We start from the raw sequence: 72089 nt of genomic DNA, 5'->3' as shown, positions 1-72089 counted from the left end.
TTATTTTATTTTATTTTTTTATTTTTTTATTTTTTTTCTCTGGCTCAATTAAACAATAGTTGGTAGAGGTGTTGTAAATAGGTTTAACAAGATAGACTGTTATAAAAATCATTACAGATTATCATTACAAAGACAGTGGCTTGGCTGATATTTAACTTGTCAACTTGACTACTACTAAATTATCATTAGCTTATACATTTTCAAAGTAGAATCCCCAATGCTATCTTTTACATTATCCTCTTTTTGCCACAGCTTGTACAAGTGGTTCTTTTGGCGTTTCTGTAAATCTCTTTGAATTGTAATGGCTTTACTGTATTTTGTTTGTCACTTACTCCATGATTATTTTGCCCAAATAGACCCAGTCATCATATCAAAATAATATATAAACCTTTAATGGGAATAAAAACAGTATCCATTTGCATATAACTCAGTGCTGTGAAGGTTTTCTGTAATAGGTTTAGACTAATGCAGAGAACGTTAGACTTAATACCTGGAGGAGCACACATGAGCATAATTATATGTGATAGCTTTATTATACAGTACCACTTAATGTGATGTAATAAATATCAGGGAAACTTGGTGACAAATTTTACCACTGGACTTGTGAATATTTCACAAAATTGTGCTTGAAAGAAAAAAGCAGATACTTTAGGGCTAATAGGACAGTCATTGATTAATTTTCTGTCTAAATGTGGAGGTCTGAATCATTGTCACTGTCTCTCACTGAATCATTATAATGGACTACGGAGTGTTTAGGAGTAAACAATACATTCTTTCCTCTGCTTTGAGAAATTAAATAAAAAAGTCATCCATCAGAATGAGTCCAAACAGCTTTAAAATAAATAAATAAATACAATCACAATAATCCACAAGTGATCCACATGACAGTCAATCGCTGAACTTGTTGTGACATGCTTTTTCTTTCTTTCTTTCTTTCCTTCTTTCTTTCTTTCTTTCTTTCTTTCTTTCTTTCTTCTTCTTCTTATATATATATATATATATATATATATATATATATATATATATACATAAATATCTCTCTGTGTGTTTGTGTGTATGTGTGTGTGTGTGCGTGTGTGATTTTATCTTTAGTCTATAAGTACTCTTTGTCCCAGAATTGTTCAGGTAAACCTTATGTGCACCCAAAAGCCAGCTTTGCCATATGTTGCAATCAAACCAACAGATAGTTTGTAATATATTTTAATATATGCCATTTATGTCCAACTGATTGCTATTGAAATAGAGAGAGGAAAGCTGAACCTAGATTACCTCTGATGCTAAATATGTACATTCCCAGCCATACTCCTTCCACTGGCCTAAATATAGCAGTACAACAATATTTACTTCATAATGTGAAAGCTGTGCTCCTACATGGCCTGCAGAGGTGAATTGACTTGCAAAAATACCTCCTGTACAGTGGCTGAGAGAGCTCTTACTCCTGCTGAGGAATTTCTGTTTGTAGTTTGCTTTGGACATGAATTAATTCATGCTGATTTAGAATTCATGAGGAAAGGTTGGCAACATATTTCAGCAAGTCAACAAGGCCTGTCTCTAGTGCGTCTCCATACTCTCTTCTGCTTGTGTTTTACCTGCCTGACAAATGAAAGCTCTAATTCATGCAGATGCAATAGAAGCCTGCTGGTGTGTGTCAGTTCGGTTCCATTTCCACTAAAGTTCAGGAGAACAGATATATTCACACTGCTGTAGTGGGATTTGAAGGGAAAATGGTTCTGTACTGAGAAAGAAATGACTTTTTTTTTTTTTTTTTTTAAGAGGAAGATATTGTTCCTATTGTTACTCAGTCTCCTAACAGTAAAGACATCTGACCTGAGGCAGAGTTGCACTTTAGCAGATTTTCTTTTGCCTCATTCCAAGTGAATGTTGTCTTGTCAAATCATCGATCGCCTTGAGTCATAGCCTTAACGGACTACTTGTGGTCTTTTCAGTTTAGCCAACTTTCATGAGTGCAGTTGTGTCAGAAATGTGCCAAAAACATTTCTTCTGGAAGTCGTAAGTGCTTCATCATCTACATCCCAACATCCCTCCTCCAGATAAGAGCTGCATTGTTAGTTAGGGTTTAGTCTGCAGTTTGCTATTCCTCCATCCCAACTATCATGTTTATTCATTTATTTGTTTGTTTGTTTGTTTGGTAGTAATAAATAAATAAATACACAAATAGTAACAACTTTCCTTATAATAAAAAAACATAATAATTAACCATATTAAAATAATAAAATTATTGAAGATGTAGGCCAAAGCCTTAGCCTATTTTACGTACCTTAACCAATCAATCAAAATATACATACATACCATGTATCAAAGTTCAATACAGTATATCTCTTACAATATCACATCATTTGAACTTTTAATGTCAAATGACTGAATTCACAAAATCTACTTTTTGGGTCACACTTTATTTTAAGGTCCACTTCTCGCTAGTAACCAACCATTAACCACTTTTTATCTAGAAAACATTAAAAACTTTTTTAATTTACATAAGATACACTAATGCTTATTCAATGTACAAGGCAAACAGGTCTTTGAATTTAAACTTTCTTTAAAACTATTGAAGACGTTTTTCAAAACTACGTTAAACCAACATGGATACAAAGAGTATGGCACATGCTAAATGTTTAAAAGGACCTTTTGATTTTGTCTTCTATCATGGACACTTTTGTGTCATATCCTGGGTTTTCTTTTGCCAGAAACTGTTCACACTCAAAGAAGGGCCTCAGTTTCCGGATGTCCTGCTTCTACATCAAGAAACACTCACACAATTAGTACACACTTGCCACAGTAGATAACACAACACAACGATGCCCTATTTCTTCAGTCTTGTGAGAGCATAAAAACCTGGCATGCCTTTTAGAAAGTGTGTCACCTGCTTCAAAACTAAAAAAAGAAGGAAAAGAAGAAAAGGTGCATTTACTACTATTCTAACATATAGCAATGTAAAAAAAAAAAAAAAAAAAAATCCCTAAACCCTTAGGCTTTGTACACAGTATTATATATATATATATATATATATATATATATATATATATATATATATATATATATATATATATATATATATATATATATATATATATATATTATTGATTATTGTCCTCTTTATTTTGTGTATTACATAACCTCAGAGGAAATTCTATTTTTAAGAAAATTCCTGGAAATATAACTGAATGTTATAACACCCAGCCCAAAGCATTCTGGCCTTCTTTCTCATGCAATCTGTATGTCCATCCATAGCTTTGTCCCATTTTTCTCTTCCTCCTCCTATCTCTCCCTCTTTCTCCAGAAGATGTCCCAGGAGGAATTTTAAAGCACCCTGGAACCAAATCTCCTCTCTTGCCCCATTTCACCGTTCCCACCATGAGGAGGCTCCCCAGCTGCCTTTGATGAGTCTGGCTTCCGTCTAATTAATGAAGGGAAATTAGAGGATATGGCTCTTTTTTTATCAGTCTTAATATGTCTGATGGCTCATTAAAACCCATTCTGTCCGTGGCCTGTGATTCGATAGCTGCTCCTGCTGGGAGAAGAGAGAATCAGCGTGGAGAGTCTCTAATCTCCCTCCCCTCCTCCGCATCCCTTGTTCGCAGCATGCACTTGTATTCTGATGGGGGAAATGAAGGAGAGTGGATCCACATGGCTTCTCTTGACTTTCTGCTGAACAAAGGGTCTCTGTAAAAATGCCACTCTTTTTGTCCCGCGCCACATGGGACATTGCTAATTTATCCCTGTGATAGTTCCGTTTGTCTGGGTCCCTGCGAGTGCTCCTGTGCCGGATCTGGAAGCTGTGAGGTCAAGAATGGAACAACATCAATGGTGCTCAGCTTCCTAAGAGACAGTGGAAGAACTTTCCGTGTCTTTTTGTTCCTTCAAATCGCTATACGATGAGGGGATGGTCTTTGGAGACATTGGTTACAGCAACACAGCATGCATTTATTTACCAAATCCTTCCTGTTACCTACTTAAACTTTTAGCACAAGCTATAAATCTTTGACCCCATTTTTAATTCAAACTTATTTATTCCAAAGTGCTATACAAATTGTTTTCCTGCTTTCCAGAATGTTATGTGATATAATAAAAAGTATATTTGTACCTTCACTAAACCCAAGTTGTTGTTTTATTTTTTTCATTTTTGTTTATTATTATTATTTGTGTGTGTGTGTGTCTGAAGAAGGTTTGACTGCCTGTCTTTAAAAGGCAAGCTAGAGCTTTGCAGACATATGTATCTTCCGCTCTCAATTTCCTCTTCATTCCATAAGTTTTTATGCATATGCACCATTTTCATGTTTGCACACACACATATATATATATATATATATATATATATATATATATATATATATATATATATATATATATATATATATATATATATATATATATATATATAAAGCTCATATAATAATATACAATGAAAATGTGGAAACTGAGCAAAAATGTGCAATTTAGCATTGACATTGATATTTATTAGCAAAATATTAAATATAAAAAAGATAAAATCAAGTAAAAACTCATGTTTTAGCATTTTTTTTTTTTTTTCTAAATCAATCAATTAATCAATTAATCAGACGCCCTATTATTATTTTTTTTTTTCAGGAAGTTGCATCACTTATTATTATTATTTTTTTATTTTTTTATGTACCACCTTGACACTTTATGTTCACAATGAAAATATCTAAATGTATTTACATTCAGAAATCAAAAACATGTTTGTAATAGAAGAGGTGCTTTTCATAACAGTGTGCATGTGTGAATTTCATTTTTAATTATTATAATTTTTTTCTTCTTTATGAAATTAATTTATCCAAACCCGCATACCCACTGACCCATGTACATTTTCAAACAAATCACAGCATTCCTTTCATATTTATCTTTTATTTATCTGAAACAGACTTAAACATGTTTCTGAACGGACACATTACACAAACATGGCACCTGAATTAAAAGTGTGTGTTTACAATGACACATGTTCATACCCTGAAAATACTGTGAGTTAATCTACACAGAGGAATGAAAAGATATGCGGCTTTGTTTAGATTACTGCAGAAGCTCAGGTTGACCGTGACATGGCGGAGCTTAAGTGTGAGTCACACATGTAACAGCAGAGTTGCTTTTTCTGTCTGTGTTCCTCACATTCTCAACTTCTTGCCTGCATTTACCCAAAAAGAGGCACCTCATATTTCCACCTTTCCCGTATTCTCAATACTGTGTTTATCAACAGCTCATAGATGGATTTATTTGCCTCTGTGCACCTAATGTAAGAGATTATTTTATTGTGCAAATTTGAAAGGACTCTTGCTGAAATGCCTTCACAAGAGAACATTGTGTCTACGAAAGCACAGCAATAACAAAAACAGAAAAACAGAGGTGGTCTCTGTCTTTGTCTTTCAACCTTGTTAAAGATTTCACACAATCCTTTGTTTTTTTTTTTAGGTAATTTGGGCTGGCTGATAAATAATAGGTATTATATGGGTTTTGCAACTGTGACTGGAGAACGAATAGCACAGAAATAAAAGTGAGAGAGATGCATTCCCACTTTCACTGAATTAAATTTCACCTCACTCCTGACAAAAAAAATAAATACATAAAAAAATAAAAATAACATTATGACAGACTGGTAGGTTTTTTTTTTTTTTTTTTTTTTTCGCACATTCAGCAACCACGGAAAAAGCAATTCAGTGGATCTCTGAGAGGTCTTTCAGTGCACTGAAAACACAACTTACATCTAAGGATTTCAAAACGGTGTGTCTATGATGAGCGAAAAATCATGGTTGTAGGGCATTCTTTAGTAAAACATTTGCTTTGATCTGTTATCTACTTTTTATCTGTCATCTGCTTGATCCCGAGAATAAAAAAGCAGACTTCACACAAGCTGTAGTCTTACTTTACATCTTGGAATTGTGACTTTATATTTCTAATGTGACTTTACATGTCACAATATCACTTTGTATATCCCTTTGGTGACCAAATGTCTCTTTATATCTCAGGAAGTATATTACTCATAGAGTGACTAAGAATGTCATTTTTGCGACATTAGGAAGAATAACATTTTTATATCTTTTTATATTTTATATCTCTCAGTTGTGCCTTTATGTAGTAATGTGTCTTTAGATCATGCAAATGTGACTTTATTACTCACAAAGTGACTTAGTATTGTATTAACGTGAAAAAAAAAATATCACACACTAATTATTTCACTGTACTTCTTGTTCTAAACTGTATTAGGCACTGTCATGTGGTCGTGGCAATAAAGGTGAGAAAATGATATAATCACTGCAGTAGTGATGATTATTAACAAGCAACTAAAAACAAAATCTTCAGAACACTCTAGATCACCACATGAACAGAACAACTGTGTAAAATGTAGCTACAACAGATAATAAACAGAAAGAAAAAGTGTAATTACACAGAACAAACCAAATCATCAAAATAATAATAATAATAATAATCCATTTATTTTATGTAGCACATTTAAAAGTTAATTCTCAAAAGGATTTACAGTTAAGAGGATACAGAGGTAATAATAATAACGCATCAAAAACAATACCCCTCTCCCCCACATCCTTACAAATTACAGATAAGCAAAAAGTGAGTTTTCAGAGAGGATTTAAACAAAGACTCTGCATGTCTAATATTATAGGGGAGAGCATTCCAGAGTTTTGGAGCAAGAGAGGAAAAAGCCTGGTCACCCATATTGCGTAGACAAGTTGAGGGAAACGTCAAAATCCAGAATCCGAGGAACAGAGATAATGCCTAGGAGAGTAAACCATTAGAAGTTCCAATATATAATAAGGTACCAAACCATGCAAGGCCTTATACGTAAGCATGAGAATTGTGTCGATATGAAACCTGACAGGGTAGCCAGTGTAGGGATTCCAAAATTGGAGTGATGTGCTCCCTAGTTCTGGTCCCCGTCAGGAGGCTAGCAACTGAGGTTTGGACATACTGCAGTTTATTTAGGGTGGTTTTTGAAATACCTGCAAGCAAAGTATTGCAGTGATCAATGCGGGATAAAACAAATGTATTGATAAAAAAAACATTTGGCCACAGTAAAGGACAGAATGGGGCGTATTTGTGCAATATTTCTGAGATGAAAAAAAAGTGTTTTAACATTGTTCTGAACATGGGGGTCAATGTTAAATGAGCGTCAAATATCTCCCACAAGTTCTTTAATTTTGTTTGAAATTCCAAGATGGAACCATCTACAGTAAGTGTTAAAGGTCCTGCTTTACATAGGTGGTGGGTTGAGCCAATAAGCATGACCTCCATCTTACCACTGTTAAGACAAAGATTTTTTGTCTCAGAGGTGCAATGGCCGAGGAAAGCAACAGCTGCATAGTCACCCGATTTTGAGTGAATGTACTGCGTTATCTGCGTAGAAGTGATAGTTAAGAGATCTGAGGAGATGACCAAGAGGGAAAATATACATACAGAAGAGTAATGGACTCAGAAGTGTTGAGACTGTACCATAGACTGCCAAGTAAATAAAAGTGTCATGGTCCATAAAAGGTATAAAAGTTGTCATCAGAATACTCCATCTGCCTTCAGATGTGCATTCTTGGTTATATGAACCGAAGGGGAACATTTTTTGTAAGCAAAGAAAATAAATAAATTGAATAAATACATTGAAATAATACAGTGCATCCTTGTGCCATGGAGGGCACAGAAGTGCATAAGCAGCAAGGTGTTCCCGTCACTTCATATAACCCAGCTTGCATTTTTGATGGCAGATGGAGCATTTTGATGATGACTTTTCATACCTTTTCTGGACCTTGACAATGTTATTTACTTGGCAGTCTATGGAACAGTCTCAGGCCTCCAGGGAACACTTCTGAGTTCATTACTCTTCTGTATGTATATTTTCACTCTTGGTCATCTCCAACATTTTCATTTTGGGGTGGAGTAACCTTTTAAATAAAAGGAAAAAGAGAAAAATAGCTGGTCTGCTTTTACAAACAACTTCTAACAGCCCCTAAACTTTATAACTAGGTATGTTCAACATCAGTATGGACAATAATTGTGGTATTAAGAATAATAATAATAAAAAAACAAAAACAAAACAAAAAAAAACAATATCATAAATAAGCCATCGTCAGTAACTGGTTGACAGTCCAGCATTGTAGGTGGCAGTGCTATACAAGCCACACAAATTCAAATCAAGGAAATGACTGAAGAAAAGTTTTGGGGATTTTGTAAAAAGAAAGGGTGTAAAAAAATAAGAATAAAAAATAAAATACAGACAAAATACATACAGACAAAATAAATAAATAGAAAAATAGACAACATAAGCAAAGTTAAAGGTAAATTTGGTGACAATATGTGACATTTTGGCCACAGTAGTCATGTATTGAAATCTGACAGCCCTAGATACCCTAGATACAGCTATTGAAACGTTTAAAGTACACAGACTAAAGCTCCAATAGTCATTTGGTGGAGTGTAATGTTAGTTTGATCAGCATTTGGACGGAGCCAGAAGACCATCATCCACAAAGTGCTGTTTCAGCACCTCGGACAGCAACTCAGCTCAGCACAATTCCTTTACACTGGCCTGTAGTTTTCTCTATGCAACTCTATTTCTGTGGATATTTTTGTAAGAAATTGAAAATATTACATTGATTACATCCTCCCTTAGTGAGAGGAAATTGTCCATTTTAACATTTAACTCATTTATTCCAGGAGATTCCAAGAATGTACACTGCAAACACCACATCCAAAGGGGTGTGATTGTAGCCTTAGGCTTGCTTGGCCACGTGTGATATATCTGCAAACAGAGTTGAGAATGTTTCCAGAAATTCTGAACAATGCTTTGTGTCTGCCATAAACTTTAATCATACATGATGTTTACTTGTGAGTGTACAAACAAACAGACAAAAAAAAAAAAAAAAAAAAGAGGGAAATAAAATAGGTATTTATGATTTATTTATTTATTTTTATTTTTTTTTTAGATTTTTATTTTTTTATTTATTTATTTATTTATTTATTTATTTTTTTTTTTTGGGGGGGGGGGGTATCAATTATTAATTTAACTGTGTGCAGGTGTGTATATCTATGTGTTTGTCCATCATTGGTTCCACCACATCTGTTTCCTGTTCTCTTCTTCATGACATTGATTAACAGGCTAGTTTAAATTAATTTCTCAAGCATGAGTGCTGATATATATTCGTAACACCCCCCACTCATTAGCCTTGACATCACTCTTTCTCACACACAATCATGGGCAAACCAAACACACTGTATATATGTGCTCATGAAGCTAGGCATTTGAACTCATGGATTTTCAGGAAACATCCTGCTTGGAAAACAAATCCCCTCCATCAAGATATTTCCTTTGTGAAACACAATGTCCACTGTGGCTTTGATGACGGTTTAAGAAAATAAATCCAATTGATTTCGGTCCAAGATACTAATGTGCTTTATCAGTACTATTAACTGAACAGTATAAATAAGAGTATCACATCAAATGTGCTCAGTTCGATATCCATTTGATATCAGCAGGTAGTGTGAACAAACACACTTTTAAATTGGCTGTCAGCAAGAAGGACCGTTGTTTTAAAAGCCGAGACAGTTTGCCAGCGCTGTTCCACAGCACTTTCCCATAGTCGACAATCTATTGATATCTCAACAGGCAACAAGACCCAACAGCAACAGAGTCATCGACCCACCCCAACCCCCTCCTGAGACAGTAGAGGAGGGACGAGGAGAACAAATGCGGATGACAGAGAGGAACAAATAGTTTTTGAATAGTCACATGGAAAAATACTAAACCATTTGGGAAGATTCACAAATCTGCATAATTTTATGGGAGGATGAACTATGCTGGGGGAAAAGTAAATCAGAAGACAGGATAAAAAACATGTTTAGAGAATTAACACGAGCACACACAAATACATTTACAAACACATATAATGTTATAACAGAAATATAACAGAATAACAAATATAACAGAAATAGTAGATGAAGACAGCATGTAAACACATAACATCACTTCCAAATTGATATGCAAAGGTATGCTGAAGAAGGACAAATTGTTCATTGCATAATATATGTATAAATACAAAATACCATTCAGAAGTTTAGGGTCAGTAATTTTTTGAAATAAATGTTTTTTTTTTTGTTTTTTTTTTGTTTTTTTCACACATTAAATAAAAAAGGGACAGTAAAGACATTTATTATATTATAATGTCTGCTGAAAATGCAGACTTGTATCACAAGAACAAACATGCAACATATATATGACTGTACTGCAGGTACTGTAGAGGTTGGTTGCCATTCGCCTGCCAGTTTTTCTTACAAAGAGACAGTTGTGGGTTCTTACATTGAAACTGTTAGTGAGTCCTGTGTGTAACAAGTAAAAACTATGAAGCACAAACCAGTGGAGCAGTCCATGCAGGGTCCTGACCAGCTCACATGTACTGGAAGGAAGGCTTGGAGACCCAAATGTACAGTAGAAAGAATCATCTGAACTTTTAGGAGCACCACCAGCTCTGGCTGGCTGAGCATTTTTCTCATTGGATTTCATTCCTTTTAAAGTGTCATCTCTTAGACAGACTCTCCGGTGAAAGAAAAGGAGTTACTTGGCTTCTATGTCATGCAGTGAAAGAGGAAAAAACTGTGTGAAAGGGAGAGATGGAGAGAGAATATGTATGCTAATACCAACCAAATGCAATTATTTCTCATTCATATCTGTCAAATTCAAGGCCTATACGTTTTAAAGCACAAAGAAATCAAATGGCAGTGTGAGTGTGTGTGTGTGTGTGTGTGTGTGTGTGTGTTATTTATAATTTAAAATATATAAAAAAAAAAACAGATCTTGACCTTTTCAGACATCCTGCTTTCTCCTTGCAGGGTAAATAACTAATTTGCTAGTATCAATATAGTACAACCTGGATTGTTGCTGTAATCTTCCTGCATATCCACTGTATATGCATCTTGTTTTTGCTTTATTTCTTTTGTCTCTTCCACATTATTTTTGCTCCACCACCTGCTGTCATAATAGAATTTATAATAGAATTCATTCTCTCATCAAGCCCGTATGAATAACGGATGCAGCAACCACATGTCTGATTTCTCTGGGTGTTTTTTTACTTAGACCAAAATTGCAGAGCAATATTTTTCCTTTTTTTTTCATAAACAAAGGCAGATCATTCAAAATCAGAAGCCTGTGTGCTTTTACTTTCTTTTATTTCAGTGATCACACTGAAAAATGAAGCAAAATAAAACAGAAAAAAAACAAAAAGAAAACTAAATGAAATTAAATGAACAAAACTAAACAAAACAACAATTGAACAACAAAAAAGGGACTAAGAAATAAAAACATTCCATCATCTGAAATCTTAATCTAAAATAATATAATATTAATATTGATGTCATATTATGCATTATTTTTGGATGTCACAACTATGGCACTTGTTCAACTGACTACTCCTCTACATGCTAAATGTGAAACTTTACTTTAAATTAAATTCATTTTCAATATATGGAACACACAAGATTTATTTATTTATTTTATTTTTCACAAAACTTCAACTATTTGATATGCTTTTTTTTATAGCTTTTATTTCACAGTAGAAGCTAGCAATGACAAGTCTGAATGGCAGCTGTAAAATATCAAGGACTTCCCGTCTTATCAGATGAGTTCTTTTTTTTTATTATTATTAAACAGTACAATCACTTGCCCAATAGGGTTTGACAGTCTCTAAGAGGATAAAAAAGGCTTTTATGTTTGAAATGAGGTCATCTACCAAGAGTCTCTTGGTTCTACTGGTCCATGTAAGGGCCGGATCCCTGAGTGTAGATAAAATCCTGACAAAGACTGACATTGTGGATGAATGTAGTCCACACACACTGCCCCTCCGACATTGCAGTGAATAGAGGAAGAGAACGTCTGAAAAGAGCCATCTCTCCTAGTTTCTGCTCCCTGTTCTGTTTCCTATATATCACTGTCACCCTCATCCATTCTCTCCTAAAGCTCCATTCCTTCTCTCCTTATCACTCCTTTCCTTCTCCATATCTTTACTAACCATGTATTTGCCGTCTCTTTCTAACTCTATCTATCATTTTGCTTTTACCTTGGCTATTTAAACCGGCCTCAAATAATGCAGACTGACCTCCCTACAGACCTGCTTATTATACTCTGCCTCTTGGCGGTCAGGTGACAGTCACATTCCCGACCAATCAAAGTGTTCCCGGGATGGATTTTCAGTGCTCCGGTCAAGCAGAGGTGGCTCATTTTTACATAAACTGAGGACATGGCTGGTGGCCAGCCTAAGGCATCTCCCCCTCTCCGTCTGTCTCGCTGAGCATGGACAAACACAACAGCTTCTAAACCAGTGCACAGTGACACTATGGATTTATGTTATTACATAATGTATGTTATGGTTTCCTTTTAAGGCAAACTAATTCCAAACATAAATGAACTCCTCAAATTATTGTGTAGGTAAAATAGTAGTTTTGAGTAGTTCACCCAAAAATGAAAATTTACTCATCCTTAGACCATACAAGATGTAGATGAGTTTGCAGATTTGGAGAAATTTAGTATTACACCACTTGCTCACCAATGGATCCTCTGCAGTGAATGGGTGCCTTCAAAACTGTAGAAAGCAATAATGTGATTAGAGGACTCCTACAGACAGAAGTGACAGTTATAACACATTACTTAGGGATTTGTTTCATGCAAACACACAGATTTGCTTTGCAAGATGTCAAGTGATGGGCTGGAGTAGTGTAGATTACTTGAATATTATTCTGATGGTTTTATCAGCTGTTCAGAATCTCATTCTGATGGCACCCGTTCACTGCAGAGGATCCATTGGTGAGCAAGTGATGTAATGCTTGGATGGCCTGAAAGTGTTCACTTTTGTGCAAATTTTCTGATTTTGGGTGAACTATTCTCTCATATTTTATGGTATGGTGCACAAATGGCAAGGCCAATAAAATACAGTTTGTTTATGAAAAAAAAAAAAAAAAACAAAAAAAAAACTCTGCTCTAGCTTTTAACTTAAAGGGGGGTGAAATCCTCGTTTCCACTCAATATCCTGTTAATCTTGAGTACCTATAGAGTAGTACTGCATCCTTCATAACTCCAAAAAGTCTTTAGTTTTATTATATTCATAAGAGAAAGATAGTCTGTACCGATTTTTCCCGGAAAAACACGAGCGCCTAGAGGCATGACGTGTGGGCGGAGCTAAAGAATCACGAGCGCGAGTAGGCTTTTGCGTTGAGAGCGTCTGGAAGCTGTGTCATTACCGTGAGGAAAAAAACCATCATCCAAAACAAACCATGGCTAACAGTCAGATTCAGCGTATATTTATGATCCAGAATCAGATCCAGAGGCTGAAATTTAACAAGAGCAGTATCAAACAAATGACGTCTCTATGTGGTATGTACTAAAACTGTATATATTTGCTTAGCTGTTTTGGAAAATGACTAAGTTCCACTTTATGTCGTCTTTTTTTTTTTTTTTTTAAGCTGTACATGTGGAAAGTGCAGTTTGATGACAACATCGCATGTTGTTTACTTGATGTGCTTATGCGCCGATAGCTAAGTTAACAACACAGAGACATTTGAAGCAGTTTTACTCACCGCATGCGGTTCCAACACACAATCGTGACCCTTTTTCGTTGGGACTGCATTATCCTTAAGAAATAAACGATGTGCAAATCCGGCGTCAAACTGGGCCTTGTTTGTAAAACAAGCATCTTCGAAATGCAGGGAACAAACAAAAACACTTGCACAACTCCGTTGATGCTCTGTAAAAATAAACTCCATCCACTGGTCCCTTAATGCTGTTTTTTTTTTTTTTTTTTTTTTGGTAATCTGTGCAGAGTTGTGTCGCCCTGGCAACCAAAAACACACTTCTGTGACATTTCGCGACGCTCTCGCTCTGATCAGTGAGTCTGTGCTCAGCCTCAGTACTCTGCTATACGGGAGCGCGCGCTCTTCCGGCAGAAGTGCCCTTAGGACCCATATAAGGAAATTCCGCTCCATCTAACGTCACACAGAGCCATACTTGAAAAAAAAACTTTCTGAAACTTGTGACAAACCGGAAGGAGTATTTTTGGAACAACACGACAGGCTGGAGGCATGACGTGTGGGCGGAGCTAAAGAATCACTAGCGCGAGTAGGCTTTTGCGTTGAGAGCGTCTGGAAGCTGTGTCATTACCGTGAGGAAAAAAACCATCATCCAAAACAAACCATGGCTAACAGTCAGATTCAGCTATATTTATGATCCAGAATCAGATCCAGAGGCTGAAATTTAACAAGAGCAGTATCAAACAAATGACGTCTCTATGTGGTATGTACTAAAACTGTATATATTTGCTTAGCTGTTTTGGAAAATGACTAAGTTCCACTTTATGTCGTCTTTTTTTTTTTTTTTTTTTAAGCTGTACATGTGGAAAGTGCAGTTTGATGACAACATCGCATGTTGTTTACTTGATGTGCTTACGCGCCAATAGCTAAGTTAACAACACAGAGACATTTGAAGCAGTTTTACTCACCGCATGCGGTTCCAACACACAATCGTGACCCTTTTTCGTTGGGACTGCATTATCCTTAAAACGTACAAATTAATTTTTGAAAATCTTTCCATATTTAGCATGGGAATCCAACTCTTTAACAGTGTAAAAAACTCAGTATGCATGAAATAGCATTTCAGGAAATTTGGAAATTTTTGAGGAAATTAATATAGACTGCACAATACACCAATGAAAAACTGGATTTTGCGTAAAGGCGGTGTTTTTTTTTTATTTTTTATCTGCAGTTTTTATGCATGTGCAGTGCTTCTTATTAATCACAGATGAATGCAGAGTATATTATGCATGTTTAATAGAAAACTTTTTAGGACATTAAATGAGAATTAAACCAAATTTGCAAAAAAATAAAAAAAATAATATTATAATATATATCATATATATAATATAATATATATATTTAATTAGGGAATCCTGGTTTTTAAACACTGCAATCAACCAAATTGAATTATGAGTAAAGGGCTGGAACTTATGTTCCAGCCCTTTACTAGTAATACAATTTGATTGATTGCAGTGTTTAAAAACAGAAAATAGTGAGCCTTCTGACAGCACTCTTAAAATTATTATTCTTGTTATTAGTATTTGGCCCAGAGGAACAAATGCATAAAAAAAAATAATATAACAATAATCCATGTTTGAGGAAAGATCACGAAACTATTTCCAGATGAATAATATTTACAGAGTAATATTGTACATTTTAATATTTTTTTTAACTACCTCATAAAAATAATTATTATAATAACTATTAAAGAGTTGTTGAAAATTGCTGCTACATATATGTACATAATTCTTCTTCAGGCTAATATTTCTGGTTGAATGTCAAACTCCAATGTGCATGCTATTAAAATCACATGAAAGAGGTCAAAAACATAAACATAAAAAGTTATTTAATATGTTGAGCCATATGTTTGCTAAAGACAAATAAATGAAAAATAAAAAGTGCTTAATTCAAGCATGCTTCAATAAAATGGAGTGTGTAGTACACACATAGTATACTCAAAATTCGCACTATTCACAATTGACAATGCTTTAAATTCATGTTGTTGCATAGGTTTAATAGTAACAAAAAAAAAAAAAAAAGAAAAACACATTTTAATATGTTTTCTAACATTTGATAAACTTTGCGGTATGCTGTTCTGGGCTATTATGGGTTTCCGCTTTGTTTAAAATGCATTCTAGTGCTTATGTTTTTATTGTTCAAATTGCCAATTTATTTTAAATAACTGATTCAGCTGAAGTATTTGACAAAAATTGATGAAAAGTAATGTTTTTAACACATGTGAAATGTAATCATAATACTTAAAAAAAAAAAGAAAATGACCCAGAAAATCAGTTTTGGCAGGGTAAAATGTTATCTTTTAAATTGTTTATTAATAAATTATCAATAAACTAATTCAACAATTAATTATTTGACAAACGGGTGTTACTTAGTGTTTTACATGAAATAAATAAGAATTTGTAAAATGCCCCTTAAAAATCAATTCCACCAGGATGAATATTTCTCATTATTAATAATAATAATAATAATAATAATAATAATAATAATAATAATAATAAAAAGGTAATTTCTAACACCGGTCTGTATGCACACACACTCCAGACATTCACACCCTAATCCTTAGATCCTTCAGGTGTGAAATGACATGTAAAAGGCCTTCTTGGAGTGGAAAGTCCTAAAGAAGGAAAAAGCTTTCCAGATTACCCCATCTTTAAGGATGAAAGGACGTGGCATATGTGGAGGAGGAAGAGGATGCTGGCAAAAACCCTTTTCTTCCTACCAGAGGGTAAGGCTGAAAGACATGCTTGAACTCTCTGAGATGTTGGACAGCGCTGGAGTGAGTGAACATGCTAACTCCAGCTCTGTGAGGGCGGACACTGGAAGAAGATGAAAGACGACTGTGCTCACGGATCCCCTTTATTGGATTACGCCACACGCTTCAAACTCAAAAATCTCTTTGGTATTTTAATAGACCTCTGCAAAGAGGAAAGGTAACGCTAATAGAAAACACGGCTGGTCGAGTGGGATTGTTAAACCGCCACTTACTGTAAATTTAAACCATGACCGGAAAGTTGTGAGCTTGAATTAAAGATTTAGGGCCCTATTATACACCCAGTGCAATGTGGCACAAGTGTTTTTGTTAGGTTTAGCCCGATGCAGTTATCGTTTCTCGTCCTGCGCCTTGTTGTTTAAATAGCTAATGCATTTGTGCCCATTTGTGCGCCCATGGGGATGCTGGTCTAAACAAATGTTTAGGCACATTGTTATTGCTTTGCTATTTGAGGAACTGAGAATAGACTGCACCATAGACCAACTCAAAACTGGTCTAAAGTCTGCCGCAATATTTTTTTCTTTGTTGTTTAAAGAGCGCGTTAGAAATATGCGTTCGCTAGGCGGGTGCACAAACCGCATACACTGCGTATTACACACACATGGACACGCAGCAGCACACAAACATAAAAAAACAACAATAAATACTCATTTAGACAATAGGATACAATCCATTTAGACCATGTGCCCAGGTGCGCCAACCGGTTTCTTGTCGTTAAACTAGCAAAAGTGGATTCGGACACACCCTGAGTGCACCTGCACCATGTGCTTAAGACAGTGCGTTTAGGTCCTTAAAATAGGGCCCTTATAAACAGAAACACAAACACTCAAGACATCTGAAAAAAGAAAGAAAGAAAATGAAAACCCTGTAATTGGTTGAAATGCAAAATGTCAGTATGGCCTAATGGTTCGATTGAGGCTTATTGCTTAATCAAATTTGTCTCTGTGTTATTCGGGTTGTCAAAGGAAAGAGATTCAGAGTTGTGATTGTCAAAAAAAAAGCAAAAAAAAAAAAAATCGAAACAATCAGCATTCTGTTGTGTCCCTGAACAGTAAATCCATGGCTTACACAGACATAATGGTTGAGATTAGCTTCTCCTGTTTTTGATTGCAGGAGCTACACTGCAGCCTGATTCCATTTTTCAAAAAATGACAAGATACAGTGTAATGGAATTTAAATAACTGTGGTGATTACTGTGCTTAATGGTAGGCTGGGAGAGCGAAAAGTACTGGTCTGTACTCTTCCATGCTTCTAAGCAGCAACGTGGACTCCTGGGTGAGGCAGCGGTCCAGGTTATCGTCTGGGATCATCACCACCTGCATTCCAGCTGCCAGACCCACCTTTACCCCATTTGGTGCATCTTCAAAAACCAGGCACTGTGAAGGCAGAATCAGAATAGGCTAATCAATTCAAACATAAATGAATTCATGTACAACTCAATATACTGAATAGTTTGTACCAATACCAGTAAAATTCCATGGATCTCAGTACCAGTTTTGGTACCACAACAAAAGCTATTGCAGCTATATATATATATATATATATATATATATATATATATATATATATATATATATATATATATATATATATATATATATATATATATATATACTTGAGTAAAAGTACAGATACATATGGTAAAATATTACTCCAGTAAAAGTAAAAGTACTCCTTTTTCAATTTTACTCAAGTGAAAGTACAAAAGTACTAAATTTTTTATGTACTTAAGTAAAAAAGTTCTGCAAGATAGATGTTTGCAATTTTATATAGGCTACTTAATTAAATTTTATATTAGCACATTTTTTATAATCCTACTGCTCAAAATACCTTGGATTTTTTCAAAATAACCACTATATGGAGTCAAAATATATTTTTGTTGTTGATATAGACTACGCTGATGAGAGTAATGTTCACTGTGAAGCTTACACTGTGATGTACCTGAGAGAAAACAGAGATGACCATCTGATTTTCACCAGTAAGAACAAAGTATTTTAAATTTAGTTGTTTTACAGAACATCAAAGTTACAGTACAGACCAACAGTTTGGACACACCTTCTCATTCAAAGAGTTTTCTTTATTTTCATGACTATGAAAATTGTAGAGTCACACTGAAGGCATCAAGGGCTATTTGACCAAGAAGGAGAGTGATGGGGTGCTGCGCCAGATGACCTGGCCTCCAGTCACCGGACCTGAACCCAATCGAGATGGTTTAGGGGTGAGCTGGACCACAGACAGAAGGCAAAAGGGCCAACAAGTGCTAAGCATCTCTCGGGGAACTCCTTCAAGACTGTTGGAAGACCATTTCAGGTGACTACCTCTTGAAGCTCATCAAGAGAATGCCAAGAGCGTGCAAAGCAGTAATCAAAGCAAAAGGTGGCTACTTTGAAGAATCTAGAATATGACATATTTTCAGTTGTTTCACACTTTTTTGTTATGTACAGTGGGGATCGAAAGTTTGGGCACCCTTTGCAGGTTCTGTGAAAATGCGAGTAATTTTCAAAAAATAAGAGAGATCATACTAAATGCATGTTATATTTTATTTTGTACTGTCCTGAGTAAGATATTGTACATAAAAGATATTAACATTTAGTCCACAAGACAAAATAAATGCCTAAATTATTAAAATAACCCCACTCAAAAGTTTGGGAACCCTTGGTTCTTAATACTGTGTGCTGTTACCTGATGATCCTTGACTGTCTTTCTGTTTTGTGATGGTTGTGCATGAGTCCCTTGTTTGTTCTGAACAGTTAAACTGAGCAGCGTTCTTCAGAAAAATCTTTAAAGTCCTGCAGATTCTTCAGTTCCTGAAGCCCTATACCATCCCGCCAATCCTATTGGCCAAATGGCGCATAGCACCACCCTGCGCATGCGCGCGCATGATATACCTGGGTGCAGCGCGCCATTTCGCTCAGATTTCATTCCTTCAGGAATAGCGAATCATCTGTGCCCTATCGTCTCGCGTTCTCCAGCGATCTCTTCGAGCAGTGTTAACTCCTCTTCGCGGACGCGATGAGCTTTCGAAAATGTAAGGAGCCATGTACCAGGTACATCACGGCGGGGGACACTCATGACAGGTGCGTAGTATGTCTTGGTTTACATCACGCACAGGCGGCGCTTAGCGGCCTTTCTTCCTGTCCCCATTGTGATGGCCTGCGGCTCAGAGTACTGCGCTCCAGGGTGGAAGTTTTCTCTAATGTCGCCCTCGAGTCTAACCCCCGTCAGGTCACCTCTGCGACTGCCGAGGCACTGCACGAGGCGAGGGCCTGGGGTGACACGTGCGACATGGATTTTGTGGACAGCGCAGCGCTGGAATATTCTCCACATCGCTCGCTCTCCCCTACCCTGCTGCAGAATAAAACTTATACTGAGCCCGTCGTCTTCTCTAATGAGGATTTACTTCCCACACCGGAGGCATGCACCGCCATCTCCTTCGGTTGTGGACGCTATGACGACGATGTTTTATCCACCGCGGCCTCGGGGTCTGAGGACTTCGCGACCGACACTAGCCCTCTTCCTCCTAGCGGACAGGAGAGGCGTGTTTCCCCCTCCTACAGTGAGCTGTTGGATGTGGTTTCTCGTGCGGTGGGTAAATTGGGGCTAGACTGGGAGGTTGACAAGGCCGAGGCCCAACCTTCTTCCAAGCTGGACGACCGTTTTTTAACCAGTCGGACACCTACACAGCCCCGAAGGCCTTTGCCTTTTTTCCCGGACCTCCACCAGGAGGTTTCGAGGTCCTGGAAACAGCCATTTTCGGCGCGGATTACTAACGCCGCGGCCGCGGATTTCGCCACCGTTTCTGATATGGCGAACCATGGCTATACTATGATGCCCCCGGTGGAAGAGACTCTCGCCGAACACCTTGCGCCTAGTTCGGCCGCGGCTTGGAAGTCTCGCCCCCTTCTTCCTTCGAAGGCGTGTCGAGTCACGTCTAGTTTGGTGGGTAAATCCTACATGGCGGCTGGTCAGGCGGCTGCGTCGCTCCACTCTATGGCGGTCCTTCAGGCCTACCAGGCGGAGTTATTAAAGGAATTGGATGAAGGTGAGGGCATCACACCGGAGGCAGTTAAAGAACTGCGTAGAGCTACGGATTTGGCGCTACGCGCTACCAAACATACCGCTCGTGCAGTGGGCCGTACTATGGCCGGTTTGATTTCGGTTGAGCGCCACCTCTGGCTTAATCTCACCGATATAAAGGAGAAGGATAAATCTTTCCTTATGGATGCCCCTGTCTCCAGGGATGGATTGTTCGGTGAGGCTGTCACGTCAGTAGTGGAGAAGTTCAGGGCAGCGAAACAGCAATCAGCCGCTTTCCGCCAGCTGATTCCCCGCAGACCCAGGGAGGTCGAACGCCGGCAAGCGCCCGCGCGTTCTCGCTCAACCTCCTCTCACCGCCAGCGAGCAGCCTCTCGAGAGGAACCTACACCCATGGCGCCTCCTCGTAAGGACTGGGGCCCTAGGGTTTTTCCTCCGGCGCACCAGCGTCAACGTAAGCGTTTGAACCTGACCTCGACGGCTAAAGCCTCTCGTTCTCGGGTGCCGAATAGCAGCTCCTGATCCTTTTGCTGCTTGCCAGGGACTGTGCCCTCCGCTAGAGAGCGCTGTCGGACCGCTTTCGCGCATCCCACACTCTCATTGCAGTCCCCATGCTCAAACATTGATTGTCTCGCCGCTAACAGCGCCTCGAGCAACATTGGATCGAGCTGTAATGACAGACGCTCCCTCAGACACTCTGCGCAATCCTGCTTTCGGAGTTCGAGGGACGACTCAAGGACCCTACACAAACGGCCCGTTTATGACGGCTCACACAGCCGCCGCTTTTTCGCTAGCGGCAGAGCCCGATGTTCCATCTGTTGGCCTAATTCCTGCCGTGGACACGTTTCAGGATTATACTCAACGGAACGCAACGACTCCGGCGCATACGCTTCCCCGGTGCACGAACACCACGGGTTTTTCGTGTCCGGTCGTTTTAACGCGTATGACGGCGTTGCTGGGAGCGGAAGCTTTGAAACCGTTAATATTGTTTCGGGCCGCGTGGGAACGCTTGCCCGGCATTCCTCAATGGGTGTTACGCACGGTTTGTCACGGATACACCATTCAGTTTCGGAAAGGCCCGCCTCCTTTCCGCGGAATTCTTCCCACTACGGTGAAGTCTACGGAAATGGCGGTGCTGCGACAAGAAATGTCAGCTCTGCTGAGCAAAGGGGCTATAGAAGAAGTACACCCCTCTCAGATGGAGACAGGTTTTTACAGCCGTTATTTCGTGGTACCGAAAAAAGACGGCGGGTTACGACCCATTCTGGATTTACGCCGTCTGAATCTTGCACTCAGACCGAGCAAATTCAAGATGTTGACGGTGAAAAATATTCTGTCTCAGATCCGACCAAGCGATTGGTTTATTACGATCGATCTGAAGGATGCGTATTTCCATATTCAGATCGTCAAGAGACACAGGAAGTTCCTCAGATTCGCTTTAGAGGGCAAAGCGTATCAGTACCGCGTTCTTCCCTTTGGCTTGGCTTTAGCGCCCCGTACGTTCTCAAAGTGCATGGACGCAGCTCTGGCCCCGTTGCGGCTCCAGGGCGTTCGTGTGTTGAACTATTTGGACGATTGGCTGGTGATAGCGCAATCGCGGACTCAAGCACACTCTCACCGAGATCTTGTGCTGAATCATTTAAACAGCCTGGGCTTACGAACAAATTTCAAGAAGAGTGTTTTAACTCCCTCTCAACGGATAACTTTTCTTGGAATAGATCTGGACTCTCGCGCGATGACAGCGAAGCTTTCTCTCCCGCGCGCTCAGTCGATTGCGTCATGCGTGCGGCACTTCAAAGCGGGTCGCACGGTGACGGTGAGATTGTGCCTCAGGCTCTTGGGTCTAATGGCAGCAGCATCCCCCGTGATTCGTCTGGGATTGCTTCAAATGCGCCCTTTTCAGTGGTGGACGAAAAGGCGGAATATTTCACCCCGTTGTCTCCCGCATCGCACGATTTCGGTGACACGGCGGTGTGTGATGTCGCTGAAAATTTGGATGTCAACCGAATTTCTCCTGTCAGGAGTTCGATTGGGAATTTATGCTTTCCGAGAGACTGTCACGACGGACGCGTCTTTGACTGGTTGGGGAGCTGTGTGTCGAGGGCGACCAGCCCACGGAGTGTGGACAGCGGCTCAGCGCGGCTGGCATATAAACAGACTGGAATTACTGGCAGTTTTTCTGGCTCTCCAGTATTTCTCGGATCTGCTGATCGGCCGTCATGTGCTACTCAGATCAGACAACACAGCGGTTGTGTCTTATCTGAACCATCAAGGAGGATTGCGCTCTCGCCCCCTGTGCAGGCTGGCGAGGCGTGTTCTTCTGTGGTCTCGGGACAAGTTTCTCTCGATCCGGGCCATTCATGTCCCCGGGCGATTGAATTTCGGAGCGGATCTGTTATCCAGACAGGCTCTGGAACAGGGAGAATGGCGATTACACCCCCAGACGGTGGATCTTTTATGGCGGATATTCGGCAAAGCGAAAGTGGATTTATTCGCATCGAGCATGACTACGCATTGCCCGCTATGGTTCTCCCTACGCTCCCCATCGCCCCTGGGCGTGGATGCGTTAGCTCACAGCTGGCCCAGGACCAGTCTGTATGCTTTTCCTCCGATTCGTTTGATCCCAGCGGTATTATGCAGATTACGCCGGGACAGAGTGGAACAGCTGCTGCTGGTGGCTCCGCGATGGCACACGCAGCCGTGGTTTGCGGATCTGATCAGTCTGCTAGCGGGCTCTCCGTGGGAGATTCCCATCAGACAGGATTTATTATCACAAGCACAGGGGCTGATTTGGCACCCGAGGCCAGATCTGTGGAAACTGTGGGCGTGGCCACTGAGCGGAGTGCGTTAGTATGTCCCGGTCTTTCTGCTGAAACTACTGAGACTATATTGAGTTCTAGAGCAGCTTCTACGAGACGCTTATATGCTTTCAAGTGGAGACTGTTTACAGCCTGGTGTGGTAATCATAATGTGGATCCAGTTTACTGCCCAGTGGCTTCAGTGCTGGAGTTCCTCCAGGAGCGTTTCTCGGATGGCGTTACACCAGCCACTTTAAAGGTTTACGTGGCAGCCATTTCAGCTTACCACGAATGCATAGGCGGTGCCTCTGTGGGGCGTCATCCATTAGTTTCTCGTTTCATACAGGGTGCGCGACGGCTGAGGCCTTTCCGCCCTGTGCGAGTTCCTTCATGGGATTTATCCATTGTGTTGTTAGGTTTATCAGGGCATCCGTTTGAGCCCTTGGAGACCGTATCGGATAAAATCCTGACATTGAAGACACTTCTTCTCATGGCTTTATCCTCCCTCAAGAGAGTTGGGGATTTACAGGCTCTTTCTGTTTCACCCTCATGCATGGAATTTGCACCAGGCTCTGTGAAGGTGCTGCTGCGGCCCAGGCCTAACTATGTTCCTAAGGTCGCATCTAACCCTTTTCGCTTTCAGCAAGTGGTTCTGGAAGCTTTTTCGCCTGCCGAGGCCGGGTCAGGAGATCTAAGTCTTTGCCCTGTGAGAGCTTTAAAGACTTATGTGGATCGCACAGCTCCTTGGCGTGGTTCTGACCAGCTGTTTGTCTGCTTTGGACATAAAAGTAAGGGCCATGCAGTTACAAAACAGCGCATGTCCCATTGGCTGGTGGAGGCGATTTCTTTGGCCTATGAGGCGCGCGGACTCGCTTCACCCTTAGGGGTTAAGGCTCATTCCACTCGAGCTGTAGCTTCTTCTCAAGCTTTTCTCAGTGGCTCTTCTATGGATGATATCTGTGCTGCGGCAGGATGGTCCTCACCGAGCACTTTTATCAAATCCTACAGTCTGGATGTGAGGATGGCCCCTGGCTCCCGGGTTCTCTCCGCTTGAGCAGTTGCTTCCTCGGATCTCAGTTATCAGGTACGTCAGGCGTTTTGGTATATCGTTCCCATACGTGGTGACGTCACCGCAGCATCGAAGTGACCTATGATAGGGAACATCTCGGTTACGTATGTAACCTTGGTTCCCTGAATAGGGAACGAGATGCTGCGGTTCTGGCCGTTCCGTACCTTGATAACTCTTCATCTTCAGTCATGAAATCTGAGCGAAATGGCGCGCTGCACCCAGGTATATCATGCGCGCGCATGCGCAGGGTGGTGCTATGCGCCATTTGGCCAATAGGATTGGCGGGATGGTATAGGGCTTCAGACATTCGTCACACCAGAGGTGTTCCCATACGTGGTGACGTCACCGCAGCATCTCGTTCCCTATTCAGGGAACCAAGGTTACATACGTAACCGAGATGTTTTCCAGCATCTTTGCATATTTGAACCCTTTCCAGCAGTGACTTTATGATTTTGAGATGCATCTTTTCAGACCGAGGACATTTGAGGGACTCAAACACAACTATTTAAAAAGATTCAAACATTCACTGATGCTCCAGAAGGAAACAAGATGCATTAAGAGCTGGGGGGTGAAAACTTTAGGAATTTGAAGATCAAGGTAAATTGTACTTAATTTGTGTACCGGGAAACATACAAGTATCTTCTGTTGCTTACGAAGGGCAGAACTAAATGGAAAAAAATTATATTTCAACAAAATAAGAAACATTTTGCCATCTTCATCGTGTTCAAAAGTTTTCACCCCCCAGCTCTTAATGCATCTTGTTTCCTTCTGGAGCATCAGTGAATGTTTGAATCTTTTTAAATAGTTGTGTTCGAGTCCCTCAAATGTCCTCAGTGTGAAAAGATGTATCTCAAAATCATAAAGTCACTGCTGGAAAGGGTTCAAATATGCAAAGATGCTGGAAAACTGATGAATCTGCAGGACCTTAAAGATTTTTCTGAAGAACGCTGCTCAGTTTAACTGTTCAGAACAAACAAGGGACTCATGCACAACCATCACAAAACAGAAAGACAGTCAAGGATCATCAGGTAACAGCACACAGTATTAAGAACCAAGGGTTCCCAAACTTTTGAGTGGGGTTATTTTCATAATTTCAGCAATTTTTTTGTCTTGTGGACTAAATGTTAATATATTTTATGTACAATATCTTACTCAGGACAGTACTAAATAAAAAATAACATGCATTTAGTATGATCTCTCTTATTTTTTGAAAATTAATCATATTTTCACAGATTCTGCAAGGGGTGCCCAAACTTTCGATCCCCACTGTATATAAATAGATATATATATATATATATATATATATATATATATATATATATATATATATATATATATATATATATATATAATTCCACATGTGTTAATTCATAGTTTTGATGCCTTCAGCGTGAATCTACTATTTTCATAGTCATGAAAATAAAGAAAACTCTTTGAATGAAAAGGTGTGTCCAAACTTTTGGTCTGTACTGTATATATGACATGATAATAAGGCCTGAAGTTAGGAAGAACATTTTAAGGAAAAAAATTATAAAAAAAAATTCATAATGATTTTTTCCTTCTCAAATCTTGTCTGTGGTTTAAAAACACCCCTGGCCAAACGGGGTGCATCTCTTCCCACTGATAATTACTGTAGTTACCATGTTCTTAACATCACATCCTCTCTTTTCTAACCAGATGTAATCTATCTATCTATATATATATATATATATATATATATATATATATATATATATATATAGGTGGCTGAATAAAAATATTTGGACATTATTTATAAAAATTACATCAACTTAGCACCAACAAGCTTGTTAGCTAGACAGTTAGCATCAGCTAACAATTAGGGCCGGGACTCGGCTTTGTAATTAATTAATCGAAATTAATCGCATTTTAATCGCATATAAATATTTGACCTGAGAACAGTGAGAAGTAATTTTTTTCACATGGATTTATAGTATACCATTGAATAATGACTGAATACATAAGCTTAAGCAACAAAATATTGTTTATTTTTGTTCAACCAAGTCTAGCAGACCAGTGCAATTTTTGCCATGAAGTGTAGCAATAGCATATTTAGAAACAATTTAGAAATAGTACATTTCAGAAATTCAGGAAGCTTATAGGTGCTGGAACCTTCTGTAAAGTGTTTTTTTTAAGTAAAACACAATACTGTCAATTACATTCAGAACATTGGAAACACTGACTATTAGAAAACATCTCTCTGTTGCTTCAGAGGCCATAACATACTAAGTTCAACACTCAATAACCTTGGCCAAAACAATAAAGAGTTCAACATAAAGTGCCAGTTGCAACAACAAAATAATACATAGTTCAACATAAAGTGTAAAGTCCACGCTAGCTGCTATATGTTTTGCGTTGAGGTGATACTTGAGGCTGAAATGCGAAGCAAACGCTAGTTGGTGCTCCAGTATAATCGGTCCGCCGAAACTCATCCAGTGAGAAACGCTCCGCGGTGCAAAAATAAGTTATTAAGAATGCGGGATTTTTTTTTCTGTAATTAATTAATCTTAGTTAACGCGTTATTTTTTGTGTAATTAATTAATCTCAATTAACGCGTTAAAGTCCCGGCCCTACTAACAATATTTACTTATTTTCAGTACGATGAACATTCATGTCTCTCTACTCGTCTAGTTAATCCAAACAATATACATATGTATAACGTTACTGTCGATAAACAATATAAAAACAGACGTCACATAGGACATTTTAATAAAACTGTTAACATTACGGCAGCGGTGAATTTGAACGTGCATGAGTTATTGTATTTAATCAGTGTTATTTTATGTTTTTTTTGTTGTTGTTGTTGTTGTTTTTTTACCTAAAATTGATGTGTCTGCATCGTCTGCACTCGAGCATTTCAGTGGGCTTAAATAGATCACTCTTTACAACGGATTTAGTTTCCAAACAACTGACAGTTTTGACCTAAATATGATTTTCAGTTACAATAATTAATCCAAAATTTCGACATTAATAACTTACTTTTAGCAACGTCAGACGCACGCGCGCTCACAAGATCTTCCGGTTCTTACTTCTGGGGACTCGTCTCGCACTAAACGGTTCATTTGAATCAGTGAGTGGTCGACACCAGAACAGCTGCAATCGGATCATTCTAATCATAGACAGTAAAAGAAATGGACACAGCGACCCCATTGGAACTCAATTGAGACAAGTGAAGCCCATTTTTAGTGTTTTTCAGCACTTCCGTTTCTGACGCGCAGACTCAAACGAAGCTTGACGACGTCAGCAACCTGTCTGACAGATGTAAATCTTCTAAGTGGCTGTGCATGCAAACTGCCATCGTTAATCTTGCAGAGACGGCGAGCTTGAGCGGGGAATTCTTTGTCGTGAGTGAGCAGGAGTAAGTATTCTGATTAATTATTTTGTATAGTATTTTAAAATGTAACGCCAGTACGCCATATTAAGTTAATTGCCTGCGAGCTTCTCCTCCTGTCTGTACGGTAATGCGACAGAGAGACGAGTGGTTATGACGCAATCGTTAGCCTATTTTTTACAAAAACTGTTTATACGGGGCCATAATGTAACATAGAAGGTAATGTAGCCCTTTATACATTGTCATTTATCTTTAGAAATAAATAATGGACAAACGGAGTCTTTAAACGCCTCAGATGTAAGGTTATTCGCTGTCAAAGTGACGCCAAAATGAATGGGAGTCAATGGGAATGCTAACGCAAGTGAAGTTCTGCTAAAAGATGGTAGCCCCCACCCGACTTCAACTTCCAGTCGAGTTCCTTGCCCCCTGATTCTAATTCATAAACGAATCGTTTGGTGTGATTCGCGATCCGATTTAAAAGTTTATTTTGAAAAGATTCAGTTCGTTCATGATGAATCAGACACCGCTTCTGGGTGTCGGAGCACATGATATGTTATAGGGAGTAACGATATGTTTTATGAAATGTAGTGAAGTAAAAAGTACGATTTTATGCTTTGGAATGTAGTGAAGTAAAAGTAAAAGTTGCTCAAAATAAAACTACTCCAGTAAAGTACAGATACTTGAAAAATTTACTTAAGTACAGTAACGAAGTAAAGCTACTCCGTTACTGTCCACCACTGTATATATATATATATATATATATATATATATATATATATATATATATATATATATATATATATATATATTGTCACAGTGTCTGGTCTGTGTATCCCTGGGTGTCTACTAGAGGTCTCACTTTCCCTTATTTGGTCACCTTCCTCCTTGTTGTGTTAATTGATTGTTCCCCGCCTGTCTCCACTTCCCCCATCATCCTTTCGGTATTTATACCCGGTTTGTCTCAGTCTGTGTGACGGAGTCCTTGTTTAATGTTACAGTTATTTCATGTCCATCATCCTTGCCTTGCCTAGTGTTCATGTCTTGTTCATGTTATGTTTTGGATCTTCTGGTTTTGACCCTGCCTGGACTGTTTGCCCCTTTGGATTTGCCCTCAAATATTCAATTCAATTCAATTCAAGTTTATTTGTATAGCGCTTTTTACAAAACAAATCGTTACAAAGCAACTTTACAGAAAATTATGTTTCTACAATATTTAGTAGTAGCTAGTAGTTTGTGCACATTTGACAGGATTTTAGAAAAAATAAAAATAATAATAATAATACAAGACGTAGTCAGCAAGACGATGAACTATCAATATTATTAATTAAGTTATTATATGATTCAGTCACACATTTAGCAATAATTGTTAGTTCTGTTTGTTGATTCAGGGTCAGCATCATCTGGGGTCCTCTGAGGGTCAGCATCATCTCTTCTCAGGTGTTCTGGATCCAGACTGGAGCTTGTGTAAATTCTAGTTACCACGGGATGTAAATCCCTTGGCGAAACATAGAAACAAAATACAGACATCATTAGCATAGCTGCTGATCCAACAAAGTAAAATTAGTTTAACCCAAGCTAATGAATAAAATTGCACCTTTGATCAGATGCAACTACACTCACAATTAAAAAGATACATTATTTGAATGCTTGGCGAAAGAGATGTGTTTTTAATCTAGATTTAAACAGAGAGAGTGTGTCTGAACCCCGAACATTATCAGGAAGGCTATTCCAGAGTTTGGGAGCCAAATGTGAGAAAGCTCTACCTCCTTTAGTGGACTTTGCTATCCTAGGAACTACCAAAAGTCCAGCGTTTTGTGACCTTAGGGTGCGTGATGGGTTGTAACGTGATAGAAGGCTAGTTAGGTACGCTGGAGCTAAACCATTTAGGGCCTTATAGGTAAGTAATGATAATTTGTAACTGATACGGAATTTAATAGGTAGCCAGTGCAGAGACTGTAAAATTGGGGTAATATGATCATATTTTCTTGACCTCGTAAGGACTCTAGCTGCTGCATTTTGGACTACCTGTAGCTTGTTTATTGACGAAGCAGGACAACCACCTAGAAGTGCATTACAATAGTCCAGTCTAGAGGTCATGAATGCATGAACTAGCTTTTCTGCATCAGAAACAGATAACATGTTTCGTAGCTTGGCAATGTTTCTAAGATGGAAGAATGCAGTTTTTGTAACATTGGAAATATGATTTTCAAAAGACAAATTGCTGTCTAATAGAACACCCAGATTTTTGACTGTAGAGGAAGTAACAGTACATCCGTCTAGTTGCAGATTGTAATCTACAAGATTCTGTTTAGTGTTTTTTGGTCCAATAATTAGCATCTCTGTCTTATCCGAATTTAATTGGAGAAAATTGTGTGTCATCCAATCTTTTACATTTTTAACACACTCTGTTAGCTTAGATAATTGGGAAGTTTCATCTGGTCTCGTTGAGATATATAGCTGAGTATCATCAGCATAACAGTGGAAGCTAATTCCGTATTTTCTAATAATATTACCAAGGGGCAACGTATATATTGAAAATAGAAGGGGACCTAGGACGGATCCTTGTGGCACTCCATATTTTACTGATGATAAATGAGATGACTCCCCATTTAAGTAAACAAAATGGTAGCGATCAGACAGGTAGGATCTAAACCATCTTAGAGCCTGCCCTTGAATACCTGTATAGTTTTGTAATCGATCTATGAGTATGTCATGATCTATGGTGTCGAACGCAGCACTAAGATCAAGTAAGACTAGAAATGAGATGCAGCCTTGGTCTGACGCAAGGATCAGGTCATTTGTAATTTTAACAAGTGCAGTTTCTGTGCTATGGTGGGGCCTAAAACCTGACTGAAATTCTTCATACAGATCATTTTTATGCAGGAAGGTGCTCAATTGAGCAGACAACTTTTTCTAAAATTTTAGACATAAATGGAAGATTTGAAATGGGCCTATAATTTGCCAGTACACTATGATCTAGTTTTGGTTTCTTAATAAGAGGCTTGATAACTGCCAGCTTGAATGGTTTTGGGATGTGTCCTAAAGATAACGACGAGTTTATGATATTGAGAAGCGGTTCTTCGGCTACAGGTAACAGCTCTTTCAGTAATTTAGTGGGTACAGGATCTAATAAACATGTTGTTGGTTTAGATACAGTGATAAGTTTATTTAGCTCTTCCTGTCCTATGGTTGTAAAGCACTGCAGTTTATCTTTGGGTGCGATGGATGAAACTGAAGTGTTAGATGTTGTAGAATCTACATTCGCTATTGTATTTCTAATGTTATCTATTTTATCAGTGAAGAAATTCATAAAGTCATTACTATTTAACGTTGGTGGAATATTTGAATCAGGTGGCGTCTGGTAATTTGTTAACTTAGCCACTGTGCTAAATAAAAACCTTGGATTGTTTTGGTTATTTTCAATGAGTTTGTGTATATGTTCTGCCCTAGCAGTTTTTAGAGCCTGTCTATAGCTGGACATACTGTTTTTCCATGCAATTCTAAAAATTTCTAAGTTAGTTTTTCTCCATTTGCGTTCAAGACTACGAGTTACTTTCTTGAGAGAGTGAGTATTACTGTTATACCATGGTACAGTACGTTTTTCTCTAACTTTTTTCAATTTGATTGGGGCAACAGCTTCTAATGTATTAGAGAAAATAGTGCCCATGTTGTCAGTAATTTCGTCTAATTCATGTGTATTTTTGGGTACAAATAGCAGTTGAGATAGATCAGGCAGGTTATTTGCGAATCTGTCTTTGGTTACTGGAACAATAGTTCTGCCCAGACGGTATCGCTGCGACATATAGTTAATATCAGTTATACGCAGCATGCACGATACAAGGAAATGGTCTGTAATATCATCACTTTGAGGTACAATATCTATAGCAGTCAGATCGATTCCATGCGATATAATTAAATCTAGTGTATGATTAAAACAATGAGTGGGCCCGGTGACATTTTGCTTGACTCCAAAGGAGTTTATTAGGTCAGTAAACGCAAATCCTAATGTATCATTTGCATTATCAACGTGAATATTAAAATCTTCCATGATTAGTGCCTTATCAACTGTAACTAGAAGGTCTGAGAGGAAATCTACAAATTTTTTTAGGAATTCTGTATACGGCCCTGGTGGCCTATACACAGTAGCCAGAGCAAGAGATACATTAGATTTCTTTTGCATGTCTGACAGTGTAACATTTAGCAGAAGTATTTCAAAAGAGTTAAACCTGTATCCTGTTTTCTGGGTAACATTGAGAATATCACTATATATTGTTGCAACACCCCCGCCACGACCAGTCTGACGGGGCTCATGCTTATAACAGTAGTTTGATGGAGTAGACTCATTTAGACCAAAATAATAATTTGGTTTTAGCCAGGTTTCAGTCAAGCAGAGTAAATCAGAACTATTATCTGTGATCATTTCATTTACAATAACTGCTTTTGGTGTGTAATAACTAATATTTATGAGCCCAAACTTTAAAAATTGTTTTTGTTCATTTACTTTACATTTTTCTGGTTTAATTACGATAAGATTTTTTCTAGATCCTACATTATATTTATATTTATATTTTGACCTCACTATTCGGGGAACAGACACAGTCTTAATAGGTTTTACAGCGCAAGTACTTTTAGCATTTAAGCGGTTGGAACAAAACTCATCATAATGGTTATTTGAGAATTGACTTACTAGTCACATGGAGTGAAGTGTCCTGGAGATGTTGTCAGAGAACAGCTACTCTCCGATTCTGCTGGGGTGTAATCCATCAGCGCGAAACAGTCTAGGACGCTCCCAGAAAAGATTCCAGTTATTAACAAATAGCAGTTTCTGTTCTTTACACCATGACCACAACCATTCATTTAAAGCAAAAACTACTGAACCTTTCGTGTCCTTGTCGATACGTGGGCAGTGGTCCTGACACGACGATCGTCGCAGCGGGCGTCGTGCTGCGAACCGTCTCGATCAGGCTCCTGAAGTCCCTCTTCAGCGTCTCCGTCTGCCGCAGCGTGGTGTTGTTAACCCCGGCGTGAAGCACGACCGCTCTGAGGCTCTCGTCGTCCTTCAGGATCTCGGGTATCTGCGCAGAAACATCGAGAACACGAGCACCAGGCAAACAATGAGTGTGCACTTTACCTTCGGCTAACGTAGCACTTACGTGTCGGACGATGGAGTCTCCGATGATCACAGCGTCGCATCCTGTCTCGCGGAGGGGAGCGAAGCGGTTCTGGATGGAGATCTCGAAGGCAGGAGGGGGAGAAGTCGTCGCCCGGGACCCGGCTCGCGTCCTCCGCTGTGGATGCACCCAGGGTCCGTGGTGTCCCGGCGTCGCAGTGAAGGACATCTGGGAAGATCGCGTCCTGGGTGCACCGGGCCTGCGCAGAGAAACACACGGAGTAAATGTGGTGGGACTGTTAACAGCACGCTGTATACTTACGCCGGACTTGTGAGCGTCAGCCCGGGATGATTCCAGCGCGGCTCTACGCTCTCTCAGCTGGGCCTGCCTCTGTTCCAGGTCGCGAATCTGCTTCCCCACGGCCTCGAGCTCGAGCTGCACAGAGTGGAGACATTCATCCGCCATTAAAGCAAGTAACAGTGAGTACAGCAGTGGTAATGTGTGTGAATAGAGTATTAGCAATGTAAGCGCAGTTAGCAGCAACCACGCTTGCTGATGCTAATTGGCTAAAAGCTAATAGCGGACCCGGGAGATCAAAATAAAACTAGTGATAGCGAGGCGCTCTGATTGTTTTTGTTGTAGAATACAATAGAGGATATATTCACGCGTTATATAAACGGAAACGATGATGTATAAAATTGATTTTTAAGTTAAAAATAGTCAATGAAAAGAATATAGTGACGGAGCTCAAACGCAGTACAGCCGTCAACAACCATCAAATAAACACCATACCAGCAATTGGATCTCTCTCTCTGTGTTTCCAGTACACCGATCGTGACAGAAGGACTCAGTCAACACGAGATCCAGCGGTATGTCGTTTTTCCATTCTCCAGCCAAGATGGCGGAGCGGAGAACAAGGTATCTTCTATTGACCGCCCTCCGCCAAGAGGGCAATGAAGTGGGTGCCGTGGCTCAAGTCCAAGGGCATGGGCTACAATGATGCGGCCCTTAAAGACCATTTCAATGGCGGGCTGGATGATCCAGTGTCTCAGGAGGAGATGGCGCAGTTAGAGACACTGGAATTCTGGGAATTCATGCGCTACCTGCAGCATCGGTGTTGGTGGGATGCCCCAGCCACTCCGGTCTCTTCCGGCGGGGTGGTCGTCAGCCCAGCACCACTGCCCAGGATGGCTACCAGCCAAACGCCACAGCACAAGATGGCCGCTAACCCAGCGCCAATGCCCAAATTGGCCACCGGTCCAGCGTCACAGCCCAAATTGGCCACCGGTCCAGCGCCACAGCCCAAGATGGCCGCCAGCCTAGCGCCACAGCACAAGATGGCCACTAACCCAGCGCCAATGCCCAAATTGGCCACCGGTCCAGCGCCACAGTACAAGATGGCCGCCAGTCCAGTGCCACAACCCAAGATGGCCGCCAGCCTAGCACTACAGCCCAAGATGGTCGCCAGCTTAGAGCCACAGCACAAGATGGCCGACTCAACGTCTGAGTCACCAGTCAAGGTGCCACCCACTCACCATCGTAGAGGGCGGAGGACGAGGAGACAGGCTTCTCTCCGGAGTCGAGTCCAGTCACCGATGACCCTCCAGAGCCAAGTCAGGTCAATGGGTGGTCTGCTGCTCCGTTCTGGGGGACTCCGACGTCGACCACGAGGATGTGGTGGTCATCCGCTCCACCCTGGGGGACTCTGGCGGCGACCACGAGGACGTGGTGGTCATCTGCTCCGTCCTGGGGGACTCTGGCGGCGACCACGAGGACGTGGTGGTCTTCTGCTCCGCCCTGGGGGGCTTCCGCCCTGACCACACAGTTGTGGTGGTCTTCTGCTCCGCCCTGGAGGGCTCTGGCTTTGACCACATGGCTGTGTTGGTCTTCTGCTCCGTCCTGGGGGGCTTCCGCCCTGACCACACGGCTGTGGTGGTCCTCTGCTCCACCCTGGTGGGCGCCTCAACATGCACTTCATGGACTTCTGTTTTGTGTACTTGGTTTCTGTTATGTTTCTGTCTGTTCCCTATATATATATATATTGGGGGGATCACGTTATGAAATAAATATTTTTCTCTAGTATGCAATGGCCACCTAACCCTTAATCATCACAATGAGTAAAATTAAACATTATATTTCTGATGTGAAAAATAATATTGTTGAACTTCACAAATGACAAAGTGGCTGTAAGTAAAGAGCTAGAATTTCCATTTACATAATTAATGCAATAAATTAGAATAAGATTACATTATGGATTATTTCAAATACCAAAAAAAAACAAAAAAAAAAAAAACAAACAAACAAAAAAAAAAAAAAAAAACAACAACAACTGACTTTCAATACCGAAAATCTTATTGTGGGCCAAGGTTGCATCTCCCAATAATAATAATAATAATAAAAAATAAAAAAACTCCAAGTGTTAGTTTTTCCAATAAGTTTTATTTTAATTGCTATAAAATGATTTGCAGACACAGGCTTCAAATGACAGAGCAAGATGACAGCACCTACATTTGGGATATTTTAGCTTTACGTTTCTGCAGTAGAAGGAAGTGGAGATGCGTTATCCATCTTCTTTTTTTTTAACAATCCAACCTTATAAAAATTAACCATGGCAACCACAAAGGAATCTTCTGTTTGCTATATTAACCGTAGATTAACCATGGTATTTGTAGTTAACCCGTGGTTATGCAAATAGTAATCAGTACACCATAAAGCCATGGTTACTACACTTTTACTACAATAAAACCATGGTTAGTTTTCATAAGGGTGATCGAAATCTTTGATGTTCTTAACAGATCGCTCACATAAATATGAGAGCATCTGAAAGCAGCAGCCTATGGGCGGGTAATGGTACTCTGCATTAGCAAAGTACAGGTACTTTTGACAACACTAGTGTAGAAAAATGTAAACGTAGAAAGAAGAACCAAAACCAGGATTTGGAAAAACCCAATATTTCAAATGCAGTAGTACAAAAAGTACGCCTATTTGTCACAATCGCCAATTTTTTGTTGGAGCGAGGAATGAGGAGTTAACACCAAAAAATGTCTGTAAACGTACTGGTAAAAAAAGAAAAAAGAAAGTATAGTCTGCATGAACTGTAAGTCATTTTGGATTAAGCGTCTTCACAAATTACAAAGTGGCATAAATGTAAATGTAGTGTTCCAACATAGGGCACACAGGGTAGCCAGGAGACACACATGTAGTTGATGTTTAATACCGGACAAGGGAGAGGGGAACAGGCTAGAACAAAATTAGGGCAGATAACAAAGGGGCAGACAGATGAGGAGGATGAACTAATAATAAGACACACATGAAAACAGTGAACACACGATGGGTACAGAAACTGGAAAAAAAAAAACTAATATGAAGATGTCACACACGAGGGAAAACACACACAGAGAGCCCATATTCGTGACACAGAGCAATATTTTGACATGCATGTCATTGATTGAAAATGATTCTCTTGTTCTTCTAGAGGCAGTTTTATTCAGGGAAAAGGAGGCATCAGGGTCACGGTTTGAATAAAACGACTTCAGTGATTTGTTAAAGAGTTTGACAGCTGCTGTCAAATGCATTTTAGAAGTTTAAATGTCAGGTAATCTGTCTCTTGATCTAGCGGTCTCCCTTTGGTCCTTTCAGTTATTCATTCATAGCATCCAAGTTCAACAAAAGCACAGCAAAATCAAGTTCAGTGAACCACAAAGAGTTTCCAAATATTGGCCCACAATGTCAAAACTGTGCCCCACACAAACCACCATCCTTCTAGTCTGGCATAGCTAGGGCTGGGCGACATTAGGGCAGTGTATCACCAGCAAAGTCATGATACAATATGCATCATGGTAAAGAGGCCACTATATGACTGCACTGAATTTGACCTTAGAAGAATTTAGTAAAACAGCTGTTTATGAAACACTGCATATTATAGGGCTGTTGCCAGAGGAGTCATACCCCTTCAGATTTCTGAGCCAAGTGGATTTCAAATGCAACTTTTCCAAAAGACAAAAAATAGGCAAATAACATTTTTGATGCTCTCTGCCCTATTATCGTATACACAGGCTCACTGTAAGGCTAATGTTGCTAAAGCTACCATTGTCTCTGCCTGTTTTCAAGAACCCTGCATTCATGTACTACCGGAATGCTCATAATTAGGTATGTGGTAGTTAGAAATTACATTTGGAACCAATGTGAAGTCAGTAACATGGTCACCACCAGTTAAACTGTAACATGTCTGCAAGCATGAGCTCTTAAAGCTCCGCTAGGGTCACCAGGTTTTCACAACAAAACCTGCCCAATTATTACTCCAAACTAGCCCAGTCACGACTTGAGGTGATCCCCGCATTCTGGTGGGTTAAAATATACGTTTTTGGTAAGATTCACCTGGTAAAATTCCAGTTTACGGGCTAAATATCACTTTATTGGGGTTGCATAAACCCACGGAAAAATGGCAGACTTGGCATCACTGACTGCTCTGCACTCATCTGAAAAGGGAGGAGGGAGTAGCAGCTAATTTTCATTTAAAGGGGACAGACACAAATAACAGCAAGTTTTGGTATAAACCCTAAAAGTGGCAATTAAAAAAATTATCGGCGGGTTAATTTGAGATAAGATTTCATATACACACTCTGGGGACATCTTAGAACTATTTGAAATATTGTATCAGTGCATTCCATGGCACCTTTAAGTAAAAAGTCTTTAAAAAAAAAGTTTTTTTTATGAGAAGTCACATAAAATAATTACACTATCACTCTACTTTGCCCATAACCAATTGCAGATCAAATAACAATCTAGTCGCATTTACTTACAAATGTCTGAGAATCAATATCCAGATATTTCAAGAGAGTTAACACTTTTGAAAATATTTTGAATAAAAAGGAAAATATATATATATATATAAAACATAAGCCTATTTCAGTTATACAGTGCTACTGTGGCTGCTGTGTCATCTGACAAGCATGACAAGGGTTGCCAGGTTTCACACAACAAAACCTGCCCAATTGCTACTCAGCCAGAACTAGCCAAATCTAACTGCATTTTAAAAGGGTTCCTGGGTAAAAATTGGGTCCTGGGGGATAAAATACATATTATTGTGTCGCTTCAACCTGCGGACATGAAAAAAAAAAAAAAACCTGCAACAGTGATAAAGTAGACAAATTTCACCGGAAAACCGCAGACTTGGCAGCACTGTGATGGATAGTAACAATGTCTACAACCATAACAGCTTAAAGTTGTCTAATTTGGCACAGACTCCCTGCTGCACTTATAATAGCAAGGCTTACCTCTGTGTATACATATCCTTACAATTTTAGATGTATTACCTGTGTTGCATTTTGAATCATCAGTGGCAAATTCTTTAAATATGACACAGACTGTGAGTCAGAAGCACCAGACCGTCCTTGCAAAGTTGGAAATGCCCCACTTTATAGAAATAGCCTTTGATGGCACGGTAGGCTACTCTCCCAGGTTCTGGAAACAGTCCTCCATAAAATGCACTGCACACATCTGAATATTTGGGTTAAACTGGTCTGGAACAGTGTTGTCTTTTGAAAGGCCAAACAATTTTTTTTTTTTATTTTTTTTTTTACTTTCACAACAAAACACACTGCGTCTCCATGATATGGTGGCGGCGGCAGCAACAATAATACAGCGGGAATCAAAGTTAAACCTTATTCTTTACATTAACATTTGGGTGGTGTTATGCATATCTTCCCATACAGTGACGTTGATATGTGGGGGCATATTTAAATGAGCTATGGAATTAGGCAAAGAAGAGTCTTAACTTTTATAAAGAATATCGCTTTGGATTTGAGACTTTTTACTTTTAACTTTTTATCTATGCACATCTTCTCATTCAGCTTAAAGTTGCAAGTAACAGCTTGTAACACTCCAAAGAGAACGTAAACCTTGAAATGGCATCATATAATTCAAATAGCTTAAGTGCCGATCATATAGATTGCATTTAAAAACATGAGATACAGTGAAATGTAATAAACCTCAAAAAATTGTGTTTTCTAAAAGTTTAAACTTTTTTTTTTTACCTTTACATGATTTTCTATACATCTCTTGCGTGAGATGCGAGTGCAACAGTGTCACGGTTGGTAAACCGTGATCTCGGGGTTTTTGCACTTTGTGGTGAAGTCTGTGTGTTCCGCGTCTGCACTGATTAGTTTGTGGGCATCTCCGCTAATTGTCATCAGCAACAGCTGCCACTCATTACTCATCCCCTATATATTGGCTTGTCTCATGTCTTGTGTTTGTGAGATCGTTGTTTAATGTCGTTTACCCTGTTTGTTGGCTTTAGTGTTGTCTGTGTTGGATGTCTGTGGTTTCCCAGAACCTCATCCACTCCACTCTCCGCTCAGCCACGGACACTTACCTTCGGCTCTATTCCCCGCAGTTCCTGTGCCATCCTCTCCTGCTGCCTACTCACCGCCATCATCCGGATTCCTCACCTCCTCACCACCACCTCGGAGTGTTGTCTTCTCAGCCTCATTGTTCCCTTGTGTTTGTTTGTTCATCTCATTCCATTAAAACTGTTAACTCGCATCTGTTTCCAGACTTTCCTTCACTCCACCGTCACAAACAGTCATGGTTGACTATATGCACTCTTTGTGAATGGCTTGGTTTCACTTTTAACCTAACCAATAACTTCTTCGCATTGAGCTTTCATATTTTTCTGATAATATTCTGAATGCATAACACTCTTGGGACCAGAATGAAGATCTTAAGACCAGTGGTGGCAGATTTAAAGCAATTAAATAAAACATCAAGGTTGTGGCTCAAGTTTTACACAAGTGAGCAAGTTTTCTCTTTTTCTTTTTAAATCATAAAAACATACAGATTTTTCTTAAATTAAATTCAATCGTTTCATTGTTATAATTAGTGGGTGACAAAAATGGGTTTGTCAGCATCACACATTGATATCCTTTAGTCAATGCTGATATGTAATTTAGTGATTTTAATGAAAGCAAATGAGACATGCACAAAATCGCTAAGTTATTAAATAAACAATATTTTCTTACAAACACAAAAGTGCACCAACCATTGATTTAGCTTTTAGTAGGCATTTATTTTCAGTATAACAAGATGGAGAATGTGTTTTGTTGTAATTGACCAAGTAGGCATATTAAGCGAAATCTCAAAGCTGTGAATATCTCTCATTTTGGTCTTAAAGCCATTAGAGTAAGAACGCTTGCTTAGGAGCCACCCAGTACATAATGTATAATTGACCCTCAGGAACAGAGGTTCCACATTTTGTCCACTCATCACAGGAACAAATAAAAAAGGCACTTGAGTTTCCATGAATGGCTGTAATTGACTGATGTCACTAAGCCAGTTGTACGATAAGTGCAAGTGCTTCAACAAAGAGCAGCGGAAGTATGGAGCTCACTTTGGAGAGTAAAGCTTAGCTAATTCCCTTGTACCAGGGGCACAATTAAAACTTCTAATTACGCAAAGAGCCCAGCAAATGACCCATAATTACCAAGGCACGCATTTCTGTGAACATAAAGGAAATAAAAAAGCTCGAGGACAAAATCTAAGCGTAGCACAAATGCTGCCTTTTTCTCTGTCAGCAATTTGAAGTGGAGCATCTTGTTGGATTAGAAACGGTCCAGGACATCTAACACAAGAACGATTCAGTAATTAGTCATAGCTAGTGTATGAGAAGGCTTAAGATTCACACGTCACTTAAGCAGACAGCTGGGGATGAGAGGGTGAGACGACTGTCTCAAACACCTCTAATTAAGACACTGAATCAGCGTTTTACAGTCGGATTTTCTTCTCACCGCAAAACATGGGGGAAACTTTGTTACCAGTTTATTTTAAATTCTGATTTTAGGCATTCATATTACATAAACAGAAATATATATATATATATATATATATATATATATATATATATATATATATATATATATATAAAATACCTTTAAAAAAAGTTAATGAGAGACAGAATGTTTGACTAAAAAGAGAACAGTGCAACCATGGCATAGCCTTTCCATCAAAAATCATCCATCATGCACCTCCAGAAATCTGTCTACTAGCATTTCCTGCAGAGAAATTCTGTAGTGGAGCTGCACAGCAAAAACATATAGCTATTCCTATATATGTAATTAGTGTTGGGTATTAGAGCCAACTGATAATATTTTTTTTTTTTTTTTTTTTTTGGGGGGGGGGGGTGATTGGGGGCAATGCCGATACCGATATTAGGGAGTAAAAAATTACCAATATTGATATATCGGCAAATTATCGGCACACATTTGTTTGCAATGATAACTTGCATGTTTTGATCAAACACTTATGATGCGACTTTATTCAGCATTGTCTTCTCTTCCAGGTCTGCTGACGTGTTATCTTTGTTATAGGGCGCACCAGAAAACACGTCAGCAGTGTCATACGTCAACAGTCACAGCAGTCGCACTCACAAAAGACCCGGAAGAGAAGACAATGCAGAATAAAGTCATAGTTTTTGTTATTCATTTTTGGAACAAATGTATTGTCGATGCTTCAACAAATTCTAACTGACCCTCTGATGTCACATGGACTACTTTGATGTTTTTATCATCTTTCTGGACAGCATCCCGTACATACATTTTCAATGGAGGGACAGAAAGCTCTCGGACTAAATCTAAAATATCTTAAACTGTGTTCCGAAAATGAACGGAGGACTTACGGATTTGGAACGACATGAGGGTGAGTCATACATGACTCATTGTAACGATTGGGTAAGAAGATGGAGGAAGCAAGTGCGAGTTTTTGAATATTTAATGAAACAAACAAACAATAAAAATGAAGACAGGTGATACTGGGAATCTTGACAGGAAGGGCGAAGTCCAGGAAGAGGCAGAACTCACAGGTGATCCGAGGTGCAATGGTGCGTTGGCAGCAGGAGAGTGTGATGCAGGAACTGCGGGGGAAGAGCCGTGAAGGTGAGTGATGAGGTCCGGGGATGAGATGGAGTGGACGGGGTTCCAAAGACAGGACAATCCAATGACAAGAACCACAAACACAAGAATGGCAGAACATGAGATACACTGAGAATGACTAATAATAATGCTCTGACAAACACAATATGCCAGACAGGGCAATATATAGGGAAGGGTAACGAGTGGCAGCTGGTGATAATGAACAATTAGCGGAGATGCCCACATGAAAACAATCAGTGCTGACGCAAAACACACACAACTCCACCCACATAGTGCAAAACCCGAGATCATAGTGCAAAAAACCGTGACACTCATTACCAACTCATTAACCAAACTCTTCATATATTACTTGAATTGTACTGATTATACAGATAACTGTGTAGGGCAAGCAAGCTACTGCCAAACGAACAGGGGCAAGTCTGTGCAGGAAGCACTGCTTTTCCAAATGGAAACATCTAAAATTAATAATATATATATATATATATATATATATATATATATATATATATATATATATATATATATATATATATATATATATATATATATAAAGTTCTGCGCTGTGTATTTTCTGGTAATCAAATGAATATGCAGAACATTTGTATTTAAATAAGTAGCAAATTTTTGCAGTTTAATATTCACATACACATTCACTGTCTTTTTACAGTATATATATATATATATATATATATATATATATATATATATATGTGTGTGTGTGTGTGTGTGTGTGTGTGTGTGTGTGTGTGTGTGTGCGTGTGTGTGTGTTTGCGTAGGTGTTTTTTATTAATAAAAAATAAGACAAATTCCATGAAATTATGCGTTATACAGTTAATTCAATTTTTATGACTGGATTGTCAACAACTACTTTACTATATATTAATAAGCAGTAATTAGCAGTATATTGGGGCAAAAGTATAATAAGTTCGTAGTTACTAGTTAGTTAACAGAGAAAATTGGACCCTGATCTAAAGTGTGACTAAAATAATTTATGTAGTTATGTATTATTTATTTGAAAGAATTGAAAGAATGTTTCATGTCTATCCTTGCATCATTTAATAACATGTCAAGGTTGACACAGGATTTAGAAAATTATTAGTTATAAGTAATTAAATACGTTTTGGAGAGAGTAATTTGTACAGTAATCTAATTACAATTATTAACTAGTAATTAATTACTTACTCCGACTAGTCATATTCTTTTGCACTGTCGTCACTGACTACACTCAAAAACAATGGTGCTGTTCTTTTTAGTGATTCACTCAAACAGATTGGTGAATAATACTGAACTGAACAAAGGGTCTGAAAAAATAAATAAATAAACAAATAAATAAAGAAAAACTAAATAACTAATTTAAACATTCCATCACTTGTTTTTTGTTTGTTTGTCAGTTTTATACAGGGATTAGGAATAAAATGTCAAAAAGTGCATGTGAAAATGGGCTGAGAGTTAAACTAACAATTATAATTCGATTTAGAGAAATACAACAAATATTCTGCTAATAAAATGATAAAGACTTCTTCACCTAACAAATGGTTGTTGAAAGCAAAATTTTCATGACATGCATATGATACACATTATGTTGTGATTAAGTGTGACAAGCTTGAGCAAAATGTACTATTTTGGAATCAGCACCTCAAAATTAGGAAGTAACAAATATTGTATTTCATTCTGCAAGTATGATGTACTGTCATATTTTATTTTTTTTTTTATTTTTTTTTATTTTTTGCGAGGTAGGAACAGCCAAATGGACACAGAAAATAAATCAGGAGTTGAGCCCAAATCCTCTTACATACTAAAAATATATATATAATAATAAATACTTAAAAAAGAAAAAAAAAGAAAAGAAAAAAGAAAAGGATGCAGTGCTGTCTGCTGTTCTTCAACATAAGAAAAAATAGGAAACTTTGCTAAAATGTCAAAGGCAATAAATTGAAAATACCTGTTGGACTATGCTGTTGAATCTCTCTCAGCACATGCCAGCCAACTCATATCTCAATGTGTTTAATGTGAGTTGACATTGTACTCCCCATCACAAGAGTTATTTCAGTAATGGGCGTTGATGGGGAAAAAACGGTAAGGTGTCCTTTGACAACAAAGCTGTTGCTAATAATAGTTACCTCCTACAGATAGCAAATAACAAAACATAAAAATGATTTATGTAGCAAGCATCTAGCAGATAGATGTTAATCTTTTTAATAAAAAAAATAATAATAATAAAATAAAAGCCGGTGGGATATAAACAAATGGTGAGGGTGACATAAGGTAGAATATTTAGCACTTTCACAAGATGCCCAGAAATCTCTAGCACGCACAGGCAAACGTGCCACACTTAATGACTAGACATGAATTCTAGGATGATGCAAAGATGACCTGACACAGTGGAGTCCTTCTACGGTCCAGTGCTCTGGGAAATGTCAGGGGCCAGAGGACCATCTCATCTAGGCAACATCAGAGTGACTAACATCACGTGTTATACAGAGAAGACACATCACTGATGCGTTTCTCATGCGCACAAGCTAATACACACACGCAGTAGACTTAAATAAAACTGACAGACTATACAAAGTCTTATTAAGTTATTTATTCTTGTGAGATCTCACAGATGGATGTGTCCTATGCGGAGAACGGAGTAAGGAATATGTTAGTACAAGTCCCCACAAATCTGTTAATAATTGACAGGGGGACCTCTTCTTGTTTCCTCTGAGAACTCATGCAGCAACCAATAACAACAAACTTAACTATACAAAACGAAAGACTTTTGTGTACAGTATTCAAAAAATAAATAAATAAATAAAACATAAAAACTGTCTGTGTGTTTTAACACAGTTGTATGGCTGCAGTGTGAGAAAACAACCAGCCTATAATGGTAAAAATCCACCCACTCATTTTTTTTTTTTTTTTATACATATATATATAATCCCAATAAATCATAAACAGTCTCTCAAAACAAACGGTGCCAGATTTTCTCTATTGTGACATCATACTCGAGGAAGGAAAGTCCTGCCCATTTGCTAGCATAGAAATAGTATTAGCATAGACTTCGTCTGCCATAACGTTTTTATTGCTGTAGCTGGAGATACAATGTCAGTGCCAAAGAGGCATTACAGGTGTTGTGTTTCGGGATGCACCAACGAAGGAGTCTCCATAGACTGCTGAGGAAAGGTTTAATTTCGTTTCACAGAAAAGTCCTAAATGTTTGCGCTAATCATTTTACACCGGACTGCCTCACAAACAAGGGTCAGTTCAGCACTGGAGTTGTGCAAAGTTTGCTTCAGAAAGAGGGTTAGATATCAACGCTTTGTGCACAAACGTCTAAACAAAGTAAAACATCACACATCATATTTTGTTTTCCAAAAGAGCTTCTTGGCTCTCTGTAAGGCTTATTTTGCTAAAGCTACCATTGTCTCTGCCTGTTTTCACTGATGCTGCCTTCGTGTGTAACCAAAATGATCATGAATAAGAATGTGGTCATTAAAAATTGCATTTAGAAGCAATGTGAAGACTGCCAGCCCATCTAGAATGAAATATCAATAGACAGTATCTTGTCCTGTCAGATTCGAGGATCAGAACAAACTCTTATGCATGTAGGCTAACAATTATTTAATGACAGATCATACACTTTAGACTACAGAACAAAGCAATGGTTTTAGTGTTCCTGCATGGCTTTGACCAACAGATATCACTATTAATTATCATTTCAAGAAAGTTTATCATTCTCTCGAGAAAATAAGTCACTTTGAAAAAATAAGTCACCATTTTGAGCAAGTTTCTCAATATTTCGAGAACGTTTCTCACTATTCCGAGAACATAAGTCATTATTTTGAGAAAGTTACTCAGTGTTATGAAAAAAGTCATTATTTTGAGAAAATAAGTCATTATTTTGAGAAAGTTACTCATTATTACGAGGAAAAGTCATTATTTTGAGAAAATCAGTCATTATAAGAAAAAAAATCTTTATTTTGAGAATGTTTCTCAATATTTCAAGAAGATAAGTCATCTCAAGAATATGTCATTATTTTTTGAAAATAAGTCATTATTTTTAAAAAATTAGTCATTATTTGAGAAAGTTTCTCCATACTTCGAGAAAAAGTTTCTCATTATTTCTAGAAAATAAGTAATTATTTTGAGAAAGTATCTCATTATTTAAAGAAAAAAGTCATTATTTTGAGAAAGTATCTCATTGTATTGAGATACTAAATCATAATTATGAGAAACTTTCTCATTATTGTCGTGCTGTCTAGTCTCTGTTTCCCTGGGTGTCCACTAGTGGGCTCACTTCCCCTTAGGCACTTCACCATAGGCACTAGAATTCCAATAGTCTTGTCCTTTCATCACAATAATTGCACTCCTGCTAATTGCACCAGCTGCCTTCACTTAATTGGCATTAGCCTCCCTATATTTACCAGTCTTTTCCTGTTGTCTGGATGGAGTCCTTTTCCTTTCGTGTTTCCAGCCTTCTTGTCCTCCGAGATTCTTCGTTGTCCTCTCTTCCTCTAAATTCCCGTTCCCTTTCATGTTTCCTCCTTTGTTTATTTGTTTGTTTGTTTTGGACTGCTTTTGGTTTTGACCTTGGCTTGTTTCGACCACGATTTGGATTATCCTTAATAAAGACATACCTGCAATTGGATCTAACTCTCTCCTGTGTTTCACTGAACACGATCGTCACAGTTATGACTTGTGGCCGAAATGGGCATGCATAGTTAAAACACCCACACAAACATGCCTGTTTTTTAAGCAAATCAGGCTCATTATGCATTGTGCCTCATTCACAAAACTCAGCACTTATTATAAATGGATGGAATATTTTGATGGATGGATAAAGAATGAATGAATGAATGAATGAAGTCATGAATTAAATGTTTTTTAATGCATGATTGGATAAAATATTTTAATGGATTGATGGATGAATGGAATATTTTAATGAATGGATGAATGAATAGAACAATTGAATGGCTGACATGGATCAATATTTGAATGGACTGAAACATGAATGGAAATATAGATGGATCGATGAAAGCAAAAAAGATGATTTGAATCAGAATCTAAAAATTAGGAAATGTGTACGAGTTCTCTGCACTTGCAGGTGTAGCTATTTCTTAATGAAGAGTTCAGCATATTCAGTTTTCAATCAAGTAAACAAATAACAATTTTACCACATGCAAAAATGGCTATACTGTAGCATACCCATGACAAGTAACCACGATTAAATGGCTTAGTTTCAATTTTATAAGGCTGTGGTTATTAGAGTCCATCTGCTCTGATATGGATCCAAAATTCAGACATGACAAGGCAGACAATACAACAACAGGAGATGGAAGCATGCCCTCATCATCAAGTGGATTGACATGTGAATCACATAAGTGACTGTACACATGCCACATGACTATAGGTATGAGTATATATATATGTGCCAGTAAACAAGGTTTTTAAAGATCTGTAGAGACTTTGACAAATTGCTGACAGCATCTTCTAAATGATCAGGGACTGTGGCTGGCCCAAACCAAGATGGCATGTAATGGAGAGAAAGCAGATTAATGATTCCAATGTTTTACACAGAGCACTTTATTTGGTCAAGATGACCAAAACACCATGTCTACTGTTTCACTGTAAAACTTAAACATCATTGGATAAATGCAATCTACACCCATCACTGACTCTGCCTCAACACCAAATGGCCTGTAATACCAATTATGAAAAATAATTTTAAGCAGAACCCTCAGAGGTGGGAAAGGCATTTCGGTCAGCATTTTTGTTTTTATAGACGACAGTTTAAATAGACTTTCACAAGTTCTGTGCTTGATGACAAAGCCTATTCAAAAAGCGCTTAATTTCTCCATGGGTATATCTCTACATATTTCAAAGGATTCAGCGAACAATTGGGGCCCATCTTTGGATGATAAATTTGGTATAATCTTAAATTGCATTTCTCAACACCCAGTTGGCATGTTCTTCAGAGAGACTTGGGAGGATGATCGATATGGCAAAGCTTCTCAATAAACTCACACACACTCCACTTCTTCAGCCCACTCACACTCTTCATGAGGTCTTGAACTCGGCACGGTCTCCACTCTGCACAAAGCTGTGGGTTGATAAAGTGCTAAGAGGGATTGTGAAGCACTGCTTGGTTAAGAAAGATTCCAGTATCAGTCTTGAACACAGACATAAGAAACTAAACACACACACACACACACACACACACACACACACACACACACACACACACTAAAATGCTGTATTTCTGACTTAAGCAAGCCAATATTTCTCTGTATTCAACATAATGTATAATGTGTACAATACAGTACTTTTTTTTATTTATTTTAAATTTAAGCCAATTATACAGTGCTTTATTAAGACTGATTGAAAACCCACTGAGAAAACCGACCAATTAATTAGTTTCAAAACTATAGAGATCCCTAGTTTTCTAGTACCTTACACCACTGATGAATTCACACAGCTTGAATCCAGTTCAAAAAGTTCTTCCTAAAACCACATTCTCTCATCTTTTGTCCTGCTCCATCTTGAATGTGCGGTCACTGGTGAACAAAATGGATGAGTTACGACTCCGCATCACCCACAGTAAGAGACTTATGGACTGCAATGTCATGGTTTTCACAGAAACATGGCTACACAGCGACGTACCCAACAATGCTATTGAGCTAGCAGGACGCTACACGCTCCGGGCAGATAGAACGGCAGATGACTCCGGCAAGACAAGAGGTGGTGGATTGTGCATTTATGTCAACAAAGCTTGGTGTACGAACACTGTCATTGTTGGGAGACACTGCTCAGCTAACCTAGAGTTTCTCATGGTTAAATGTAGACCTTTTTATCTGCCACGGGAGTTCACTTCCACCATAATAACCGCAGTCTATATTGCACCGGATGCTAATGCCAAGCTTGCTTTGAACGAACTTCATGCAGCCATTAGGAAACAACAGACTGCTCACCCAGAGGCTGCTTTCATTGTCGCGGGTGATTTTAATCACTGCAAATTAAAAACAGTACTCCCCAAATTTCACCAGCATGTTTCCTGCCACACCAGAGGAGACAAAACTTTGGATCATGTTTATACAAATATCAATGGAGCTTACATCGCGAGCCCCCTCCCCCACCTCGGACAGTCTGATCACCTTTCTTTGTTTCTCACCCCTAAGTATTCACCCCTCATCAACCGTGTGAAGCCATCAGTGAGGACCATCAAAGTGTGGCCAACTGGAGCAGACTCTTTACTTCAAGACAGGTTTCAACACACTGACTGGAGTATGTTTGCTTCACAGGCTGCCTGTGGCTCTCACACGGACATTGATATCTACACCTCCACTGTACTGGATCACATCAACTCCACCATTGACAGTGTAACAACAGAAAAACAGATAACAACATACCCTAATCAGAAGCCATGGATGAACAAGGAGGTTCGACTTCTGCTGAAAGACCGCAACGCTGCCTTCAGGTCAGATGACGCTCAGGCCTACAGTAAATCCAGGGCTAACCTGAAAAGGGGCATCAAAAAGGCCAAGTACTGCTACAAGCTGAAGGTAGAGGAACACTTTTCCAACTCTGACCCCCGACGCATGTGGCAGGGCATCCAGATCATCAGTGACTACAAGTCAAGCAACTCCACACCAACAGTCATGGACGTCTCCTTCCTTAACGAGCTAAATGACTTTTATGCTCGCTTCAACAGCGACAGCAAGGAGACGGCCACCAAAATCTCACCCTCAGCAGACCACCAACCCCTTAAACTCTCCCCTCAGATGTCCACACTGCACTGAGCCGGATCAACGCACGCAAGGCTGCTGGCCCGGATGGCATTCCTGGACGTGTGCTTAGGGCATGTGCAGAGCAGCTTGCAGGGGTCTTCACAGACATTTTCAACATGTCCCTCATCCAAGCAACTGTGCCAACATGTTTTAAGTCCACATCCATTGTGCCAGTACTGAAACACTCCTCCCCAACGTGCCTGAATGACTATCGCCCCGTAGCACTCACACCCATCATTATGAAGTGCTTCGAGCGACTGGTCCTAGCACACCTCAAAGACTGCCTCCCACCCACACTGGACCCACACCAATTTGCCTACCGCAGAAATAGGAGCACAGAGGATGCAGTATGCACAGTGCTGCACTCTGCACTCACACACCTGGACAATAACAACACGTATGTTAGGATGTTGTTTGTTGACTTCAGTTCAGCATTTAACACCGTCATTCCCTCCAAGCTGACCACAAAACTTGGAGACCTGGACATCAACACCTCCCTCTGCAACTGGATTATGGACTTTCTGACCAACAGGCCTCAGCATGTTCGGTCAGGTCACACCCACTCCACCACCATCACACTTAATACTGGCATACCACAGGGCTGTGTGCTGAGCCCATTCCTCTACTCCCTTTACACCCACGACTGCAAGCCTGTGCATGGATCCAACTCCATCATTAAGTTTGCAGATGACACCACGGTGATTGGCCTCATCAGTGACAACGATGAGACTGCCTACAGGGAAGAGATACAGCACCTGGCCACATGGTGCGCTGACAATAACCTGCTCCTTAACACCAATAAGACCAAGGAGCTCATTGTGGACTTCAGGAAGAAGAATGGAAGCACGCATGACCCCATCCACATTAACGGGCTGGCTGTAGAACGTGTTTCCAGCTTCAAGTTCCTGGGAACCACCATCTCGGAGGAACTGTCCTGGGCCACAAACACCTCCAGCCTGGTCAAGAAGGCTCACCAGCGCCTTTTCTTCCTCAGGACACTGAAGAAGAACCAGCTGTCTTCATCCATCCTGGTGAACTTCTACCGGTGTGCGATCGAGAGCATCCTGACCAGTTGCATCACAGTCTGGTATGGGAACTGCTCAGTGGCTGACCGCAAGGCACTGCAGAGGGTGGTGAAAACTGCCCAGCGCATCACAGGGACACCACTTCCTGCTCTTGAGGACATCCAGAGGAAACGCTGTCTACGTCGAGCTCGCAGCATTCTTCCCTCTTCAATACTCTGAGTTATTTATTTATTCACAACAAGCAAAAAACAGTAACTTGTTATTACTTGCACTACTGTCTGTTCATCCAGGAACACTGTATAATCCATTTGCACATTGTAATATTTTCTATGCACTTAACTGTCCATTGCAATACTGTAAATTATGTTCATAGTTCTGCCTATAGTGTACATACACTTTTACATAGCCCATCTGTATAGTATGTTCATAGTACACCTATCTGTATATCGTGCTTATAGTATTTAATATCTGTAAATTATGTCCATAATACTTACCTGTATAGTTATTGTACATATTATAGACCTTTATTCTGTACTTACTGTTTATTGCACTTCTGGTTAGATGCTAACTGCATTTCGTTGCCTTGTACCTACATGTGCAGTGACAATAAAGTTGAATCTAATCTAATCTAATCTAATCTCAAATATGCTGGATCACTCCTCTCTTTCTCTGTCATTGTGATGAATGACAGCAAAAATGTGACTTCCCTCATGTTCACACAAGAACATGAACTTCAGTTCCTCTATGTTTCATTAATCTAAGCCATGGGACTGAACCAACCTTGTATAAATCTCCACTCCTTTCACTGCACTGCTCAGCACTGAGGGCCGCAAAAAGCCTGACTCTTCCAGAAAGAGGTGGTCCACTTTCTTGCCTCTGGTCACAATGGAGACAGATGACTGGGCATACATACATTACTCACATGCATGAGAGGGCTTCCATGCCTCTAGAAAGACTACTCAGTATTCATGTCATGCTGGTCTTCCTCACATCACCACGTGCATGAAATGGATAGAGATCAGAAAGTCGCCTTTAAATTCCTCCTCTAATGCTACTCTGCTCTTAGCTAGAATGAACTTGAAAAGGTTGAGCAGATTAATGGCCCTTATGGTGTGGTGATAGTTGGGCCTGATCTCTTTGCTATGGGAAAAGCATGTGTTTCTGTGCTTGAGACTTGTCAAGTTTGATCCTGAGAAAGAAGAAGAAAAAAAAAAATCTAAAAGATCTAAACACCAAAGCAAAACGAGTGTTTTTTTTTTTTTTTCTTCTTTTTTTTCAAAGGGAAACCATATATTGACCATGTCCAAGGCCAGTGCATGCACAATGGAGAAGGATTAATTTTTGATCTTAGGTTCCCTTTGAAGAGCAGGAACCCACATATATTATTGAGGGTATTTTGGTGCAGGGTGATGAACAGTCTGCGATCACAGACAGACATCCATGCTTGGAATATTTTTCTCATTGATATCCAGACCTTCTCTCAGATGTCAGTGTTCTGAAATGACATGAATCCCACTGGTTTGGTTCTGGTAAGTTTCGCTACCTGCTACGTCCTTGAGCTTTGATCACCGATATAACGTTTTAAATCAGCAGAATATTTCAGAGGGTTTTCACCTTTACAAGCTTCCATGTGAGATAATAGCACAAATCAATGATGCTAGTTCTTTGAATTTCAATGTCTTTTTACAGGTTTTAAAGGTTGAAAGATAATTCAAGAGCAACGTCTGAACCGCTGACCTCCTTAAAAGACAGCTACATTAGCACCAGCAATCGCCTTAACAAAGAGATACCACTCTGGCATTTCTTCTTGAACCTTTTTCGCTTTGCCCCAAGGACATCTCATCTAGTGTGAAAATGTGTGGCATATAATTAATCAATTGTCTGTAAATGCATATTAAAATAGTTAAATAGGTAGATCGTTCCAAAATTAATATCCTGTCATGATTTACTAACCCTCATTTCACTCTAAATCTATGTAAATGCTCTTTTCCATATAATCAAAAGGAATGGTAAACAGGAGCTGCCAAGTCCCAGAAATGATCAGTAATATAACTTGATAACGCTCATGCATTAGACTTCAAAGCATTGTTTTTTTTTTTACTTGTTATTTGCTGATAATCTCTAAAATGGGTCAAATGTCATTTAATCATTAATGTTTCATTCAAACGTCAAACTTCATTCACATATCAGTGATACCAAATATCACTGGGTTGAGAGCAAACTGAATTCAACTTACAATTCACAGATTTTCAACATGATTTAAATATAATATCCTAGTGAAAAATACATATACTAAAATGTATTTGAAATATATGCATACATTATGTGTTTAAAAAAATGTCAAGCTGTTGTACTTTTGGTATACTAAACTGATATACAGTACTTAAAATCTGCTAAACTGTACTTAATCCACTTTAATTGTGCTGAAGTTGGGCTAAAGTCTAACTAAATATTAACTGAAGTATATTTGATTGTGCTAAAGTGGAACTATTGCAAGTATACTTCGGGAAAACTTTAAACATCTTGCGTTTAAAGACAGATATTATATAAAAGATCATGCAATCCTCATTGAACATTAAAACACATTTAAGACTTAATATTAAGAAATGTGCATTGTGCACAAGTAGTATTCCAAATAAAGTGTAATAATAATTTGTTTATATCAATAAGATCTAGTGACATGTCACTAAATATATTAATAGGTTTTAAATAAATGCATTTTAAATACATTACTTTTCTACTGGAGTGATGTTCATATTCATTCTATTTTATATCTTGATTCTATTTTATTTGATACTGAAACTTTTAAAATTAAAATGATTCATAAAAAAAGACTAATGTATGGCAAGAAAAAAAAAGGATCGGCAAACAACAATTTTCAGCATAAAAAGTAAGCATTGCCTTTTTCTAGGAACACAGGCTACATTCACATTTTTAAACTTGACCTGTAAATGAGTGTCATGCCAGGTTTGCTGCCACTGATGCTAAATATGACAAGTAAGATATGAGACCTGTGGCATTATAGGAAGATTTTCAGTGAATAACAGACTAATCCTCGCTCAAAGCTTTCATATAACTTCAGAAGATATCTCTGTAAGGAGGGAAAAACTACAGCAAATGGGTAATGGATAATGTTATGTACAAAATTCCTAGCACCATTTAACTTGACATAGAACAATACAACAAAATGCAATTCAAAATACACATAAAAATAAAATAAGAATAATTACATAAACATTATTTATTTGGCTTTATTTTATAAATCTTTCTTACAGTGTAGCACACAAGTTATATGAACCTTTTTTTGAGCTTTACAGCCCCTTGCCATTCTTTTCTCTTTAAATGTTAAAAAGCAGTATAAACATCTAGCACAATTTTTCCTCTGTGGTCTACTGAAGAAAGAAAATGATTTTCTTCGGAATTACATGAAGGTGAATAAATGACAGTTTTCATTTTTGGGTGATCCCTTTAATATAAAGTTTTCATGGGGACATGGAAAAGGAGAGAAGCAAAGACAAAGAGAAACAGAAGACTATTCTGCATTATATTAGAATTTTTTTTTTCTTCAACCATTTTGAAAAGGATAAGAAATGCATGGTGCATACAAAGAGGCAGTGATGCTGCAAACATGCAAAGTACTGAGCGGCAACTCTCCTTCCCTCTTTCTTCATCCTTTTCTGGATCCTTCCTCTTTATCAATTCCCCTATTCATTCACTGTTGTTTCACCTTTTTATACACACAAACAAGTCAAACAATTGGAGCACACACTTCACATCAAGGTAGGCACATTTGTTATTCCGTTGATCACTCTGTCGACTGCCTCTCAGCACCACTTCAATATGTTAGCTATGAAATATGTGACCCTGGACCACAAAACCAGTCATAAGTAGCACAGGTATATTTGTAGCAATAACCAAAAATACATTTTATGGTCAAAATTATCGATTATCATGTCCCATGAAGATATTTTTTAAATTCCCTACCACAAATATATCAAAACTTCAGTTTTAGTAATAATTAGTAATAAGTATTGCTAAGGACTTTGGTTAGACGATTTTAAAGGTAGTATCTTTTGCACCTTCAGATTCCAGATTTTCAAATAGCTGCATCTCAGCCAAAGATTGTACGATCCTAACACACCATACATTTATTCAGATGATGTATAAATCTAAAATTTGAAAATTTAGACTATATCTACAATCTCAATTAGGAGTATAAATGGTCCATTTGAGAGATAGGTGGTGGTAATTCACTTATAAGTATGCAATCCACCATAAAGCAAGAAGAAGAAGAAGATGCGCAAGGCGCCAGCATTTAAGAAGAACAAGCTCTGGAAGCGCTTAGGACAGTTCAGATATTGCAATAAAAATCAAAGGTGAAAAAAAAAACTGCTGGGTTGAAAACAACCCAATTTGGGATATTTTGGCTACCCAGCACTGGGTCATAAAAGGACGAACCCAGCGCTGGGGTATTTTAACCCAACAAGTTAAAATATTATGTATTATATTATATTATATTATATTATATAAGTAGAATGTTTTTTTTTTTTTTTTTTTTTTTTTATATATACAAATTATACACTTACAGTTTGTTTCATAGTCCATGAATACAGATCATGCATCACTGTCAATTTTCATGATCCCTTTAGCATAATTGATGTTGTCATGAAGAAGCCCCATCAGCACAGCATGTGACATCTTTTACATCATCCAGGGAAGCATCCTCTTTTAAAACCACTGTTGCATCAGATTAGGGGAAAGGATGTTCTCTTCTTTGACCAGCATTCATCCCAGTCACCGCCTGTTCTTCAACAGTGGCTTAAAAAGAGAAAAACATTTGAAAACATTTAATTAAACTTCATGCATTTTCTGATAGAGGTGTATACATATCAGTAAGGATAGGTAAATAGGGGCAGCTGTGGCCTAATGGTTAGAGACCTGGACTAGTTAACAGAAGGTTGCTGGTTTGAGTCTTGGTGCTGACAGGAGTAGGTGTGGGGGAGTGAATGAACAGTGCTCCCCGGCGCTGGATCTATAGCTGCCCACTGCTCTGGGTGTGTGTTCACTTCTCACTGCTGTGTGTGTGTGCACTTGGATGGGTTAAATGTAGAGCACCATTTCTGAGTATGGTTAACCATACTTGGCAAATGTCACAGCTTTCACTTTTTTTTTTTTTTTAATAGTATGTTTTACTGTTTTAATTGTTTACATTTTCAACACTTTGTGTGGTTGTTTAATATCTCTGTCTACCACAGCAGTCTAAAATGCTATAATGGCAGCACTAGTGTGAGGGCATGCAATATTGTTTAAATCAGAGATGCTCACAACTCATTTATTATTATTATTATTATTATTATTATTATTATGACATTAAATTTTTACGTGTTAAGATGTAATGTTAATGTACACGCAGCCTGTTATATATTTTATTCCATTACCATATTCTAAATATTTCATCCTGAAAACTATACTATTTTAATATTTTTCTTAAAATAATTATGTACTAAAAATGTCTGCAATAATCAAAACATTCTCATCTTGATCAGAAAAGGAGGGTAATCAGCAGTTTCAAAGTTTAAGTTCTATCCTAGCCAGCAAACAACAATTACCCAATTATAATTACAAAATTTGAAATGATCTTAGCCTATCCAGGGCTGTAGCTGGGGTTTGCAGGGCCCCTGTGCAGGTTGTACCAGTGGGCCCTGTTTGAAATGGTATGTTCATTCTACAAACCCAATTCCAAAAAAGTTGGGACACTGTACAAATTGTGAATAAATAAAGAATGCAATGATGTGGAAGTTTAAAATTTCATTATTTTATTCAGAATACAACATAGATGACATATTAAATGTTTAAACTGAGAAAATGTATTATTTTAAGGGAAAAATAAGTTGATTTTAAATGTCATGGCTTCAACACATATCAAAAAAGTTGGCATAAGGCCATGTTTACCACTATGTGGCATCCCATGTTCTTCAACATGTCTGAAAATGTCTGGGGACTGAGGAGACAAGTTGCTCAAGTTTAGGAATGTTGTCCCATTCTTCTTGTCTAATACAGGCTTCTAGTTGCTCATCTGTCTTATGTCTTCTTTGACGCATCTTCCTCTTTATGATGCGCCAAATGTTTTCTATGGGTGAAAAATCTGAACTACAGGCTGGTCATTTCAGTACCCGGATCCTTCTTCTGTGCAGCCATGATGTTGTAGTTGATGCAGTATGTGGTCTGGCATTGTCATGTTGGAAAATGCAAGGTCTCCCTTGAAAGAGACGACATCTGGATAGGAGCATATGTTGTTCTAGAACTTGGATAACTTGGTGTAAGCTGCCCATGCCACAGGCACTCATGCAACCCAATACCATCAGAGATGCAGGCTTCTGAACTGAGCGCTGATAACAACTTGGGTTGTCCTTGACCTCTTTAGTCTGGATGACATGGCATCCAAGTTTTCCAAAAATAACTTCAAATTTTGATTCGTCTGACCACAGAACAATTTTCCACTTTGTCACAGTCCATTTTAAATGAACCTTGGCCCAGAGAAAACACCTTTGCTTCTGGATCATGTTAAGATATGGATTATTTTTTGACTTATAGAGTTTTAGCCGGCAATGGTGAATGGCACAATGGATTGTGTTCACCGACAATGTTTTCTGGAAGTATTCCTGAGCCCATGCTGTGATTTCCATTACAGTAGCATTCCTGTATGTGATCCAGTGCCGTCTATTGGCCCAAAGATCACAGGATTCCAGTATAGTTTTCTGGCCTTGTCCCTCATGCACAGAGATTGTTCCAGATTCTCTGAATCTTTGGATGATATTATGCAATGTAGATGATGATAACTTCAAACTCTTTGCAATTTTTCTCTAAAAAACTCCTTTCTGATATTGCTCCACTATTTTTCACTGCAGCATTGGGGGAATTGGTGATCCTCTGCCCACCTTCACTTCTGAGAGACACTGCCACCCTTTTTTTATACCCAATCACGTTGCCAATTGACCTAATAAGTTGCAAATCAGTCCTCCAGCTGTTCCTTATAGGTACATTTCACTTTTCCAGCCTCTTATTGCTACCTGTACCAACTTTTTTGGAATGTGTAGCTCTCATGAAATCCAAAATGAGCCGATATTTTACATGACATTTCAAAATGTCTCACTTTCAACATTTGTTATCTACACATTATCTATATTGTACTGTGAATAAAATATAAATGAATGAGATTTTTAAATGATTCGATTCCTTTTTTACTCACAATTTGTAAAGTGTCCCAACTTTTTTGGAATTGGGTTGTATTTATTTATTTGTGCTATTTGGACAATGTTTCAGTTTTTTTCTGGTTTGTAGGTGTCCAGGTACAGAAACTGAATGTAAATTAATTTGAATGTAGTTAAACGTAAAATAGCACTGCATAGTCTTCACTGTAAAAACTAAATATAAAATCTACACAAAATTCAACATTTTCTCAACATTTTTCACATTATCACATTTTATTTGCTATAGTTTAGAAAATTGTAATAATATATGAGTTAAACTCTCTGAACAAATTCTAATGATTAGAACAAATTCTAATGGTTAATGGTTTGACTTCTAACCCAAAGGTTGTGGGTTCGAGTCTCGGGCCGGCAATACCACTGAGGTCCCCTTGAGCAAGGCAATGAGCCCCCAACTCCTCCCAGGCGCCGCAACATAAATGGCTGCCACTGCTCCGGGTGTATGTCCATGGTGTGTGTGTGTTTGTGTGTGTTCACTGCAGTGTGTGTGCACACTGGATGGGTTAAATGCAGAGAATTAATTCTAAATATGGGTCACCATACTTGGCTATATGCCACGTCACTCAGTTTCATCTTGATAATGTCAGATAACTTTGATAGAAAGGTATGTAATGGATTACAATCAACCAAAACTTCAGCCAGCTGTTAGTATGACAATATTTACACAACAAGCAATACTTTGTTGACCAAGCGATGCTTAATTTAGTTCAGTCTGTGGTGTGAAAATATTGCAACATGAGAAGTACCTGTTGGATGAATTGGAATGTGCTCTTCATAAATTTAGAGATATGCAGTGTGTATGCAAGTCCATACAGAATACACATAGATTTTGTCAAATCGTCAATATTGTCCATCACAACTTTTCCTTCAATGATGATCTTCAATGAGGCTGGGTTGAGATGGAGAGACAATGAGACCACGTCACCTTCATGCTCAATGAGAAGGATTCCAATGTCATAGTCCTAACAATGTAATAGCACAATCATGAAATGTCTCATTACATAACCATCAGTAATGTTAAACAGTTTTGTTATGACGGCAGGAGTTCTGTCTTCACAACGATTTTACATTTTGGTAACAAGGACTTTTATGTTCAATTGATGTTCAGTTAAAAACAGTTCACATAAAAAGTGAAAATCTGCTGTTAATTTATACATCCTCAGGCCATCCAAGGTGTAGTGGAGATTTTCTTCAATAGAACCTTAAAAGATTATTATCTGTAACTGTGGTGGTTGAAATAAAACAATGGAAACAATTCTTACTAATTAAAAAAAATAAAATGCACAGGCAAAACCAAATTAATACCTGTGGATACTTTTGACCATACACTGAGGTCTAACGAAGTAAAACAATTGGTCTGAACATCCACAACCTCCGCAAGCGTTCCTGAGTGCATTCATAGCAGTCTGGAATGAGTTTCCTGTCGCATATAATAATGTATGTGCAGGAGCAAACTCACACATGAGCAATCTTCCTGAAGTTGACTGCACAGGAAAATTATTTTACATTTTTATATACATTGTGGGATTCAAGATAAGAATATGCAAGTAAAATTTTGATGAGGACCAATACAGCACACAATGCTTTCACTCCAGACATTTGTAAACACCCTCAGAACTGTGTTGATGGGGCTGTGGATTAAAGGTAATAATGCTGAGAATAATTCAATGTATTATCAGGAGACAGAGGTATTAATTTTGTATTGCATATGCTTTGTATTGTTTTTTTGTTTTGTTTTTCTTTTTTACCCCAAATGATGGAAGCCATTGACTTGCATTAAATGAATCACCAAGGACCACATTGAGCTAAAAATCTTTAAAGTTTAAAATTAACTTTACAAATTTATTTTTGGTTTAAGTATAGTTAAAATTGGATTTCAAAAACTAAGAACTTGAGTCCAAACGGTTTGTAATGACATGAGGGTGAGCAAATGTTGGATGAACTAACTCTTCAAAAAAGAGATTCAAAGAGCTATTGTAATAAGGTAATGCTTTAGGCATTATTCTCAGAGGTTTTATATCCTTTTTGGTATTTCTGATAGAAAACATAGGTTACTTACAAAGCATACTATGTAGAAATATGTAGGTTTGTGGCCAAGGACAATAAGGAGTCCAGAGACCTAGTATCATTTGACTCTTTAGTCTGATGGGGAGTAAAATTAATCACTGATGAATATAATAAAATAAATTATTACAAGAAAGCAGAACCAATCAAGAAGAACTTTGATTGCATTACACAAAAACATTGTAAACTTTTTGTAAAACATTTTTATTACTTAAGCTGTTAAAAACTATGCAATGCAAGTCTATAGCAGATATGGACCAACCTTGATTTGTTGTTAAAGCTGTCAACAGCTGCTATACTTTCTCTCTCTTAGACTAAAATATCTTAGACTAAGACTATGTTGGTCAACGATTTCATCCTTGAGATTCTTGCCCACAGTCCTGAAACGTTAATTAGAACTCCATGAACAACTAAAACAGAGAAGAAAAAAAATTTTACGTTTCAAGACTAACTGACTTTCAGCATAAACTTTTAGCATACACATAACCCTTTAAGCTCGACAACTCAGTTGCAGTTATTATAAATAATAATAGACACAATAATTTATAAAAAAGACAAGCTAACTTAGCTTTAACAAAAAGCTAAATGATGCACACGTTGATGTTACCATTGGCTCATTTTGTAATCTGTAGGATTAGTCCAATACAAACAATTGACGGGAGAGCTATGAATGACTATAAAGACACTATTTATGGATTATGAAAAAAAAAAGACTTTAAAGAGTTTCAATGAAAACTCTTATGAGGCTATGCTGGTGGGCATTTACTCACCAGATTTGAGTTCTGTCTCATGGCATCTCTACTAGTCAATTGCACTGTAAGTCAGTGGAGCATTGGATCTGTAGTTCAGTGTTTAGTCTCTGATGACCCAGTCAGTGGACTGTGACACTGGATCATGTTCAATGATGACAAAAAGCTCATCCAAGGAATTTTTTTTTCTTCTTTCTTTTTTTAGTGTGTGTGTGTGTGTGTGTGTGTGTGTGCCACCTAAAATAAAAACAAAAAGGTTGAGCACTGTTGCTGCACCATCCTGTAATATGCAGTGCTAGAGAAACCTGCTGTCACATAAATTAGACTGCACAATGTCCTTGAAAACTATGCTATAATCACAAATCCAAAAGTTAACTTATTTTTGATACATTTGAGTATAGCTGTAGCATGTTACCGAATTTTGAATTAGCGTAAAAGCAGGATAATGGCTGATCATTGTTTTTATGATCTACTGTATCATTGGTGTCACTTACTTAAGTTCACAGGTAACTTGTGCTATATGAATATACCCTCACACCTCACATGAAAATTATACTTTTTAAGCTTTTGATGGCTTTTTAAATATATATTTTTTATTTACATTTTTAGTGGTTGAAATAAAATGCATGTCTAAAAATTAATGTCTATTGCATCAGCGCCACGGATAATTTAATAAAGCAAAGCTATAGCAACAGCATTAAAAACGTTTTAAAATAAGTTGAGCTCAAAACTCACTTTCTGTTCACAGCGAGTGTTTGAAATAACTTGGTCCGATGTGGATTATAATCACCATACAAGGCAGAAATATTTATAAGCGATGCAAAAGACTATGCACACTAGGTATTAACGTTATCATAGTAAACATGGTAAATGCGGCCACTTGAAGAAATCAGACGTCAGCTTCTTATTCTCTATCACAATTGTGTATTTATTACGTAACTTATTTTATCTGTCATAAGTCTCGTTTTGAGAGTTTAGCCCTGCGTAGTACATTTTATAAAAATATAAAAATGGTTTTAGTGAAGTGCAGCAGAGCTTCTGGCCCGATGGTGGAAACACAGCTCTATTTTGGCCTCAGTGCTACAAGTCTCAGGCTATTAGCCCCACCTGGCCCGTTTAAAGCACTGGCTCACACCTGAAAGTGGAAAAGTGGCTAATGTTAGTAGAGATGCACGACTGATTGGCAAGTAATCGGAATCGGAGGATTTTTCGCATGACCTCATGACCATTGTGTTTTTATGCTTTATTACTTGAAATACAAATGACACAGAGAACAACGCATTCTGAATTATATTGAATAATTGTGCAGTACATATAACATAGACAGATGTCTAAGATATCAATAGTCCTCAAGTACACCCTCCGTGTTTTCCCTTTTGAGCTCTGGTCCCCATTCTATCCCTTATTGTGGGTATTTTTGTGCTAGAGGAAGTTGATCCAAGAACAGAACAAAATCCTAGGAGCAAATATCAGTTCCTCAAGGACAAAGGAAACAAGTCAATTCATGGTCCTGTTTCTTCTTCCTGCCACTTTCTTCCCCGCTTTCATTGCTTTTTTTAAACCATTTTTAGGAAAGGGTTTTATGGCAGTGTAAAATGAAACATGCATTTAGTTAATCCCTATTTGTGATTGATTATTTCCTGCTAGACTTTGTTAGCAAGCGTCATGTAAAGCAATTAAATGAGAAAATTAGCAGCTTGCCACTTACAGAATAGACAAGCGGCTTTAAACAGTTCATCTCACCATACAGATTTCCGGATGAATTAATGGCACTATCATTTGCATGTTAATACTGCCAACGAAAAGGCATGCAAGACATAGATAACTCAAAACATTCAGTTTCGTAGTGTTCACAGATTCACAGCACTTTAGTAATGTGTTGGTTTGTGGGGGGGGGGTGCAATGGCTTGCTAATTCTCTCATCTCACAGTCGGGTTTAAAGTCTTATATGCAATTAGTTGCTGACTTAGAGAAGAAATTAAAAGATGAAGGAAGGAGCATTATCCACTGATTTGGAAACACTGGATTTTTAAACATAGGGAGTCAGTTTCCCTTCATTTAAAATACACACAGATACGGACACATTTAAACAGTTTGGGGGATGCCATAATTTGACTACTTTACTAATTAAATTTAAATATATTACATTATGCAGCAGTTAGCCATGGTCCTCTAATTTGATTGCTTCAGTGGCCTCACAAAGCTGGTTAGCTGTTTTTGGAACAATTTCAAATATATATGAAAAAAAAAATAACATTATATAGTTATATAGTAATAATATTATATAGTTAAAATTAGATTATAATGCAAGTTACTCAATATTAACTAATTTATAATTCATAAAAGCAATATCATACATGATCACACTTGTGTACTGATTAAAAAGTCTGGGATCACTAGGACAAGAAATTGATACAGTTATTCAGAAAGGAATTTTTTTGTTGTTGTTTTGTGAAAACAGTGATTCAGGATTCTTAGATGAATAAAAAAGTGAAGTCCTTTCAGAACAAGCATTTTAATTGTGATAATAAAAAATAAAAATACAAGTTTATTATGCATTAATTCAGCATTTTAGAATTATTTATAAAGGATCAGGTAGAGCATTCAATTATGCATATCATCATACTTTAGGATGCCAGCAAACTGTTTAGGTATGCTCTTGTTGTACAAATCTACTCCTGCTAAGGAATCACCTTTTCAACAGTACCTTTTAAAGTACTGTTTGTACTTGATAATATACTGTCATAAAAGAGGTTATAGCCAACATCCAAACTCACTAATGGCTGGAAGCTTCACTCTGCTGAATGGCTAAATATTTAAAAGAACATTAGGACAAACTGGAGTGTGTGTCTCCTCAATAATGCCTTATTATCAATAAATTTAAAAAAAAAAAAAAGTCAACTAACTAGTCATATGACATCATGTTGTAGCAAATGTGTCATTCAGCCACATTGGTTAATGATGTCAGGCAGATGGTAGAGTAATAACTTTTTAATAACTGCCATATTAATGTCATTTCACTGTGTGCTATATGTAAAATGAGTGTTAGCTTGGCTTTATTTGATTATTCCCAATGCACACATATTTCCCAGAATACAGTCTTTACTTTGTTTTTAATTATATTTTTATTGAATATTAATTTTATTGTAAAAATTGTCATCTAATGTATAAGTATTTTTTTTCACATTTATTTTTGAATCCATTTTCAAATTATTTTACATTTTTAAACATTGAATAACATAACTAACATTATATCGACCATCCTGCTTTCCAAGATATCGGCATCGGTTTTCAAAAAAACAATATCGGTTGACCACTCTTTTTGACTGAATTAATGGCAGATGTTTTGCTATAAATTACAGTCATGCATCGGCCCTTTCTTACATATTACAGCATGTACACAAATGCACACTCTTCAAAAAGGGTGATTTAAATCTCTTAAACTAAAATGTCAAGTAAATTTGTATCTATTAGAAATGAAAGATACAGACTGTACTGAATGTCAGCTTGCTTATTTTGCTCAAGGATTTATAAATTCATGATGTCATACAAACAAGAAACTTGGCTTCTAACCACAGGTCAAGAGCTATTGTTTCAACCACAAAACTTTGCAATGCTGTTTGCAAATGTTCATTTGAACTATGACAGAAATTGCAACAAGTTGGCTAATGATGCTGTTGGGAAATGCACCACTGCATGACAGAACAAGAATAGAATAGAATAGAATAGAATAGAATAGAATAGAATAGAATAGAATAGAATAGAATCATATCACTCCTACTTGTTCAGTGTTGGCTGGGCGAGAGAATCTGTTGGCACAAACCAAAAAAAAAAAAATATCAGGGTGTGGCTTATCTTTACTTCACGATCATCTCCAAGTACAATGTGACTGAAGAGGCTGAAAAACTCTTTATGACAGCTGGATTTCATCTCAAATGTTAGAGCTGCTGAGCTTTTGCCAACAGCAATAGCAATCCAATGTTTATGTAGATGATTCACAAGCTTTTCCACACCTGAAAAGACATAAAATGGTCACTTAATTAAATAAGCGAGCCGTTTTACCTGACCTTCAACCAGCTTCTCTAATTCAGATGGTGTCTTTGTGGCAAACATGTGGTCTAGATGCTTAATGAGTGCTTCCTTCACCTTCTGTTTCAAAATCACCTTCCAGTTCTGATCCTGCAAGTACATTACCTGGCAACAGAGAGGCTGTGGGAAATAATCACTCCTGAACTTGTCTGGTCTCCTCCAGGAGCTCTTCGGGGGTCATGGGAAGATCAATTTTGTCTCTTATGATCCTGGCAGCCTCCAGAGGTTTCTTGCCCATCACAGAGGACTTCACTTCCCAGGTATTCTGCTTATTGAACCTGTCACAGACTTCCTGGTATGTGACAGTGTACAACCTCTCTATATCTGAAAGAGACACACAGTACAAATACAAACATGCAGTAATACAGTGTTCATGTGTTGGATGGGCAAAAAGTCATTATAAATAACATCTAATGCAGTAACTGATGAGTTTATATTGAGACTGCTTACAAATGGGAGTCAATTGCAAATTAGATGTAGGCTATAAAATGTTATAGATGTACAATAAAAAAAAAAAAAATCGCAATTTATTTTGCTATATCCCCACTTACTGTACATAAATGAAATATAGTGTCCTGCACCCACTAGTAAAAGATATGTGTGTGTGTGTGTGTGTGTGTGTTTGTGTGTGTGTGTGTGTGTGTGTGTGTGTGTGTGTGTTTATGTAGCTCAAGTGGTAGAGCAATAAGCTATCAAGTGCAATGTTGGGGGTTCGATTTATATACAGTACTGTCCTAAACCAAAATTTTTATTTTCATGTTACACATTGTAGAGTTAAGCATATTTTTAAACCCTGCACTATTTCTAATTCATCAAGCTAATAAGAATAATTGCGGCATTGCCCTTGTTATATAATTTGCACAAAAGGTCAGTGTCTTTGCTTCGGTTGAAGCAAACAAGATGCTCTTTAGAAAATCTGGCTGGGATAGCATGCACCATCAGGTTTTGCACTAACATGAGGAGACCATACCAGCTTGATGGGGACCAAATACTAAGATAAATTATGTATTTATTGTTATTATTAAAATTGGGGGGGGGGGGTGTTCACTAGTGATTTTTGGACATAATTAAATACCTAGTTGTGTTTTATGGTTGTGTGACTATGAGCTGATGCAAAACAAATTTCTTGGAGGTCAGACAACAAAGTTGTTTTGATTATGATTGTATTGCCATTATTAATAGCAGTGTCTTGTAAATCAACTAACACTATTGCTATGTATTGGTCATACAAATTATTTCGGTAACACTTTAGTATAGGGTCCAATTCACACAAATAACTAGTTGCTAATTAGCATGTCTATTATTAACATATTGGCTGTTTATTAGTGCTTATAAAGTACTTATAATGCATGACATCCATAATCCTACCCAATACCCTAAACTTAACAACTACCTTATAAACTATTAATAAGCAGCAAATAAGGAGTTAATTGAGGTCATAGTTAATGGTTAGTCATAGTTAATGGTTAAAAGTCATAGTTAATGGTTAGTTAATAGTGAGAATTGGACCCTAAAATAAAGTGTGACCATTATTTCCTCTTAATATTTTCTGCATGTAACCCATCATGCATGCATGTGCATGAATGGTTCCTCCAATAGTGCAGCTTATTAAACTTATTGGGGTGTGCTATACTTTTCTAACCTATCAAACCAAATTTCAATTTTAATATTGAAAAGGGGGTCATTACTTTACAGAAAGACTGTGTGCGTGTGTGTGCACATGTTTGTTCATCAATTCTTTTTTAGCCTGGTTTTTGCTCTGCCTGAAATCCACACCCCAGCATCATTTAGGTTCATCACACAGAAGCACCTGCCTAGACACACCTGCCATGCAGTCTATCCACATTTCACAAAGGTAATTGGAAGAACAATGTAAAGTGTGAGAGTCTTGTTAGGAGGGAAAACATGTTTGGGGAGTGGGTGTGCCCTCCGGCATGGGGCAGCTAATGAGGCTATGGATTCCAGGTCTAATTGGGTGTATCAGAAAGTAACCCCACTTTCAACTCTGGCTTGGTTCTGGTCTATTGTACCGGCTGCCTGTTGTGTCACAGTCACACTGAATGCCCAGCCAGGCAAGAAGCTGCCTCATGGATAAACAGAATGAGAACACACATCCAAAAGGGTGCATTGTGCTTTTTCTCTGTAGAGGGGATTTTGAAATGGCAGATTTCAATTTAAGACTATGGATTTTAATTTAATTAATTTATTTTTAATGCATATTTTCTCCAATTTATCTTATTATTCCTTGTCACTTGTCATCCATACTTGCGATCTTGGACACCTGAGAGCATGTGCGCGCAACAGGAAGTAAGTGTGCAAGACTGTCCAAGTCCTTAACAACAGTAAAGTACAGTGCTCTTAACACACACTAAATCTACATTAATCCAGAACGGTATTCAAGGCTTAGTGTATCCCATCATGCATCAAGTTCTGGAAATAAAGTGAGACTTTTTGCCAAGATCGCGTTTTCAAATATTAATAATAATTATATATTACATAAAAATTGGGAGCAAAACAAAGTGCTAAACTTTTTATTTGTGCTAAGGTGAGTAGTGTATATTTATTTAGTACATAATTTGCATCTGCTTTTTCTCACTAAATTAGAAGCACTTGAAATTAAATTGTGTCATCTGAAATAGGGACTATTTAACAGACATTAAAAGTTTATTTAAAATGAAAAGTATAAAAAAAAAAAAAAAATCTAAATTCTATAAACACTTGCGTTTCTACAACATTATAAGTGTGTCCCATCAGGTAATGAAAAGTTGTACACACGACTGTGGTCTTCATCCTCATTTGAACACTTGGGCCAGATACAGGAAATTCTTTATAGAAGCAGTCACATGATCAAGGGCAAAGAACGCAAGTGTGGGTATTTGGACAAGGCAACTCTTTCACAGACTACATTCCCCATAAACTCTTCACTAATCACATTCACCTGTATCTTATCACCTAATCAGTCTCATACTTATAAAAGTATGGTTTACTGACTCCTTGATTACAAACCCTTGTATTGCGGTAGCTTACATTTCTGTGTGGATTGCCTTGTTTCCTAGTTTCCTGTGGTTTCAATTTACGACTGTGACCTTGTTTCTTTTTATCGTTTGCTGCCTGCCCTGACCATTGTCTGATTTTTGGATTACTTTTTTTATCCACCTTGGATGTTGTTGTTTGCTGGTGATTTATTTGCTTCGTTCACCTGTCAGGGCTGTTGAGGAAGTTTAACTCTTTCATTAATATTACAGTCATGTACTTTTAACATCTTACCAAGATGTTACAATCTCGAGTATCTTACCAAGATGGCTGTCAGCTGTTTATAAAATGGCTATTCATTAGTTAGACTAGTTGGCTGCTAGCCCAGGAACTGTCATAAAATGGCTGCCAATGCAGAGACTCTTCACAAAATATCTCTCAACCTTTCCACTTTTCACAAAATGGCCACCATTCCAAGTGTCATCCCATCATGACTGTTGTCTTTGAGTCTTGTCCTATTATGGTCATCATTCCAGAGCCTGGTCATGTCAAAGCTGCCAAGCCAATGCCTGCTCACTTCAAACCTGCCAAGCTAGAGTCTTCTCACATCATGCCTCCCAAGCCAGGGCCTCTTAACAACATGGCCACCACTCAAGAGCATGGTCACATCAGGGCTGCCACACCAAAGCCTTGTCATGTCCCAGTTGACCTTGTAGAGCCTTGTCACATCTCAGCTGATCTTCCAGAGTCTCATCACATCACAGCTTATCTTCTAGAGCCTCATCATATTATACCTTACCTTTCAGAGTCCCATTACGTCACATCTGCCATCCCAGAGCTACATCCTGTTGTGATTTATTGTAGTACAAACATCCACAGTCCTGTCAATAGAACCTGTTGCTAAGAGTCAGAGACTGGTATCCAGTGTGAAAGACCCACAGCTGCTGTAAGTACTAACTGCTGCCATTTTAGGGGTTACTACTTGCTCCGGTTTCCCAGACACAGCGCCTTCGGTCTCTGAGATAGACAATGCACTCACTTTCCTACAAATTATGTCATATACACATTCATCTGTATCTCATCAGTCTCATAATTCAAAAATCAGATTTACTCACTCCTTGATTGTGAAGTCTTGTTTTGCGGTAGCTTATATTTCTTTTTACTTTGTTTACTTTTATACTTTTTATACCAGTTTTATATACTGTATAAGGAATGTTTTTGGCGCTTTTGTCAGGTTTAGCTCACTTTTGGGTATAAAACTTGTCCCCAAAATATAGTTATGTAGATATACACACTGTCACACACACACACAAACACACAAACTTTCTACAGTAGTCACATGTAGCCAGTTATTTAGAGTAACCGGAGAAGGTCTGGGAGCCTTGGTTGCTTTGAATGTGCAAGTACCTCCCGAGAAGCCTATGACTGACAGGTAAATCAACCAATCACGTTTCATTTTGTAGCGTGTTATGTTTAGGGGTGTGGAAATGTTCCCACAATAACAGACTGGTGTGTAAAACTTTTGGATGCATTTTTAACAGTCTATGCTGCAAATTTAACATATTTCACATAATTTTGAAAATCCAGCATTTACAGTAGTTGGTCTTGGGGGCTGTTTCATAAAAGACGCTAAGAAAAGCGGGGATTAATTCCAAAACCTGACTTAACCTAACAAATCAATCGAGACTAAAGTTTCATAAACGACAATTTAAGTTCATGCAATCTCACTAATTCGATACAGATTCAATGAGTCCCATCAAATCGATCCTCCATGACATTCAGTGAATATTTGTGCCATTTAATGCATTTGAGACACTGTGTTCTCCTCAGCGAATAACTTACGCATTGTCACAGGTACTGTATACTGTATTATTACTCTGTAAATGTTAGAAAGTCATGCAAATATATCTATTTTGCTGTTTGCTGTCAGTGGGTGAGGCTTACGTGAACAAGCGTTGCTGACCACATGCTTGCATATAGGTGTATTTTTAGGTGTGTAGGTGATTTTTTTTTTATGATGTAGTAACTGTAAATCAAATGTAAGCTAGCTAATACAGACCTAATTAATAGTTCAAACGAGTTAATGTGTATTCCTCTCATCATATAAAATATAGTCTGTGTATATTATTTATTTTCATTTTTAATTTAGTGATTTCAACTTTTAATTTAGTTTAAAGATCAATTTAATGTTCTACTAATAACCATAAAGTGCAGCTGTTATAAGAGAGAAAGTCTGCATGGCTAGAAACTGATGATCAATGGAATGTGAATGTTGCAGCATGTTGAAATGTTTTTTTTTTTTTTTTTTTTTTTTTTAAATAGCTTAAAACAAAGTCATTAAAATTTGGACACAATACATTAAATACAGTCAGTTGTAGCCTATATTTTTATTTATTTGATTTATCTAAGTTCCATTTCTGTTTCTGTCTTTTATTTTTGGACTGATAACGTCAAATAATTGTATGTGAGATAGTCAGCACTAATATCAATGCAAAACTCCTCATTAGACTGACAGTTAGCCTGCCTCGGACCAGGTTAGTTTCCCAGCATAAGTTGCCAGAGTGACTGAGCTTGAGCCATGGTAATTTTGCTTTATGAAACCAAATAAAGTGACAATAAGTCAGACTAACTGAAATAAGCCTGGCTTATTTGGGAACTTGCTTTATGAAACAGTCCTCCAATAAGTGCTCACTATAACAGCTGTAAACATGACAGCTTTCCTGTTCCATGAGGGGGTTCGGCGTAACAGCTACTTTGTTTCCAGGCATCTCCCGGAGATCCTGTAGAATTCAACCAATCAGATTTTGACTATGAATCTCCTGAAGTGGTGCCAATTTTGTGAGCTGTACTTACATCTAATCCTACAGGGAAAAAAAAGGGGAAAAAAATCAGCATTTTTAGATTTTCAAAAAGAAAAAAAGAAAAAAAAAGAAAACACCATTTAGCAAGCCATTTCAATTGAAGGATTACGGGACGTGTCCTCATACATAAACCACCTTCACATTGTAATACCTATGTCATACCCATGTCATTATGCAAATTTGTTTCCTCAACCACCTAAAAGAATATGTGCGCACACACACACACTTTATCATAAGCACATTTTTTGTTGTCGTTGTTGTTGTTGTTATTTTATTTTTATCATTAGTACATGTTATTAACTCTTCCATGCAGAAGATCATTTCCATAGCATGGGCTGTTATATATCCTTCAAGCTTCTTTTTAACGGCAGCTTATCAATATTGGTAAACACACACATTACACTGGCATGCTGTGTAATATTGACATACCCCTGAATGATTACCAGGCCATCAGTCTCTGGATAAACAAACAGCATAGATTTAATCTACAGCATTCCGTCATGTTGAAAAAGTGTGCTGTCAGTCTGAGACATGCAAGAGCGTGCAGTTTCACTCAGTTCTATTTTTAGATAAACTCCTCTGAAATGAGCTATTGCTCTTTGCCATTAACAATGATCTGTTTGTTACCCATATTCTACATTTGTGAGAATTATGAATAATTGACCTTTCAAGCAAACTTTTTATAAGCCCCTCTGCTTGACACATCAATCCATGGTGCTAATGAGTATTTGTGTGTAAAGGTCAAAACTGAAAAACCCTCATCCATTAGTCAACTAAAGATTACAACACACAATGTATGGGAGTAACGTCTCAGGTAGCAGCTCATGCTTATACAATTTAGTTTTGTGCTGGTAGGAAAAATGGTCATATGGGGAAACAAATGAAGGGACAACAAAAAAGCAGTGATTAAATGTAAATGTGCAGTTAATAGCGCTGTATAAAAACGTGGGGAAATCTTGGGGGAAGTAAAGCAGGTGTGAGTCAGAGTGGTAAACATTTATTCCATTCAATATGGCAAATATTTCCCTTTGAACAAGGTGAGCAAGTGGAGATTCAGGGGCTCAGAAGTGATTGGTGAAATAAATAAGTAGGACATTTTTCAGTTCCTACTAACACAGTTATGCTGAACCTGCTGGTCTTCACAAAATTTGATATTTTCAAAATAACTCATACCGCTGAACACAAATTTTACCAACAAATCAAAATTTCAACAGGACAATGTAAGATACCAACAACAGACCAACAATCTCTTTTTATGACAAAAATGTGCATCGTTTTATGTAAAGCAAAACAAATATTTCAATAATCAACTGCTTTACGGGGAGCAGAATGTGTTAAATGCGAATAAACAAAAAAAAAGAGGGAGAACATTCAATGATGACACTCTTTAAAATGTTGCTGGATCTGTTATATCACCTCTTTTAATATGTTCACTAATATATATATTTCTAGGCATCCAAAATTAAAATTAGCCCTTTTTGTGTTGATCATACTGAAACACTTGACAAGGACTGTGTGGCACTTGGCTAGCCTCTGTACTATTTTCCTCTGCAGTCTATGATGTCAAGAGTAAAGCAAGTAACTTTTGCCTGTTCCAGGGTCTCTACAGTATATGGCCACTCTAAAGATTATGGACATA

The 72089-nt window shown here is 38.1% G+C and overlaps 1 protein-coding gene across 1 annotated transcript; it reads right to left on the bottom strand.

Annotated features, from left to right (window-relative positions):
- Window positions 1–17568: 17568 nt before the first annotated feature.
- pudp (pseudouridine 5'-phosphatase) lies at window positions 17569–66447 on the bottom strand. Its single transcript, XM_052546025.1, is given in 5 exon segments — window positions 17569–17745; window positions 64309–64382; window positions 64385–64540; window positions 64722–64940; window positions 66441–66447. Coding segments are annotated over 5 exon segments (633 nt in total).
- Between the last annotated feature and the right edge of the window lie 5642 nt (window positions 66448–72089).

This window comes from Carassius gibelio, chromosome B1 (assembly GCF_023724105.1).
Source record: "Carassius gibelio isolate Cgi1373 ecotype wild population from Czech Republic chromosome B1, carGib1.2-hapl.c, whole genome shotgun sequence".
Classification (NCBI taxonomy): Eukaryota; Metazoa; Chordata; class Actinopteri; order Cypriniformes; family Cyprinidae; genus Carassius; species Carassius gibelio.
Note: the sequence above shows the minus strand (reverse complement) of the source record. Positions and strands in the feature narration are given on the sequence as shown.